At 44.6% G+C, this 72,089-nt stretch overlaps 1 protein-coding gene across 1 annotated transcript; it reads right to left on the minus strand.

Annotated features, from left to right (window-relative positions):
* Window positions 1-10,225: 10,225 nt before the first annotated feature.
* On the minus strand, window positions 10,226-40,518 carry MED10 (mediator complex subunit 10). Its single transcript, XM_040353520.1, has 4 exons — window positions 40,197-40,518; window positions 34,120-34,203; window positions 29,317-29,419; window positions 10,226-10,720 (listed from the first exon to the last, which is right to left on the minus strand). Exons 1-4 carry the CDS (start codon window positions 40,316-40,318, stop codon window positions 10,622-10,624), a joined length of 408 nt encoding a protein of 135 aa, XP_040209454.1. The 5' UTR covers window positions 40,319-40,518; the 3' UTR covers window positions 10,226-10,621.
* Window positions 40,519-72,089: the final 31,571 nt, after the last annotated feature.

A 72,089-nucleotide genomic window follows, 5' to 3' on the forward strand; every position in this document is an offset into this window, starting at 1 on the left:
GCAAACCTACACTGCATGGTTTTCCTGAGCCTGCAAAGCCTGCGGAAGGATCCTCGTATTCTTGATATCAAGGAGAGGGATCATTACTGGCTGGCAACTCTCCTTGATCCACGTTACAAGAATAAGGTTGCGGACCTTATCTTGCCAGAGCAGAGGGAGCAGAAGATGAAACATCTTCGGGAGGCCTTGCAGAAAGGTCTGTGCAACGCGTTCCCAGAGACTGGGGGGGTTACAAAATTCTGGTCCTGGACAACGTGTTGCTGAGGCTTCGGTCAGTCACAGAAGGAGCGGTGGAGAAGGTGGCTGTCTGACCGATGCGTTCAATTTTTTAGTCCGCAGCCCCAAGGTATGACCGGTTCCAGCAACCATCGCCAGCGTCTGTTTTACATGTTGCGGGAATACCTAGGGGCAAGATCAGACTTAGACACATTTCCCACCGAAAATCCTCTGGCGTACTGGGTCTTGAGGATGGATCACTGGCCAGAGCTTGCACAGTACGCAATTGAGCTACTGGCTTGTCCTGCATCCAGCGTTCTTTCAGAACGCACATTCAGTGCTGCTGGAGGCTTTGTAATCGATCACAGGGTGCGCCTCTCCACCGACTCGGTCGATCGACTGTCCTTCATAAAAATTAATCAGGCTTGGATCACCACCAGCTACCAAGCACCCGATGCTGACGTAACTGAGTAATTTTTTTTGAAATGTCAGATCCCTTCTATGCTGATGCTGAGTGACTATCCTGTTATGCTGAGTGAATATCCTTTTCCTCCTCAATGATCTTGCTGATAGCTCGTTAGAACATTGTTGGTTCTGGGCACCGCCACCAGTGGCTAAGGCCCAATTCTTCTGCCCCTGTTTAACAGGGGCGTATAATTACAATTTTTGATGCAACGCTTTGCAGCGGGCTCATTGCTGCGCTCCAACTAGAGTATCTGTGAGGGGTTGCAGTGTTGTGGCAGCAGCACCAGTGCCTAAGGCCCAGTTTTTCTGCCCCTGTTTAACAGGGGCATGTTATTACAATTTTTGACCTAATATTTCACAGCAGGGTGTTCCAGCGCCCACCAGGACTAACTGTGAGGGCTTACAGTGTTGTGGCAACACCAACACCTAGGGCCCAAATTTATGCAGAGTATGTACGGCAGGCTCCTACTTTCAAACATCTAACTTACAAACGACTCCGACTTGCAAACGGAAGGAGACAACAGGAAGTGAGAGGAAATCTACCCCTAGGAAGGAAAATTCTCTTCTGTAAAAGGTGTCTCCTGTCCACTGATGCTTTACCACAATCCTTGTTTTCAAAAAATCATTTGTCATTGGGACAGAAAATGAGGTGCAATCTTCTGAACATGTGCACACAGACAGCAAAACAAATGTTACAGGGGTGATAACCCTTCTCTATGTTTTCAGAAAAGCTTAAAAAAAAGATTTTATGGCTGGAGCTACACTTTAAAGAAGTACCAATTGAAAATTACAAACAGATTCTACTTAACAACAAACCTACAGTCCCTGTCTTGTTTGCACCGCCTGTATACTGCTGTTCAATGTATATAGGGCCAAAGGAGCTTGTAATGACCTGGGGGGGGGGCGCGGGGAAACCCATGCTATTTTTCTCAGTGATTTTCATCCATATTGCAGGGACCAAACATTACATTAAAGCCGCAAGCAGTCTTAAATTACCTTTTTCTTATAGTAATCTCATTTTGTGCAGGGACAGTTCTAAACACGTGCAACTACTATAGACACCCAGCAGGTACGATATTTAACCACTTCCCGCCCGGCCTATGGCCGATTTACGTCCAGGAAGTGGTTGTGAAATCCTGACAGGACGTCCATGGACGTCCTGCAGGATTTCGGGGCGCGCGGCGATCGCTGATGCGGGGTGTCAGTCTGACACCCTGCATCACCGGTCTCGGTAAAGAGCCTCCGGCGGAGACTCTTTACCACGTGATCAGCCGTGTCCAATCACGGCTGATCACGATGTAAACAGGAAGAGCCGACGCGAGTAAAGGAGAGCCGATCAGCGGCTCTCCTGACGGGGGGGTTCGCGCTGATTGTTTATCAGCGCAGCCCCCCTCGGATCGCCACACTGGACCACCAGGGAAGCCCGCCAAAAAAAAAAAAAAAAAAAAAAGCATTAAAAAAAAAAAAAAAAAAAGATGCCAATCAGTGCCCACAAATGGGCACTGACTGGCACCCTGGGAAAATCAGTGCCACCCCACAGTGCCCATCCATGCCCAGTGCCCATCTGTGCCACCCATAAGTATCCATCAGTGCCACCCATAAGTGCCGCCCATGAGTGCCCATCTGTGCCGCCCATGAGTGCCCAGTGCCGCCTATGTGTGCCCATCAGTGCCACCTATGAGTGCCCATCAGTGCTGCATACCAGCGCCACCAATCAGTGCCACTTAATCTGTGCCCGTCAGTACTACCTCATCGATGTCCATCAGTGCCATCTCATCGGTGCCCATCAGTGCCGCCATATCAGTGCCCGTAATTGAAAGAGAAAAACGTATTTACAAAAAAATTAACAGAAAAAAATAAAAACGTAATTTTTTTTCAAAATTTTCAGTCTTTTTTTAGTTGTTGCGCAAAAAAAAAAAACCCGCAGAGGTGATCAAATACCACCAAAAGAAAGCTCTATTTATGGGGAAAAAAGGACGCCAATGTTGTTTGGGTACAGTGTAGCATGACCGCGCAATTGCCATTCAAAGTGCAACAGTGCTGAAAGCTGAAAATTGGCTTGGGCGGGAAGGTGCGTAAGTGCCTGGTATGGAAGTGGTTAAAGTAATTTTTCCTTTTTTTTCCACTTTAAGTATCATTAAAATCGCTGCTCCAGAAAAAAACGACCATTTTTAAAACTTTTTTTTCCATTGATACATGGTGCAAGACCCGGGTCCCCAAACCCATTTTCCGACAATAACTTGCATATTAGGCTTTAAAATTAGCAGTTTTGAATTTGAACGTTTGAGTCCCATTGACGTTAATGGGGTTCTAAATGTTCACGCGAACGTTCGGTCCGTTCAAAGGTTCTGGTGCGAACCGAACGGGGGTGTTCGGCTCATCCCTACTGGTGAGGTCTATGCGTTCCAGACTTCAGGCTGTAATTGACTGCAAAGGATTTGCAACCAAGTATTAAAAAGTGAAAGTTTGATATGTGATTGTTAATCTGTCCCATTACTTTTGGTCCCTTAAAAAGTGGGAGGCACATATACAAACTGTTGCAATTCCTACACCGTTCACCTGATTTGAATGTAAATACCCTCAAATTAGTCTGCAGTTAACGCACATATTGTTTGTTTCATTTCAAATCCATTGTGGGGGTATAAAGAGTAAAAAAAGATTAGAATTGTGTGTCGCTGTCCCAATATTTATGGACCCGACTGTACATGCATTAGAATAAGATTTACTTTCAATGCTTCCTTTTTCCCCGCAGTGATGCCAATCTGGTCCTGGTATAAACATGTGGCCCTGCATCCAAGCCCTCTTTAATCTGATTCTCCCTGAAGCTCTCTTTCCAGCACCTTATTACCCTGATAGCCCTTTGGTACCTTGCCGTGCGTATTGGGCTGCACACTTCTCTAATGGGCAAGTGAGTATTCAGACAGCAAGTTGATGATCTTCCCTCTTTTCCTTACTTTTGCCATTGTGTTCCTCAATATTCAATGGATGTATAACATATATTTTTGTATTCCTAGATCAGTGGTTCTCAACCTTTCTAGTGCCGTGACCCCTTGATAAAATTTCCCAAGTTGTGGGGACCCCTAACAGTAACATTTTCGTATTGTGGGTTGTCAGCACCCAAGACAAGTAATTTGCAGTCCCTTCCACTCGTACAGTATTAAAACCCCTTATGGTACATTTTAGGATGTACCACTCTTGTTCTCCTTTCTTTCCCTTTTAGCTCTCTCTATCCTAGTTTCTTGTTCCGCAACAGCTGGAGGGCTGTAGTTTGAGGATCCTCCCTGATGCAGAGAAAATGGGATTTTTGTACTCATCGTAAAATCCTTTTCTCCGAAGTTCATGGACAGACACAGCTTCAAATATTCTTGACAGTAGGGTTATGTTTCATCTATCAGGAGAGGACTAGGCAGACATGTTAAACAGTTAAAAAAAACATGTAACACAGCAAAGTCGAACAGCACCGGCCAGGGGGCGGGCCCTCTGGTCATAACCCCTCATCCTGCAGCTCAGTTCAGAGAAGAAAAAGACAAAGACATTCTCACCAGTGGATGAGCCGCCACTGTAGAGCTGCACGATTAATCGTCAAGAATCGTTATCGCAATCTTTTTCCCGTTGCGATTCTTGACACAGGGTTTCTCGATCTTTGACATGAAAATAATTTTCTCTCTGCACTTTGGTATGCAAAGAATTTCCTGTCTGCTCTCAGCCAAAAGTCAAAGTCTGGGCAATCTGCCAAGTCTGGGCAGCCTGCCAAGTTTTGAAAACATTCTTTATCAGTGGAAAGTCAAGTCTAAACATTGTATCACAATAACTTGTACATCAAAGGAATAAACTTCTGTATGTAATTTAGGAACGTTTAACCACTTAAACACCAAACCTTTTTCTGACAGCTCTTTTCAAGTTAAAATCATTATATAATTTTTAGTAGAGACCCTAGAGAATAAAATGGTGGTTGCTGTAATATTTTATGTTGCACTGTATTTGCACAGCAGTCTTTTTAAATGCATTTTTTTTGGAAAACAATACTTCTAATGAATTAAAAAAAAAAAGCCAGTAAAGTTAGCACATTTTTTTTTGTATAAATGTAAAAGATTTTACGCCGTAAGAATCGTGATCTTCATTCTAAGCAAAAAAAATCGTGATTCTCATTTTGGCCAGAATCGTGCAGCTCTACGCCACGGGTCGTTGAAAGAAAACAGCCAAGGCTGAAATCTGCCCCTTTATGGTGCTTAAGGCAAGTTTTTGATCCACCCCACGCTGTAAAAACAGCAGGATCCTGGAAACCGAATAAGCCCGTGGGTGCCACTCCATCTCCTCACACATTGAGATGTAGGCCTTCCATGTGCGATGATAGAGCTTTCGAGAAGATGACTTCTGTGCCCTCAGCATGGTGGAAATTACAAAGTCAGACAGCCCCTGGTCCCTCAGTACCGGACTTTCAACAGACATGCCGTTAAAGCCAGCGACTAAAGCAGGATAAAAGAATAGGACCTTGCGACAGAAGGTCCTACCGCATTGGCAGTCGCCAAGGGACATCCGCCACCAGGCATACAAGGTCGGCGTACCAAGGCCAAACTGGGGAATCACCGGGTTCCCCTTGGTCTCCACTATGCAAAGCAGACGAGGAAGAAGCTTCAGCGAGGGGAAAGCATAGACCAGCTGATACTGTTCCCACGGAGCCACCAACGCATCCGGCCAGGGATCTTTGGACCTGGCCACAAACCTCAATACCGGCTGATTGAGTCGAGAAGCCAGGAGATCCACGTCTGGCGTGCCCCATCTCCGGCAAAGTAGCTGAAACACATCTGGGTGTAGTGACCATTCTCCATGGAGATCCACATCTGGCGTGCCCCATCTCTGGCAAAGTAGCTGAAACACATCTGGGTGTAGTGACCATTCTCCTTGGTCCAACATCTGGCGACTTAGGTAGTCTGCTTGCCAGTTTTCAACGCCTGGAATGTATACAGCCATCAGGGCCGGCACGCTCCGCTCTTCCCACCGAAGGATGTGAACGACCTCCAATGCTGCAGCCGAGCTTCTTGTTCCTCCTTGATGGTTGACATACGCCACTGCCGTGGCGTTGTCCAACTGGATCCTGACTGAACATCCCTGAAGCCTCAGAAACCATGTGGAGAGGCACAGTCTGATCACCCGAAGTGCCAACACATTGATCAGCAGACAGGATTCCTCCTGCATCCATCGACCCTGTGCTGACTGAACACCCCAGACACCCCCCAGCCGGTCAGGTGATCACCGTTCAGCAAAAAAGAAAGTAACGACTTCCTGGACTGAAGGGCCAGAGATCTCAGCCACCATACCAGGGAAGCCCCGACTAGTTGACTCGCCTGGATTTGACAATCCAGGGACAACGGAAACTTGTCCCGTTTGGACAGGATTTCCTTCTGCAAGACACGAGTGTGGAATTGAGCATACGGTACCGCCTCGAAGGTGGCCACCATGAGATCCAGGAATCTCATGCAGAAGCGCAGTGTCGACCACCTGCGGGACGCCAACAGCTTCACCGCCGACCGAAGAGTTTGCAACTTCTCCAAGGGGAGGAAAACTCTCGCCTCTGAGGAGTCCAGAATTAAGCCCAGGTACTCCAGGCGCTGAGCCGGCACCAACACTGACATTTGTAGGTTCAACACCCAACCAAACTCTTGAAGAGTCTGACTGGCGATTGCCACATCCTACTCCAATTCTGAGCCCGAAGCGTCTCTGAGCAGGAGGTCGTCCAAGTAGCCCACAATAGCGATTCCTCGCCGTCTCAGCAAGGCCAGAATTGGAGCGAGCGCCTTAGTGAAAACCCTTGGTGCTGATGCAATGCCAAAAGGGAGAGCCACAAACTGGTAGTGGTGGTCCGACCGCAGAAACCTCTGATGCCTGGATTATATGGGGACATGCAAGTATGCGTCCTTGATGTCCAAGGATGCCAGAAAATCCCCCGGATGGAGTGCAGTGACCACAGAGCGAACTGATTCCATCATGAATTTTCGTACCCTCACAAAGACGTTGAGGGCCTTGAGATCCAGGTTTGGACAGATCCATCCTTTTTCGGGACTACAAACAGATTGAAATAGAATCCCTGAAATCTGTCCAGCAGCGGCACAGGTACTATTACCCTGCGCCTCAGCAGGTCCTGCACTGCCCCCAATAGGGCATTCCGACAAGCCGGAAGATGAAGGTTTGAGGGAAAGAATCTGTTTGGTGGACAAGAAAGAAACCATCTTGTACCCTGATGAAACCACTTCGCAAACCCACTGGACGGGAAGCAGGGAGATCCATCGAGCTGCAAACTCGTGAAGGCGACCCCCCACCCGAGTCAGGCAGGGGCAAACTTTATGCCGTCGCAGATTTGTTCGCAGTCTTGTCTTGCTTGCAAATCCAGGGACGCTTATGTCCCTCAGCTGGTCCCTTGCCAGCCTGGGAACGCTTTCCTGCGGGCCCAGACTGACAAAAATACTGCATCTGAGCAGAAAAGGAGGGCCCTGGCCTACGGCGTGGCTTCTTACCTTTTCTGGATTGTGGGAGTAACGTGCTCTTACCCCCAGTGGCATTCTTAATAATGTCATCCATAGCGAGGCTCCAAATAGCCTCTCTCCCTGGAAGGGTAAATCCGCCAGCGAGAATATATATGGTTGCGCTAATATCAAAGAAAACCTTTACGAAGAAGGTGACCATAAATGTGGAAGAATCATGAATTAAATTAAAATGCCTGTCTGCATAAACAATACACAAATTCTCAAACGTGAAATTGACAAATCATGAAATAGGCCATGGTATAAACCTATGTGCAAAAACCAAATACGGATCATAGATTGTTATGAACAAAACATGAACTATGAGCCCTGCAATGGGCTATAACATATAAACACAGTGAATTAAAAAAGGAAAAAAGAAAAAAAGGCATGGTTGCAATATGAGGAACCACCCAGTGATGATCAAAATGACAGCTGCTCTCTTCTCAAGATCCACAACTTTAAGTGAATTCCACCACCCTAGTGTAAGTGAAACTGCTTACCAGAGCCAAAGGTCCCTTATGATGTAGTACCAAAACCAGCATAAGTGTTAAACCCAGCAGACACGACAGAACACTGCATCCATAGCGATGATACAATGTGATGGTACGACAAACTCCTCAGCATAAACGTCAATTGGTATGGTATCATGCAAAGAAAGCAGATGCCTCGATAGTGTAAAACCAATGAATTTTATTAAAATATAAAACAAACAAACAGAAAAAAAGAAAAAAAAAAAAAAACACCTCACATTTCGTAAGTGTAATGCCGCGTTCACACGGTCTTTGTGATGAAATAGACATTTTTCATCATGAAAAAAAGAGGTTTTTCTAATTTCATCATAAAAAACGATGTTGCCCACACACACCATCGTTTTCTGAAAATGCTCTAGCAAAGCGCAGTTACGTATAACGGCACTCTGTTCCATTTAAGCTCCCGTCTCATAACTTGCTTCTGAGCATGCGCGGGTTTAAAACGTCGTTTTGGCCCACACACGATCATTTTTTGAGACACAAAAAACAACATTTTGAAAAACGACATAAAAAATTAAAGCATGTTCGAATTTTCTTTGGTCGTTTTTAGAAGACAAAAAAACAATGTGAAGCCCACACACGATCATTTTAAATGACGTTTAAAAACGTTGTTTTATTTCATCACAAAAAACGACCGTGTGTACGCGGCATTAGAACAGCCTTAAACCTGTTGCGCTGGCCGGACGCAAACAGGAAAACTCGTCCGTATGAGAAACCGAGCAGATTAGGGTGATGACGTCAGCAAGCCGCTCGTTCCGCCTGACGCGTTTCATGATAAGTCATGTCCTGTTGTGCACTCACAATACATACATTGGCACTTCTTTTCCTTTTTTCCTTCCTTGGATGATGCTAAGGATCATTCCATTGCATACACACAAAATGTTCTCATTCAGTTATCTCCCAGCGTATAGCTGGCTAGTTAGTGCACATTGGTTTTTGATTTATCACATTCACATATTCAACATTCCCTCACATATTGGTTAATACATGTCATTACAATCATAGTCATCACCAGTGCCTTCACTCACTTTTTATTTCTAGTTTTACATTCATCATTTTTATTTTCATATTCATTCCCCCCCCCCCCCCACACGCTTTTATAGACCTTAGCAGGTCTCAGTAATGTTCAGCACACTTATCACCACTATTATATTGTGGTACGCACCGATCCCTAACACTCACACATTTCCATTTTGCAGTTTCCATGCATCATCGAACCCTTTTCCCCCCCTTTACAATACTTATTTTTTTTCCTGGGCTATTGTTTCTAATCACAATTGTATCAATATACATAGGCAAACATTTTTGTTTTGCTTATTATTCATAATTTCTTTACAGGACTTTTGGCTTTATCCAGTCAGTGACCAATCTCCTTGCTCCTGGTTGGCTGTACGCCCCTCGGTCTCTCCCCTCCTACCGGCCTTTGGTTGGCCCCTCGTCCCTTTTTTCCCTCCCCAACCTTTGGGCCCTTCCCTGTCCCCTTCCACCACCCCCCGTTCTCTGGCGTCGCTGATGTGGGGGTCGCATTGGGGCCTCTTGTAGGCCTGGGGGTGATCCTTTGTCCGCCCCACAATGTGGTCTTTCTTTTTTCCCCATCTGAGCATACTCTCAACTGGCGGGACCCTCAAGGGTTGATCATTGGTGGCCGGTCGCTGGCTGACTGCTGTCCTTTGTTTCCAATAGTCACTCTGGTATGTATTTCTTGGCAACGATGTTAACATGTCATGTGAAAGTTGTACATAGTTGTTTGCAAAAACGTGTATACAATGTCCAACATATATGTATTCCATTCTAGAGTTTATGGTTACAAACCTTTGTTCCCCCTGAAGACCGCAATCATATAAAAGGTTGAAACGCGCTGGGGCCATGCGTCCATAGTAATTATCTTTGATGTACTGTTACTGGCCGTTTTTTACGTGCATTAGCCTTTGTCTATATGTCCTTTTCGGAGTTCATGTCCTGATTCCTATCAGATAGTTTTTTTTATACTTGATACCATTCAAACTGTAATAAACGTTATACTTTTATACAAATTTTCACTATCTGTATTATCTTTACTTATTGCTGCAACTCAAAGCCCCTAGGGGTACCTTTTTTCAAGTTCTATCAGGGGTGCGCAGCGTTTTCATCCACAGTGGGTATCGCTTTTCCTTTGCATGAATACTAATGTAGGTTTTATGCTCGACTTTCATAGAAAACATGGAGAAAAAAAAAAAGAAAAGAAAAGGAGATTCTCCGAATATGAAAAATGTGACATTGCATAAAATGTTTGCCTTTCCAATTTATGCCCCCAATTTAAAAAAAAAATAAATAAATAAAAAAAACCATTTGTGATTCATGTTCACTTTTCGAATTGTCTTTGGACTATGGTACACACTCAATATGTTTGCTGAAAACTCATGCAGCAGAACCCTACTATACTATAGTATGAATTCAAGTGTAATATCAAGAGATGCTACAACATAACATTTACAACAAAAAGTCATATTGTAAATAATATTTATTCATAATACCCGATGATAGTTTCATAAATATAAAATGTACAAAAATGGCACTGGAGGAAACACAAAATTACCGAACACTACAAACATTAAAGAACAATATTAAAACAAAAATTGCAGCACAGGAAGAGAGACAATTTGCATTTTTAAAGAACTGGCATATATACTACAGTTGCCAATTAGAGGGTTTATGGATGCCAAGTTTTGTGGATCTAAGCGTTACTTAGAGAAGACAAAATGATCAGAGAAACATTGGTGGATCATGTATCCATTTACAGTTATGCGCAAGAACTGTTCTTAGCATTTTCTCACAAGTTACAACAGTAAGGTCCATAATATAAATATTCTTAGTAAGGCTTCATTATGTTGCCGGTTTCAGATTGGCATGTTAAGATGATGGATGATCCTCGCCTCTGACAGCCTTGTATTTTGCCATGTCTTCTGGAAACACTTTGGAGAGCTCTTGGATTAGTAGGCTTTTGAATTTCTACAAAAATGAAGTGAAATGAATAAGCTCAGAGGTTATCAGTAAAATGTATCAACTATATAAAGGGCACTTTCCACTTCCATTCACTTTCCACTTTGAAATGCTGTACAAGGAGCTATGGAAAAAAATAAAAAAAAGTCAGCAGCTACACAAATTGTAGCTGCTGACTTTTAAAATAAGGACACTTACCTGTCCAGGGCGCCAGATATGTGCTCACCCGAAGCCAACCCATCCCTCGGCTCCGGGTGGAGGCATCTTCAGTAAGGGAATCAGCACGAGTCACGCTGCACGTCCCAACTGGTCCCTGCTGTCTTCTGGGACCTGTGTGTCTCCCAGAAGACATTGGGGGGTGAGCCAGACATGGCGTAGTAGATCACTGCAGATTTTTCGGCAATCAATTGCCAGAAATGGGAGCAAACACCTGTTTTAAACAGGTATCTGCTCCCCCTTCCCCCCTGAAAAGATCTCAAATGTCACACCGGGAGGGGGGGCCTGGGGAGTTGATGGATAAGCGGAAATTACATTTTTGGGTGGAACTTCACTTTAAGGGCTCATGTAGACAGGGGATCTTGTAACACACATACAGTTTTGAACACGCCACCATTTTCACCACGTCGGTAGCAACCCATACATACAAAGAAACCAAAAACAAATGGAGTTCAGAAATTAAATGACCAAAAAAAACAACCACAACATGAAAAGCCAAGACACCAGCGGAAATCAGTAATTAGAAAGCAATCCTGCCTCTTGTCAGTGCAAATTAATATCAGCTGGTTCAGTCTCAACTGATGGCCTATTAAAAAAAAAAAAAGGCAGTAAAACAATTTTATTTTATTTTTTTAAATGAGCTCTCAAGATCTTTGCAACCTTATGGTTGCAAAACGTACTGGTGGCTAGAGCTGCACGATTCTGGCAATGCCAATTGAAGGTTTTAAAGGGGGGGGGGGTGTTGTATTCAACATATGGGAGTACATGCATGTTTCTTGTAAAGATTTGGGATATTCTGGGATCAGGGAACATGGACAAGCTAATAAGTGTCAGAAAGGTTCTGCTTTAGCATGATTAGAATAGTTGCATTACACAAATGGGGGTAAATGTGTATTTTTCTAGATAAGATTTGGACATTGGGGTACATGGACAGAACACTAAGGGTCAAAGTACCTCAGGCATTGAAGTGAATAAAGCATGTGAAGGTGATGTCTTAGCCATATGGGGTGTATTTGGGATAATCTGGTATGGGGGTACCTGGATAGAAAGTTCCCCATGCAGGCTATGTAATGAGGAATGGATATAGAAGGCTTGTATTTCCCATATACTCAGCACTGCAGATTTGGGGATCAGAGTATGGGATTACAGATATGGGGGGGTCCCTCTATCAGTGGCTGGTGTGATGTGAAGTTTGGGGCGGGTCGGGTGACACAGGAAGGGTTGTAACCCTCGGGGGGGGGGGGGGGGGGCCACCTGGCTGGGGGTCACAAGACATCCTGGGTGACATTGCAGGAGATGCGGAAACACCCAAAGGCAGTACACGGCTCTTACCATCCAAAGCGGCGCCTTCAGCACCTCCGACAGCATCGACGGGTTTTTCGAGAAGTGTGGTGGTACCGCCCACGCATCACGCTGCATCTCTGATAACCGACGTCAGTTCCGATTGCTGACGTCAGTTCCTTTATCTGCCATTTGCGTTCCACGCTGGTTACGTGGAACCAGCGGTGACAGACGAATCGCGGGTCATCCCGCAGGGAGAATCGAGATTGCAATTCTCTCCGCAATTAATCATGCAGCTCTTCTGGTGGCATTGGTTACGGAAGGATTTCTAAATTTCTGGATTGTTCCAGTGAGCACTGTTGGGTCCATAATCCTGAAGTGGAAAGAAACTCATTTCACCATAAACCGGCCATGACCCCGAGCCCCTTGCAAAATTTCTGACAGGAGGAGAAAGAAATTATTATCAGAAGAGTTGTCCTAGAGCCAAGGACCAAGATCTGGAATTAGCAGGTACAATCGTTTAAAAAAAAAAAAAAGCTTGTATGCAAACTCATGGGCTACATTTCTGAATAAAAATCATGTGGAAGCTTGTTTAAAGTTTGTAGCACAACATTTAGAAAAGCCTGTGAAACACTGGGAGAATATAGTATGGTCAGCTGAGACCAAAACTTAACTCTTTGGATGCCATAATACACACCATGTTTGGAGGGCGTAGGGCACTGCACAATACCCTAAAAGCACCATACCAACAGTGGAGTTTGGAGGTGGGGCTGTATTTCAGCATACAGTACTGGAAAACATCAGGTCATTAAAGGAAGGATGAATGGAAAAATGTGACAAGAAATTCTTGATAAAAATCTGCTGCCGTTCACCAAAATGATGAAGATGAAATGAGGGTGGACATTTCAGCAAGACAATGATCCCAATCTCAAAGCCAAAGAAACCCTCAATTGTTGTAAAAAAGAAAAAAATAATGTTGCTAGAATGGCCCAGCCAATCACCCGACTTGAATCCAATAGAAAATCTATGGAAAGAACTACAGATCAGAGTTCATAGAAGAGTCCCACGGATCCTTTAAGATCTGAAGACTGTGCCTTCGTGCGCACCCACCTCCCCCGCCGCGCGATCGCCGGGCCCGCGACGACCGGCAACTGAGGCCGCGGCCTCAATTACCGGCGGGCGCCAGGTCACAATTTGTCGCAATTGCGACCTGGCGCCCGGATATCGTCAAGCCCTGATGTACACACTATAGGAGACAAGAGTCCCACCATGGGGGAATGGGATTGGAGAGATAGGACACAGACTGGTAGAGGACTGCAGACTGGTAGAGGACTGCAGACTGGTAGAGGACTGCAGACTGGTAGAGGACTGCAGACTGGTAGAGGACTGCAGACTAGAATCCTGAGCTGAGCCAACCCCCATCAGGTTTCAAGTATTGTGTCTTCTCCAGATAGGGGGGACCACCATAACTGATCAGTTTAGCAGAAGGACTTTGTTTTAAAGTTTTTTTTTGTGTGTTGGGAGAGGATTTGGTTAAAAGACGATTATACAACACACACAAAAAAAAAAAAAAAAAAAAGAAGGATTGCCAAGTCTAAAAAGATTCTAAAAGAGCATTGACAAATTTGTTGGCAACCCTAGAATAGATGATAAATAAATAATTGGATCTTCGTTTGTCTATTTGAACGAAGACAAAAAGTAACCACTCTGCAGTTTGGTAACATGTGCACCACACTGAACATGGACCAGAGAAAGCAAAGAGGAGAGTTGTCTGAGGAAAAAAGAAAGAAAATTATATATATCAGCATGTCAAAGTAAGGCTATAAGTCATCTCCAAACGGCTTTATTTTTCTATGACTATGGGTGCAAATATCGAGACAGATTTAAGATTGTTGGGAGTGTAGACAGCCACGCTGGATTATGCTGAAAGCAAAAATTCGAGCCCAGGTAACAGATAGGTAGTGAAAATGATGGATCTCTGTCTAAGGAAAACTTCCAAAAAGATAAAAGCTGAACTCCATGGTCGAGGTGCATCTTAGTTTAAACTATCTGTAGTTTTTGAGTGACAGTGGACTGAAATGAAAACCAAAAGGAGAACTCCAAAGATGAAAGAAAACCGTAGAAGCTAGACTGGAATTTTGTTAAATGCATATTGCATAGCCAAATTCAAAGAAAAGAACTCCATACTTATTTTGAAACAAGGTGGAGGTTTGGTATATTCTGGAGCTGCTCTGCCTCTTGTGGCACAGGGTGTCTAAAGCCTCGTACACGATCGGATTCCGACCATTTGTATGCTTCATCAGACAATCGTCGTCGGATTTTCCGACATCAAATGTTGGATAGCATGCTTTCAAATTGTCCGACAACAAATGTGTGATGTCGATAAAGCCAAAGTACAAAACACGCATGCTCAGTAGCAATAGTAACCATAGCACAACATTAGCAGAAGTTGCCCAAAGGGTGGCGGTAAAGAGCTGAAAAAAACTCATAGTTTTGTATTTGTTGGCTGACAAGGTTTTGCCGTCTGTATGCAGAACAAGTTTCTACGCTTTGTCCGACGGAAAGCCGATCATGTGTACGAGGCTTTAATCTGCAGAGAGCACAAAGTGATCTCAAGACTATCAAGAAATTCTGGCGTAAGATGTATGGCCCACCTTCAGAAAGCTCTGGCTCAGACACAGGCCATGGGTCCTCCCAACAGGACAAGGACCCAACGCACACAGCTCAAAGCATTCAAGAATTCCCAGGAACAAAGATTGGACTATTTTGAAGTAGGCATCAATAAGCGCTGATCTGAATCCAAGTGAACATCTATGGAAAGAGCTGAAACGTGCAGTCTAGAGAAGGCACCCTTTAAACCAGAGTTTGCTCAAGAAGAGCGAGTTAAACTACCTCTTAGAAGTCTCACTGAGAGCTACAGAAATCAATTGTTTGAAGTGATTTGTGCAACAAAATACTAAGTTATAGTGAAGTCCAGTCAAAATTTGTATTTTATTCTATTAATTCTATGTAAAATATCTTTAACATGTAACGCGAGGGCCTGTGGAACCCAGAATCCCTTAGAAAGTATGGGATACCCTTGCTTCAGCTCCACATGCACCCATGTCCAAATCACCCTATGTCCATTAGGGGCATAGGGTGACTGAGAAAATATATTTTTTGGACTACTTAAAGTGGTTGTAAACCCTCCTTGACAAGTTTTCCCAGATGTAATCATCAATAAGCACTGTACACATTGCTCTGTATGGATTGATCCTAACCTGCTCCGTTTGCTTGTAATCTGTCAGGTTAATTTTCATGATGTCATGGCCGCATGCGCATATTTCCCCCTCATTAACGGCACGCTTATTGTGCCGTCAGTCCATTCATAAATGTGCATCTTCTCTCCACGGCACTGTTCCGAGATCTCACGAGATTACAGTGTAATTTACTTCCTGAAACACCCCATGTGACTAGCAACATCACAAGGGGGTGTAAACAGCAGCACATTACAAAGCATCCAAGAGCAAGAAGATCAGCTGCATTATACAGGGTTAAAACAGCCCTACACAGTTAACAAGCGCTGAAATATTTGCCCACTTGTCTGTTCCTCGATAAGCAGGAGATGGTTGCTATAGCAATCTCGAGTGAAAACGAGGCTTGGCTGCAACATGACTGAGCATATGCGAGATTAACAGCAGAAAAGGACAGGAAGGTCGGAAGTAATCTACACTGCAGCTTCAAAAGACAGTAGCGGTGATGGCGCTGGGCTGCTATAAGGAAGCAAGATTTTACAACCACCTGGAAAAACAGTAAGAAACATCTGAAGGGGCAAAGAGGAATGCAGAATGTTAAGGGAAGCTGTAGCAGACAGGATTTATTAAGAAGGAGCATTTGAGGTGCTGGGTTTACTTCCTCTTTAAAATGGGACAGCAATATTAATCCACAATATCTCCCAGGATATATGTAAAGACTATTCTTGATTTGTTTGATTCTGAACTCAACAATCTAATTAAAAAAGAGGCCGATGTGTTCAACTCCAGCCACCTGTCTATCTGTGTCTGTTATAATGTAAATGAGTCTAGGATAACTTCTAAGGGTTCTGTGTTGATTTGTGATATTGATTGTGTCTTCTGAGCTACCAGACGGCAAGTCTAGCCTAAAGGTCATGCCTCCGAGTCATCTTGGCTGCTTAAAGGTGTTAGTTAATAAGCTCATGTTGATTAGGTCTGGCCACAGGTGTATTTTTAGAGTAATATGAGCAGGATATGTATGCACCTCCTCTTTTACTGTATACAAGCCTGTAGTCTTTCAATAAAGATTGTGACTCCTGCTTGGGATTTAAAATTAGTTAAAGTCTCAGTTTCCACTAGTGCAACTTGTCACGCGATTTTGGACACAGTGTCGCATTTCAACTCACAGCTCATTGATTTCAATGACAAACGTTCCCATCTATGCAACTTTGAAAAGGTGTCTGCACTACTTTGATCCAGAGTGTAAAGTTAGATCAAAGCTGCACTCCAAGTCACACTATAAATCGCACAGCTTTGGAGTCGTACTAGTGGAGACGTAGCCCAAGGCTAGAGTGTGACTTTGATCCAACTTTACACTCTGGATCAAAGTCGCATCAAAGCATTGCAGGTACCTTTTCAAAGTTGCCGATTATCAAAGTTGCATAGATGGGAACGGTTGCCATTGAAATCAATGGGCTGTCACTTGTCATGTGACTGTGTCCAAAGTCGCATGACAATTCATACCAGTGGAGCCTTATTCTATGTTTCCACTATTGCAACCAGAAAGTTGCATGATTTAGAGTGCGACTGAGTGCAGCTTTGATCCAACTTTACACTCTCTGGATCAAAGTCGCATAAAAGCATTGCAGTTGTATCTTTTTTAAAGTCGCATAGATGGGAATGGGTACCATTAAAATAAATGGGCTGTGACATGGCATGCGACTTTGGACACATAGTCGCATGACACGTTTCCACTATTGCAACCACAAAGTTGCACAATTTAGAGTGAGACTTTGATCCAACTTTACGCTCTCTGGATCAAAGTTGCATCAGAGCATTGCAGGTACCTTTTCAAAGTCGCACAGATGGGAACAGGTACAATTGAAAAAAAAATAAAAAAATCAATGGGATGCGAGTTGTCATGCGACTTTAGACACAGACGCATGACAAGTCACGTTACCACTATTGTGACCACAAAGTTTCACGGTTTAGAGTGTGACTTTAATGCGAAAGTGGAGCTTTGATCCAACTTTACACTCTGGATCAAAATTTGCATCAAAGCCTTGTAGGTACTTTCAAAGTTGCCGATTATCAAAGTCGCATAGATGGGAACAGGTGCCCCCCCGTGTCCACCTCCCACCCCCTCCTGTGTGGACGTAATTTTTATTTCTTCATTTTCTCATGAATTAGGATGTACAATGAGAGAACACTGGGTGGGAACCCATGATCAGCTCCTCCCATCCTGTATATGCCCACTGGCTACACAGGAACAGTGTGCCTCCCAGGAAGTGATGTCACTAGCTTTCAGGAATCACACACACTTGCTGATTTTACTCTCAGAAGGAAGTAGAATTTAAGTCATGTGACAGCACTGCATACTGCAAAATAAAAAAGGTAGGAAAAAAAAAAAAGGGATTTTTAATACAGCTTACCTGTAAAATCCTTTTCTTGGAGTACATCACGGGACACAGAGCGGCATATTCATTACTATGTGGGTTATATGGAGTACCTTCAGGTGATGGACACTGGCAATCTCAAACAGGAAGTGCCCCTCCCTATATAACCCCCTCCCATAGGAGGAGTACCTCAGTTTTGTAGCAAGCAGTATGCCTCCCAAAATGGTTCCCATAAGAGGGGTGGGAGCTCTGTGTCCCGTGATGTACTCCAAGAAAAGGATTTTACAGGTAAGCTGTATTAAAAATCCCTTTTTCTTTCTCGTACATCACAGGACACAGAGCGGCATATTCATTACTATGTGGGATGTCCCAAAGCAATGCTTACAATGAGGGGAGGGAGAACATCTTCCCAAGACAAAAGGATTTAATTTAGAGATACTCAAATCATAATAAATCCAACTTAGTTGAGAAAAAATTATTTTAAATTTTACTCAAAAAGGGAGCCCCCGGAATCCGAGGGTCTCAAACTGCAGCCTGCAGCACTGCCTGCCCAAAGGCTGTATCAGTATTCCTTCTTACGTTCAACTGGTAGAATTTTGTAAACGTGTGGACAGAAGACCAGGTTGCCGCCTTGCAAACTTGAGCCATAGAGATCTGGTGGTGTGCTGCCCAGGAAGCGCCCATGGCCCTAGTAGAATGAGCCCTTAATGATAACGGAGGAGGCAACCCCTTCAAGCCGTAGGCCTGTGTGATTAACCGTTTAATCCAACTCGAGATGGTGGATTTTGCAGCTGCCTGCCCCTTCTTGGGCCCCTCCGGTAAAATGAACACCACATCTGTTTTCCGGATCTTCTCTGTAGCTTTAAGATAGGCCTTCATGGCCCTGACAATATCCAAGGTATGCAGAAACCCTTCCCTTCTGGAAGTAGGTTTAGGAAAGAAGGATGGTAATACCAAATCCTGGTTTAGATGAAAACTGGATATAACCTTTGGTAGGAAGGAAGGATGAGGGCGGAGAACGACCTTGTCCTTATGTAAAATAAGATATGGTTCCTTACAGGATAAGGCTGCCAGTTCCGATACTCTTCTGGCGGAAACCATGGCGACCAAAAATACTAACTTCCTTGTCAGTAAAACCAAAGGAATTTCAGCCAACGGCTCAAAAGGTTGTTTCTGTAAACTTGACAGAACAAGATTTAAATCCCATTGACAAAGCGGGGATTTAACTGGAGGATTAATACGCAAGACCCCTTGCATGAAGGTCTTAACCAGCGAGTGGGTGGCCAGCGGCCGCTGAAACCATACTGACAAAGCTGAAATCTGTCCTTTGATTGTGCTTAATGCCAGTCCTCTATCCACTCCTAGCTGGAGAAAACTTAATACTCTATCGATGGTAAACTTACGAGAAAGCCATAGCTTGGACTCACACCAGCCTACATAGGCCTTCCAGACCCTGTAATAAATCACCCTAGAGACCGGTTTCCTGGCTCTGATTAGGGTAGAGATTACTTTCCGAGACAGACCTCTACCCCTGAGAATCAGGGATTCAGCTTCCAGGCCGTCAAATTTAGATGCCGTAAGGCAGGGTGGAGGATCGGGCCTTGCGATAGCAGGTCTGGCCGTAGAGGAAGAGTCCAAGGGTCTCCCACTACCATCTTTAGGATTAGTGAATACCATGCCCTTCTGGGCCATGCTGGAGCTACCAGAATGACTGGTATGTGCTCCACCCTGATCCTGCGCAGCAGGCGGGGTAGTAACTGGAGCGGGGGAAATGCATAAAGAAGTTTGAACTGATGCCAAGGGCAAACTAACGCATCGGTTCCGCAGGCCCTGGGATCCCTTGCGCCGTGGCATTGTCCGATTGTATTCTCACTGGGAACCCCTGTAGTTTGGACGTCCAAGCTCTGAGGGCTAGTCGAGCAGCTCTGAGCTCCAAGATATTGATGGGCAACTGCTTCTCTGCCGCTGCCCAAGTGCCCTGGCGAGTGCAACCATCCAAAATTGCTCCCCAGCCCATCAGGCTGGCGTCTGTGGTTACTATCTTCCAGGTCACAGGACTGAAAGTCTTTCCCTTCAGAAGATTCTGAGGGTTTAACCACCAAGATAGACTTTGCCGGACTCTTGGTGAGAGTGGCAAAGGAATGTCTAAGGCCTGAGGCCTCTTGCTCCATGCTGACAGGATGGCTGCCTGCAGGATGAGAGTGTGGCTCTGAGCGTACGGTACCGCCTCAAATGTGGCCACCATCTTGCCTAGTAGCCGCACACATAGGCGAACAGTTGGTTTTCTCTTGCTTAGAACTATTTGTATTAGCTCTTTGATGGCCTTGACCTTTAATAGGGGTAGGAACACCTTCTGTTATTCTGTATCCAATCTCATGCCGAGATATTCCAGCTGCCTTGTGGGCAGAAATGCTGACTCGATTTAGGACCCAGCCCACCCTCTCGAGGTACTGAACCGTGAGGGCCACTGCTCGTTCCAGGCCAGGAGACGAGTGGTCTACGACCAAGAGGTCGTCCAGGTAAGCCAGGACCGTGACCCATTGGGTCCTTAGATTGGCTAGGATTGGGGCTAGGACCTTCGTGAATACCCGGAGGGCCGTAGCCAACCCGAAGGGGAGCGCCACAAATTGGAAATGACGCTGAGCCACCGAGAAGCGTAGAAATACTTGATGTGGCTGAAAAATTGGCACATGAAGGTAAGCATCCTTTATGTCTATGGACGCCATGAAGTCGTCCTTCTGGAGCACGGCGACAGCTGACCGAATAGTTTCCATCCGGAATGAGCGGACCTTTAGGTACGCATTTACTCCCTTTAAGTCCAAAATTGGCCTGACATCGCCGTTGGGCTTTGGGATGATAAATAGGTTGGAGTAGAACCCCAATCCCTGTTCCTGGACTGGTACTTCTACTATCACCTTCTGGCACAGCAGATGATTCAATGCCGCCATCAATGCGGCTCCTTTCACAGGGTCGCCTGGTACTTGACTCTTGGTAATGAGGAGGGAATTTTAGAAATTCTAGTTTGTAGCCCGTGGCCACGGAAAACCGTACCCAGCAGTCGGGAATGCTGGCCTCCCAAACTTCTGCAAAGAGACGTAGCCTTCCCCCCACCATCGTGGGTGGGGGCGCCCCTTCATAAGGCCGACTTGGGGGCTGGCTTCGCAGGCTTGCGGTACCACTGCTTCTTACCCCCAGTGGCTTGGCCCTGTGGCTTATTGTTAAAGCCTGATCTTGCAGGAGGCCGTCGATACTGTCTGGTATTAGAGGGCCCCGGGGAGGGCTGGCGCTTAAACGCGGGCCCTCTGGCTTTCTTCTTAACTGGCAAGAGAGTGCTTTTGCCGCTTGATATAGTCTGAATTTATCTATCCTGATCTTCTCCGAAGAGTCGTCCTCCATGGAAGGGAAACCCTACCAGGAGTTTTTTGCACGGGGGCTCAGCCTCCCAATTCTTCAACCATAAGAGCCTTCTCATATGGATTAGAAATAAGGATAAACGTGACGCCTGCTGGATGGAGTCTTTGATAGCATCCACCGTAAAGCGTATAGCCCTGGGTATATCCGAAAATTCCTCTGCCTGCTGGGCAGGGATAAGTTTAAGCATTTGCTTAGTCTTATCTGATAATGCTTGGGTAACTCCAATAGCAGCCACAGCGGGCTGAACTATCGCCCCTGCTGAAGTAAAGGTGGCTTTAAGTAATGTTTCCAAGCGTTTATCAACCGGATCCTTAAACACCTGTAAGTTTTCTACAGGACAAGTTAAAGATCTGTTCACACAGGAGATGGCTGCGTCCACCGCCGGGGGCGCCCACCTTTTGGAGAATTTCTCCTCCATAGGATATAAAAAATAGAGTTACGTACCGGTAACGTCTTTTCCAGTAGTCTTTCAGGACAGCCCACAATTGAGAGATACTCCTCCTCTTCCTCTAGGAAACACTGCGCCAGCCCATAAATTTCTCACTCCCCCTGCCAGACCTCAGTATTTATACGAGCACCTCCGGTCAGCTGGGGAGACACAAGAACATGTTAATAACATACAATTACATATCAACATCATGTCCTGGTCTTGAAATCAGACTTCCTCTATTCGGGTGGGTACCCAGGGCTGTCCTGAAAGACTACTGGAAAAGACGTTACCGGTACGTAACTCTATTTTTCCCCTCCCGTCTTTCAGGACAGCCCACAATTGAGAGGATAACCGAGAACTTACCAACTAGGGTGGGACTATGGCTTGCAAAACCTTTCGTCCAAAGGCTTGCTCACCTGCCGAAACCAGGTCCACCCTGTAGTGTTTAACGAAGGTGGTGTAGCTGGACCATGTTGCTGCTTTGCAAATCTGTTCCGGCGTTGCTCCCGCTCTTTCTGCTTGAGAGGTTGCCAGCGCTCGAGTGGAGTGTGCTTTAATTCCTGTAGGGATATCCCTACCAGCCAAAGTGTATGCTTGCTCAATGCTTAGTCTTAGCCACCTGGCAATAGTGCGCCTGGATGCTTTGCATCCCTTCCTGGTTCCAGAAAATAAAACAAATAGTGAGTCTGACCGTCTAAACGGTTTAGTCACCTCTAAATAATGTAGGATACTTCTCCTAACATCTAACGTACTGAAACGTCGTTCCCTTTCCCCCGAAGGGTTGGAACAAAAAGAGGGTAAAACTATATCTTGACTCCTGTGAAACTTTGAAGTCACTTTAGGAAGAAAGGCTGGATCGGTCTTGAAAACGACCCGATCCGGGAAAATAACACAAAAAGGGGGTCTGATCGATAGAGCTTCTAGCTCGCTGACCCTCCTAGCAGTGGTCACTGCAACCAAAAGAGCTGTTTTTAAGGTTAAATCCCTTAGAGAACAATTATCTAAGGGCTCAAAGGGAGTACCCGTTAGGGTACGCAATACCAGAGACAGGTCCCAACTGGGGAAGGGTGGCCCTCGAGCTGGTCTCTGTCTGGATAGTGCTTTAAAGAACCTGACTATCCAGGGACTGGTGGCCAGAGGTTTTTCTAAATACACCGTAAGTGCCGAAACCTGCCCTTTAAGGGTGCTAACCGAAAGACCCTTATCTGCCCCACACTGAAGAAATTCTAAGACAGCCGTGGGGCTTTGTACAGAACAGGGGCAATTTACACACCATTCGTTGAAACGAAGCCAAACCTTCTTGTAAATTTTGCGGGTCTCCTTTTTTCTACTATTAAGGAGGGTGGCAATTAAACCTTCGGAAAATCCCTTGGATCTTAGTATGGCTTCCTCAGTAGCCACGCTGCTAGCCTCCACCTGTGGACTTGTGGACATAGGACTGGGCCCTGTGATAGAAGATCCTCCCGCTGAGGTAGAAATAAGGGTGGTTCTGCCGCTAACTGTTTGAGGGCTGAGAACCATGCCCTCTTGGGCCAGTAAGGAGCTACCAGGACTAGAGAGGTGTGCTCTGATTGGAATTGTCTCAGTACTGCTGGAAGAAGTACCGGAGGTGGGAATGCATAGCATCTTCCGAACTTCCAGCTTTGGGACAGGGCATCCACTCCCCTTGCTCCTTCTCCTTTGTTCAGGGAGAAGAAACAGGGGATCTTCGCATTTTCTCTTGAGGCGAAGAGGTCCACCTCCAGAGTTCCCCATCTCTTGTTCAGGAGATGAAAGACCTCCTGGTTGAGGGTCCACTCGCCCTCCCTCAGCTGCCTCCGACTGAGGAAGTCTGCTGTTACGTTTCTTTCTCCCCTCAGAAAGACCGCCGAAAGGGAGAGGGTGTGGATCTCGGCCCAGCCCAGAATCTCTGCTGTCAGGACCGACAAACTTTCGCTTCTCGTGCCGCCCTGCTTGTTTAAATAGGCTACGGCCGATGAATTGTCCGATCTCACCTGAATGTGGTGCCCCTGGAGTTCCTCCTGAAAGAACCTGAGGGCTAGGCCCACTGCCCTCAGCTCCTTCCAATTGGAAGATCTTTTTTAGATCTTGGAGACCCCAGGTACCCTGCGCTGGAAGGGATCCCAGGTGCGCTCCCCAGCCCTTGCCGCTTGCGTCTGTGGTTACCACCCGAGACACCGGGATAATCCACAGACGTCCTTGGGTTATGTTGGTGGCCTTTCTCCACCACCAGAGGGATCTTTTTACCTGAAGGGGTACTAGAATCAAGGAGTCTAGGGCTTCTAGGCTGTGATCCCAGACCCTTAGTAGGAAGGCCTGCAGTGGGCGAAAGTGAATCCCTGCCCACTGTACGGCTGGGAGGGCAGATGTCAGCAGACCTAGCGTTGACATCAGGGACCTTAGTGACACCTGTTGATTGTTTTGGAGGGAAGCTACTGCTCTGTCCAATTTCTTGACTTTCTCTACCGGGAGGAACACTCTTGAGAGAGTAGAATCCAGCAGGTACCCTAGGTAAGTGATCTGTTGGGATGGAATTAAACTGGACTTGTCTAGGTTCAGTAACCACCCTAGGTCTGTTAGAACCTTCTTGGTCACTTCCAGGTCCCTGGATAGCTGCTCTGGCGAGGCTGCGAAAAGTAGCAGGTCGTCCAGATAGGCTATGATGGATATTCCCTGAAGTCGCAGAAACGCTAAGGGTTCTGCCAGGATTTTGGTAAAAATCCGGGGCGAGGAGGATAGCCCGAATGGCAGAGCCTGGAACTGGAGGTGTACAATCGTTCCCTCTAGGTCCACGGCCAATCGCAGATAACTCTGAGAATTCTCCGCGATCGGGACGTGTAAGTATGCGTCTCTGAGGTCCAGAGATACCATGAAACAATTGAGGGGAAGGAGGGCTCTGACTGTATAAATTGATTCCATACGGAATTTCCTGTATGAAATGGATCTGTTCAGAGGTTTTAGGTTTAGGATTAACCTGTATTTTCCCGAGGGCTTCTTTACCACAAAGATGTGTGAATAAAATCCCCTTCCTTCCTCTGCCCTTGGAACTCTGAGGATGACACTCTGATCCTCTAATTCCCTTAGAGCTCCCAACAAGGCTTCGGATTTCTCCTTGTCCCTGGGTAGATGGGTGACTAGGTATCTCTGGGGGGGAGGTGATGAAAATTCCAGTCGGTATCCCCCTCTTATGACCGCCAGGACAAACTGGTTTGGGGAGATTGATTCCCATTGTGGGAGAAAGGTCCCCAGTCTTCCTCCCACCCTGACTAACAAGTCATGGGTTTTTAGGGGGCTGGACAGGAGGGTGAAAAATCGCTCCACCTCTGCCTCTGCCCCTGGGGGTCCAAACCTTCTTTTGGCCTGCTGGTTTGGCCCCTTTTTGCTTATGCGGACGAAACCCCCTTCCTGCCTGTACTGTGACTCTCTTTTTAGGAGGAAAGGCTTTCTTTTTGTCCGCCGTGCGGTCTAGTACTGCTTCAAGGCCTGGGCCAAAAAGCAGGTCCCCTGTGAAGGGAATACCACATAACTTGGATTTAGAGGCGCTGTCGCCAGTCCAAGTCTTGAGCCAGAGGGCCCTTCTGGCTGAGTTAGCCAGAACCGCCGATCTGGCCGACATGCGGACTGACTCCGCTGAGGCATCCGCTATATAAGCGACTCCTTGCAGGATAGTAGGGAAGGAGGCTAAAATAGTTTCCTTATCCGTACCAGCTTCAATGTGCTCCTGAATTTTAGAGAGCCAATGCTCCGGATTGCGAGCCATTACTGTGACGGCAAGTTCTGGTTTAAGATTCCCCATAGTAGAATCCCAACATTTCTTTAATAGGGAATCCATTCTTTTGTCCATAGCATCGGACAAAACCCCCATGTCCTCGAACGCTAAATCCATGTTCCTGGACACTTGGGAGAAGGCGGCGTCTAATTTGGGGCTTTTGTTCCAAACAGATAAAGGATCCTCTGAGAAAGGGAATCTCCTCTTTAGGGATCTGGAAAAAAAGTGTTTCCTTTCAGGATCCTGCCACTCCTTCTTAATGGTCTCAACCAGTATATCATGTACTGGGAAGACCTTTCTCTCTTGCTCCTCCAGACCCCTGTACATTCGATCATGGAGGGTAAGTGGTTTCTTGTCGGTTTGGATACCAAGGGTTGTGTAAACTGCCCCTAAGAGGTCCTCTACCTCATCCAGTGACAATTTGTACCTAGAGGGTTTCCTGGACTCCCCGTCCTGGTCCTCTCCCTCTGACCCCTCTTGAGAATCAGAGGTGGCACTATCTGGAGGAACCTGTTCCTCTTGGGAAGGGCCTGCGGAAACATCTGCCATAGCTGCTGCAATGGGTATGACAGGAGCAGGACCCTGAGCCTGTGGCTGGGTTGTAACCTGGGTAGGGACAGCCAAAGGCTGTAACCTCTCAAACAGAGATTTGAATGAGGAGAACGTGGATGACAGTTCTTTAACAGAGGCTGCAAGTCCTGACTCCTGTTCTAATTCATTTTCCCTGACCAGGGATTGAATGCAATCCCTACATAGGACCTTAGTCCATGTTTCTGGGAGGACATCCTTACAGGAGGCACACTTCCTTTTTGAGCTATGCCTTCCACTTCCCGTTTTTTCAATGGCTTTCTGAAACACAGAAAGGGCAGAAAACAACAGTTATAAAAAAATTTTGGTTACAACCCTGGGAGTGCACCTAGCCCCCTATAAACCCTGGGACTAAGGACTCCCCCTCCCCTGGCCACCCAGGGGGCTTGCCTCCCCATGCATTGAACCCTACATGGAGAGGCAAACCTAAGCTAGAGAGCGCCCCTCCCCAGGGTACTCTTACCTTAGGCTCGCTGGAGGTAGCGTCAGTTGTCAGGGCTGGCTCTGGGGATGCTGCCGACCTGACTGCAGGTGGCTGCTTGCTGAGAGCTTCTCCTCGCCTGTGCGAGATCCGACTCCCTCCAGCGTCCGCCCGGACCTCCTATCAGCACCGAGACCCGGAACCGGAAGTCGCGGTTCAAAGGGGAGACATCCGCTCTACGCCGGAAATGACGTCACCCGCCGTCCAGCCCGCTCGGTTCAAAAAAATTCTTTGCGGCCTGTAGTACAGGGCGAGCCTGGATGTCCCCCCCGCTGCGCCCCGCTGGACGAGATAGGGGTCCCCCGCAACCAGGAGCCGCGCTCGGCGTGGAAGGGGTGGCTAATGGTGGGCCTGCACCGCACCAGGATTCACCTGGAAGCCTCTGCTTCCTTAAGGTAAAATAGATGGCCTCAGTCCTCTGCCTGAATTGGCCTAGGTTCCCATGCACAGTGTCTCCCCACCGGAGGAAACACTAATACTGAGGTCTGGCAGGGGGAGTGAGAAATTTATGGGCTGGCGCAGTGTTTCCTAGAGGAAGAGGAGGAGTATCTCTCAATTGTGGGCTGTCCTGAAAGACGGGAGGGGAAACAGAGAATTTTTTAGGTGGTAAAAAGACTATCTGGCTTAATCCAATCCTGAAACATGACATCCTCGAGTAGAGGATGGACCGGAAAAACTGCGTTGCTTTGAGGCGCTTTTAATGAGCCTAAAGCTGAAACTGCCGATACTTGAGGTTCTGGTATGGGTAACTTAAATGCCTCATGGACCATGTCCGTTAAGGCTTGAACCCACAAACTTTCCCCTTGGGAGGCTGAACCAGACTCCTCAGTATCCGGATCCTCGATCTCTGAACCACCCTGGTCCAAAACGTCAGGATTATCCAATTCCCCTAGGGAAAGGATTTCTGTGTCTGAGGGTTCCTGCTCGGGTGACGGAGACCTAGTCCGCTTTCTACCCGATATAGCCTTAGCTATCCTTTTTGCCATTCTTTTCTCTAGTTCTCCTAAAGAAACAGCAAGCACCCTCTCAGTGACAAAGCCGGGGTTGGACTGACCTGGACCAGCCCCAGCACCAGACCCCCCAGGTCCCATCAAGGCGTGCCCTGATATGTCCTGTGGGGAGAGCAGCGGCATAGCTGTGTCTGAGCCCTCAGATTTTGCAGGGGAATCCCCACCCTTTGTACCCTCTGACCCAGAAGCCATGGTACAATACCGAGGTACACCTGCTATCACCCAGCCACAGACGTAGCTAAGGGAATCTGTCGGTTTGGGAGCGATAGTGACTAACGCCCAAACTGAGAAGGGAGATCAGAAGTTCTTTCCCTTCTTCTCCTTTTTTTTTTTTTTTTTTTTGAAGAGGAAAAGAAAACACTCTGTCTCCTAATAAGTATTGCCAATAGCCATCTGCTGAAAAAAAAGGAAAAGAAAAACCTATCTGTAGGTTTGATAATCTATTCTTTAGAAAAGACTACAATCTTTCCTTCCGCCACCGGGTGTCCTCAGCGAGCTCCGCTCTGCGTCCTCCTCTCCTCTAGCTCAGGAAGACACTGAGCTTTTGGCAGCTAATGGAAGGGCCTCCCCTTCCTTTATGTAATTTGCCGCCCACAGGGACGCGCCCCCACCCCAGCCAATGGCGCGAAAATCGTTCATATCTCGGGCGCGCGGGGGCCATCGCACATGGAGGACGGAGCTGTGCAGCACCCAGGCAGGTAAGCCCTCAGGTAGGTCACAGACCTCCTCTTTAGCATGGGAAAAACGGCTCCCCTTTTCACAGAGATCCCACACCTAGCGCCAGCAGACACAGCTAAGCAACACTTACCAGGGAGGTCACATATCACTGGGGGAAAAAGATTGAATCATCCTGTCTCTGTCATAGACATAGTGATTCTTTGCCAATGCAGAGCATACCCAGGCATGTCCCCCTGTGCACCCCCCTCCAGGGAACCTGCTAAGAACCAAGTTCCGCAGGCTCCCCAATACTTACCTGCTCCATGCCGCAGGACTTTTGCACAGCAAGAGGTCCAATCTTCCCCCATCTCCGTGGGTGGCGTCTAGAACTTCAGGCCCTGGGTTCCTATGAAGGAGCCACTGTCCTGGGCCCATATAGCAACCTGGCAAACAGGAGCTTTAGTTACCCAAGGTTCCAAGTCCTGGGCCCAGGGTCCAGCTCTCTAAAAAGAGAAGCGTTATGGGCAAAAACCCCATGGCTTTGGGGTTCGGATACTGTCCACTTTAGCACTGAGGCCCTTGGACAGATCCGGTTAGCCTGCCCTGATCCCAAGGATGTGGGGGCAAAGCTAAACCATGACCAACACCTAAGACACTGGCGAAAAAACTGAGGTAGTCCTCCTATGGGAGGGGGTTATATAGGGAGGGGCACTTCCTGTTTGAGATTGCCAGTGTCCATCACCTGAAGGTACTCCATATAACCCACATAGTAATGAATATGCCGCTCTGTGTCCCGTGATGTACGAGAAAGAAACTGGTATCCCCCCCCCCCCCCCCATTTTGAAGCATAAGGCTGAACTTGGCTCACATTAATGATTGCAGGGGAGAAATTCAAGTGTTAGGGTGGACTTCCACTTTAAGGAACCCATCTTTGTTCATGCCATTTTATTTGTATTATTTGAAATATTCTATTAAATCAAACATCAAAAGCAATGTGTGATTTGTATTAAACTATAGGATTACATAATATATTTTAGCCATTTACTAGTTATGTCAGATTAAAGTGTGTGTTTTTAGGTGAAAGGGTGCCAACAAATTTGTCCAGGTCTATAATTTATCCATAACACTGACAAAAGTGATTCAAATCTTACCTTCATTGTATCAATTTTACCCTTCACTTGCTCATTTTTAGCTAATGCTCTCTCCAAACACTCCTTGGTGTACAGTTGGGGATTACGGCCCTGGTCAATGTAACTATAAATAAAAAAATAAAGTTAAAAAGTTACTAAGCCCACAACAGTAAAATCCATCATTATATGCAGTAAAAGCATGCTTGTTATAATCACTTAAAGTGGTTGTAAACCCTTACAGACCGGGCTGGGGGCACTGCATGCATTTTATTTATTTTTTTAACCTTCAGCCTTTAGAACCACTTTAATCTTCTGCATTGTGTAAAAAGTCTGTTTGATCCGGTATTCTGATTCTCCACTTTCTGTCGTCCCAATCCATCTGTTGATAGCACAGAGCCCTAGGAGGCACTCTGCACATACACACCAAACTGCCGAGTATGGCATGTATTGCTAGAGATTTACTTTGGGGGGAAAAGTGCATTTAATCAACACAGCACGGTCCAGACAGAGTCACGAGTTATGCAGCTTCATTAGGACAGTCAGAGGAGCATGAAAACTCCTACAAGCTTTAACCAGTGCTCGGCTGGACACTGATAGAAGTCACAAGACTGCCGATTAGAAAAAGGTATTTAGCAGTTTATATTTACTAAAATAATTCTATTTCCATGTTCTCTGTACTATGGGAGACTAGATATAGTGAATGCAGTGTCCTGGGTTTAATGCATGACAGAGCCAGCTGTGTGCCTGGTGCTCAAGAAGCAGAGTGGAGACCAGTGACTGACAGTCAGCACTTCCCGCTCTGAGCGATCATGCAATTGCTCAGTACTCAGTCTTAAAATTCACAAACCAGTAAAGTGCATTACAAGGTCCAACTTCCTCAAGCAGTGAATCAAATGGTGCCAAAATGTTATGGACAAGGTCCAATCCCACACAACAAGGGTCCTGCATCTTGCCAAGTAGATCAGGAGAAATCCAAAAAGCGCAAAAACAAGAAGATAGCAGCGTGGAATCGATCTCATTAGTATTATGAATTTAATTTATTCAACAATAAAAAACACACACTTGCATGTTAAAATCTTGACATCCAGCATAGATCGAAAAACAAAACCACTGCAGAGCTGTCAATGTGTGTCAGTATTGTGTAACGTCTAATGCCGCATACACACAACAGTTATTTTCATGAGAAAAATGCAATTTTTTAAATTGGTCATTAAAAAACGATTGTGTGTAGGCTCCAGATCATTTTTCTCAACGAGAAAAATGTCCATTAAAATTTTTTTTGAACCTGCTCCATTTTACGTAGTGAAAACCTGTCTGTAGGCAAGTTATGAGAAGGGAAATTTGCATAATCAGCCCAAAGGGTGGCGCCATTCGAATAGAACTTCCCCTTTATTGTGCCGTTGTAAGTCACCGCGCTTTGCTCAAGCACTTTTTATCACGATCGTGTGTATGCAAGGCAGGCTTGAGAGGAATCATGTCGAGAAAAACTTCGTTTTTTTTTTCCATGCAATGAAAAACAGTCGTGTATATGCGGCATTAGATCAGATTCTGGACAGCCATCAGAGAAGCCGCCAATCCCCAGCATCTTACATACTACACTGGCACATGGATCCCCCTACCCGTTAGTGAGAGATAGGGGGGGGGGGGGCAGTGTATGAGTTTCAGATGTTCAATCCTCTTGTCAATAACCTCCAATTCAATTCATAATACTAAATGAGGATCACACGCTGCCATCTTCTTCTTGGCCATTTTTCAGAGAATATGGATTAAAAAAAAAAAATTCTCACTCATTGGAAAAAAATATATAATAATGGCTTCAGCCAAACACTATCAACTGTGTTAACCATTTTAAATCATAACAGGAACTACCTAAATTACCCTGATCAAAAGTTTACATACGCTGGTGATTTTGGCCTAATAACATGCACACAAAGGGGTTTGAATGGCTATTAAAAAAGGTAACCATCCTCACCTGTGATCTGTTTGCTTGTAATTAGTGCGTGTATAAAAAGTTCAATGAGCTTCTGGACTCTTGACAGACCCTTGCATCATTCATCCAGTGAGTGCACTGACGTTTCTGGATTCCAAGTCATGGGGAAAGCAAAAAAAAATTGTCAAAGGATCTGCGAGGAAATGCTAGCTAAACTGTAAGAGGAAAGGGATATAAAAAGATATCCAAGGAATTGAGAATGCCAATCAGCAGTGTTCAAACTCTAATCAAAAATGAGTGTAAAATGAGTGGTTCTGTTGAAACCAAACCACAGTCCGGTAGACCAACTAAAATTTCAGCTACAACTGCCAGGAAAATTTTTGGGATTCAAAGAAAAACCCACAAATAACTTCCGGTGAAATACAGGACTCTCTGAAAAAACATGTGGTGTGGCTGTTTCAAGATGCACAATAAAAAGTAGGCACTTGACGAAAGATGGCTGCATGGTCGAGTCGCCAAAAGAAAGCGATTACTTCGCAAATGGCGCAAAGTATCCTACTTACAATGCGCCAAACAGCAGAGACAAGCCTCAAACCTTCTGGCACAAAGCCATTTGGAGTGAGGAGACCAAAAATTTAGCCTTTTTGCCAAGAGGAATGGGCAGCTTTACCATCTGAGAAGATAAAGAGCCTCATCCACAAATACCACAAAAGACTTCAAGCTGTCATTTATGCTAAAGTGGGCAATAAGTAACCATGAGTGAAAAAAGTTTGTGTTATCATTCAGTCTCTGAAAAATGGCCAAGAAATCATAAATTATGCCAGCGTATGTAAACCTATGAATTTTTTTTATATATAATAAATTTATATATACATACATACATATACACACACACACACACACACACACACACATATGTGTATGGATGGAAGGGGTTAATTATGTTCCCTCGTGTTCTAACTGAAGGGGGGGTGGGACTGACTAGGGGAAATGACAGATTGCTGTTCATACATTGTACATTTCTCCCCCTACACACAGCTCCCGGTTCTCGCTCTGTAATGAGCGCTCGCGGGTTCCCGGCAGTGATCGCGCCCGCCGGGCACTCGCATCGGCACCATGGGCGAGCCCCTAGTGGCTGCAATGCAAAATCACGTTATATTACGTGATTTTGCTCAGCCGAGCCGACCTGCCGCCGTAAAACTATGGTGGGCGGTCGGCAAGAAGTTAAACAGATTGATTAACAAAAACTAGAGAGAGTGCAAAATCTGATGCAGCTGTCCATGATACCCAATTAGCTCCTAAGCCTCCAAGGGCCATTTCACACCGATATGTTTTTCCTGTGTTTTTACCTTGCAAGTGTAGCGCCCCCTTACTTTCAGTATGGGCACTACGACGCTAAAGTTAGTGGGGAATGGGAGAGTTACTTTGCTCCCATTCGCAATTTTTTAAAATTTTGGGACTTCTGTCATGCCAGAAATGTCCACTGGGTCAGTCTCTGGTCCAGGGATGCAATGCCATCCCTGGCCAACAGTTGGTGCCAGAGGCGTTCTGGCAGAGTAAGTTTCTCCAGCAGCCGATCCGAGGAGCTTTTTCCCTCACGGGGCGTGCTGGAGAGGAGTATATCTGGGACAGATGTCATGTGTCCAGCAATCTTTGCGGGGTTCCAGGTGCGGCATCCACCTTCAGGGTGTGCGCATCCATGGACTCCGCCGGCGTGGCCCACCTGGCCAATATTGCAGACTACTTGGAACCTCATCCGGAGGTGCAAGGGGACCCCAGCGACTTGCTGGGTTCCCAGTTCTATTGAGAGGATCCCAGGCTGGGTGCCGTTCGATTGGGGAGTTGGCTTGAGGAGAACCCGGGAGGCAGGTTGTCCAACAGAGCCTGAACAAACCAATTGGGGATCTGGTGACCGGAGTACTGACAGGTATGCTTGCTGTCATCCGGTGACCAAATGCAGAAATCTACTGGGAGGATTCGCTCTGTTTATCCATCTAGCTCAGTTATTGTAATTCGCCTGTGGCAGGGGCCCTAGGGCCAGGTCTGTGAGAGAGGCCTGTTCCTCCCAGAAATCCTAAGTGACTTCTCGGCTGCCAGGCCTGTGAGAGTGGGTCTGTCCGGGGGCACTTTACCCACTTCAAGTGGAGTGGCGACGAGTTATAAATTGGTACTACACAGAGCAGTACTGACTGCTTCATTTAATATCCAGGCCTGATACTGCAAGGTTCTCTCTCTCTTCATCAACCTTGTTCTTCCAAATTTATGTTGATGTTGGCCTGGAAAATAAAAGCATTGGAAAAACCCTTTATTCACTGTCTGGACCTTCGCTCACTGTTTGTTTCTACAACTGCACTCCTGGGCCATATCAAGGTAACTCAATATGCCGATCCCAAAAACAAACCAGCGGCTCCTGCGGGGGTAGCGCTACACAAGACAAAAAGGTTTGCCTTTAAATCCTATCAGACTTTTCCCATTTACTATTGAAATTAATGGAAATCGCGGTATAACCGCACCCACGATTTGCGTTTTTGGCATTTATGAATCACACATCTATTCTTTACAGGTGGCCCAAAAATGCACCAGAAACGCATCTGGAACCCAGCAAATTCACACTGCTCTGTAGCAAAACTACTGTGTGAAAGGGGCCCAATTTCAGCTTGTTCAATTAAGCTTCGACAAAAAATTTGGAAGCAGATTTGTTCCTATGCAGAGCTGCACTCTCCAGTTTTAGTCAATCAACAGTGTTACCTACCAATTTTACCATGAACATAAACCGTTGTATCAATTTGTTTATGATGAAATAATGATTTCCATTTTTTACCACACACACATATATAAAAAGTTCAAATATTTGTTCCATAGACTTATGCCAGTCAAATCAGTTGGAAACTCACTCAAATACTTCCAAGGGGACAGTGATGTCATGAAGCTGTTGCCGACACTTGTCTACATCTGCCAATCCGGTAATCATAAAATTCCTACAGAAGAGGCAATAAAAATAAAAAAAGTATTAGTGACAACACAAGAAGCTAGGATTGCCCACCTATTAATTACAATCTTAATGTAAAATTGAGGACACTTGTTACCATCTGAAACAAAAAAAAAAAAAACACAAACCATATTCCTTCATCAGTCTAGGCCGATATATTCTTCTACATATTTTTGGTAAAAATCCAAATAAGCGTAGACTGGTTTGCACAAAAGTTATAGCGTCTACATAATAGGGTATAGATTTATGGTATTTTTATTATTTATTTTTTACTAGTGAAAAGGGTTATCATCATGGGGGATTTTATTTATCCAGACAGACTGGGTGGAAGGAAACACGCATTCATCAAAGGCTCGCCAGTTCCAAAATGTCTTACAGGACAGAACTCCCTTCCACAGGCAGTGATAACAGCGAGGAGCATCGATAGTTTAAAAAAACCTATTAGATAAAAGCACCTGAATGACCACAACATACAAGGTAATACTGACATATAATCACACACATGGGTTGGACTTAAAGGACTTGTGTCTTTCCCCCCAACCTCACCTACTATGCAACTAGCTATGTAATGGCGCTGATCTGCGATTTTTAACGGAACTGCGACATTGCAACAGACAGAGCAACACTTTTTTGGGACCAGTGACATTTACACAGCGATCAGTGCTATAAAAATGTACCGATTACTGTATAAATGTCACTGGCATGAAATGGGTTAACAAAAGGGGGGGCGATCAAGGGGTTAAACGTGTTCCCTTATGTGTGTTTTCTAACTATGGGGGGGGGACTGACTGGAGGAGGAAGGAGACACATCGCTGTTCATAAACACTAGGAACAGAAGATCTGTCTCTCCTCCCCTCAGAACGGTGATCTGTTTACATACACACATCCCTGTTCAATCTCTTGTTCCTGTGATTGTGGGTGGCCATCGCGGCCGCCGGCCACACGCAGCAGGTACGTGTCTCTGGTAGCACGCGCACCTGCCACTGCCCTTTAAGGTGCCGACGTACACCTATGGGAATTTGCGAGATAGTGCCAACCTGCCGCAGTATAACGGCGGCTGGTCGGCTAATGGTTAATAAACCGGATGTTGAGACAGTATCACACTATGGTGTCCTTTTATGAAGCAATGAAATCTATTCACTGCTTCGTTCTCCGGCATTCAGAGAGGAGATTTTTCTCCTTTGTGTGCCCGTTTATGAAGTGGAGTAGATCGCTTCACCCTTGGAGGAGTGAAGAGATCTACCAATGCTTCAAACAGTGGAGAACAGCCCCTGATACTGGAATCTCGTGAGACTTTATGAGATTACAGTACCAGAAATTCACAGAAACACTGAGATGTCAGTTTATTGAGCAGTGATAAATAATCACCGCTCAGTACACTGACAGACGGAGTGGTTAGAATGACGTTTTTTTTTTTTGCTTAGAATGAAGATCACGATTCTCTCATTTATACAAAAAAAAAAAAAAAAAAAAAAAAAAAAAAGGCCTAACTTAACTGGCTAGTTTTTTTTTTAATTCATTACAGTCATTTTTTACAAAAAAAATTGCATTTAAAAAGACTGCTGCGCAAATACAGTGCAACATAAAAAATTGCAGCATACGCCATTTTATTCTCTAGGGTCTCTACTAAAAAATTATATAATGTTTGGAGGTTCCAAGTCATTTTCTAGCAAAAAAATAAATAATGATTTTAACTTAAAAAGAGCTGTCAGAAAAAGGTTTGGTGTTTAAGTGGTTAAACGTTCCTAATTTACATACAGAAGTTTATTCCTTTGATGTACAAGTCATGTACAAGTCAATGTGATACAATGTTTAGACTTAACTTTCCACTGATAGGGCCCTTTCAGACGTGCGGACCGTATGTCCGCTTTTTCATCCATCCGTTTGCGGATGAAAAGGGGACATACATTGGTCCCTATGTGATTGCGGGAGTCTGCGGATAAACATCCGCTGACACCCGTAATCACCCGCCTCCGCAAAGATCCGATTTTGCAGAAGGAAGAATGTCCTATTTTTTCTTCCATCATCGGATCGGATGAACAGAGACACACGGTCCGTGTTCATCCGATCCCCCCATAGGGGAGAGCGGAGAAAAGACAGGGCGGTCCCTGCACAGTGTGCGGGGACCGCCCTGTCAGCCGCCGGCTCAGCGGGGATATACGGAGCGATCCCCGCTGAGCTTACGGACACACGGAGGCGGATCATTACTGATCCCCCGTGTGAAAGGGCCCATAAAGAATGTTTTCAAAACTTGGCAGGCTGCCCAGACTTGGCAGATTGCCCAGACTTTGCATTTTGGCTGAGAGCAGACAGGAAATTCTTTGCATACCAAAGTGCAGAGTGAAAATTATTTTCATGTCAAAGATCGTGAATCCCTGTGTCAAGAATCGCAACGGGAAAAAGATCGCGATAACGATTTTTGACGATTAATCGTGCAGCTCCAATATATAGGGGGACATAGTTACAGTGTTGGGGGGTCTGAACGAGGTAGAAGGAAGTTAATCTTCCTCCTTCCTCAGAACACTCGGGATTCTCTCTTCACTCCCCGCTTCACCTGGTGAATCGGGGAGTGTGAATTCTGACACAGATCGCCAGTGAAGTGCTGAGATCACAGCTTCATAAACTGGCCGTTACTGTGTCAGTCTATGAGGATTCTCTGTGTGTGGAGATAATTGGCGGGAGAACAAGTTCAAACACTTCTCCCCGATTATCTCTGTTTCATAAACTGTTTATGGGCTGTGATCAGTGGTGATCCTTGGGATCACTGCTTCATAAAACGGACACCTATGTGGAGTCTTTTTGCCTCCTAAACATTCTGCTATCGAGGTTTCCCAATACTGCATACTGTATCGGGAGTTGCTGTGAACGTCCTGGTGTATTCCATCCACAGCCATAGGAGAGGAACATCCGGATTTCTTTCTCATCGGTTTAGAAATCCGCAAGTGAAATTATTTTATTTTACTCAGCGGTTTAGATTTAATTTTTCTTTTAGCTTTTTCCCGACACAGTTTGTTCCCATTAGGGGTGTCAGATCAGACTGCTGGGTCAGGTACTTAGTTTAGACTATCCCTCCTATACAGAATAGTTCACGTAAGGATGGGTAGACTGAGTCTTTTGATAAAAAGGTAGAATCTTTCTCACTGATTTCTTTATATTTACAGTTGTCTACTCAGTTTCTCCCTTATCCCCGTACCCTATGCAATTTGTAATGTCCAAAGATGTTCTGTACACTTTTGTTGAAATCTCATTTGTTTTTTTTGTTTTTTCTTCTGCTCCGGAATGTACTGTGAGCACTAACATGTACAACCTTGCTCTTTAATATTAATAAAAGAAAATTCAAAGTGAAAAAAAAAAAGAAGAAATCCGCAAGCGGTCACAGCTGGGTGCCCATAGCGAAGATGCCGGAGACAGCAGGTGAGCACACCGCTGGATCGCGAGACAGGCGAGTGGCTGTTTTTAAAAGTCAGCAGCTACAGTTTTTGTTGCTGCTGACTTTTTTTTTTTTTTTTTTTTTTTACACAGGTGGCTGAAACTCTGCTTTAACGCCTTCACGCAGGTATGTGGCCTCGGCTTGAAAAGGGTTTTACCAGGGTGATCCCGCCGGCTGACCATTTTTTAGAGCCAGCAGTTGGCTTTCTTGGAACAACCACCAATACTTAAAGTGGAGTTCCAGCCACAATTTCACTTTTTATATATAAATACCCCTGTAATACACAAGCTTAAAGGGGTGGTTCCCCCTAAAACACATTGCTAACAATAGATTCGTAAGACCCGTTACACTGCGGGTAGGCTGGCTTTTTTTTTTTTTTTTTAGTACATACCGAGATCTCCCCGTCTCGTCCCTTGTCGGTGGGCGTTCCTAGTTGATTGACGTTCCTCGGACGGGCGCGTACGTGACGTCACGACTTTCCGAAAGAAGCCGAACGTCGCTGCGCATGCGCCGTATAGAGCCGACTCTATACGGCGCATGCGCAGCGACGTTCGGCTTCTTTCGGAAAGTCGTGACGTCACGTACGCGCCCGTCCGAGGAACGTCAATCAACTAGGAACGCCCACCGCCAAGAGACGAGACGGGGAGATCTTGGTATGTACGAAAAAAAAAAAAAAAAGCCAGCCTACCCGCAGTGTAACGGGTCTTACGAATCTATTGTTAGAAATTAGTTTTAGGGGGAACCACCGCTTTAATGTATTCTAGTAAAGTTAGTCTGTAAACTAAGGTCCGTTTTGTTAGGTTGTTACAGCATTTAGACACTTTATAAAATAGAAATTGACTGGGGCCACCTTAAGTGTGGGCATCATGAAGCCAGACTGTATGACTTCCTGGATTTCAGCCTTGCAGATCTCGCACATGCTCAGTGCTGCACAAGCAATGTAATCGTTTTTTTCAGATCAGGTTTCAGCACCTGTACTGTCCAAGTCACATGATTCTTCGAGACTGGGGAGTGCACAGACTCCTGGAAAGTTACACCCACTACATTCCCAGGAGCCTGTGTGGTGTAGGTTAGGAAGCTTAAGCACCTAGGTGCAGGAAGTGGGAAGATTATCTATTCTGCCTAGCAACAACACTTTGAAGGCATCTAAAAAAAAATTGTTTTCTTAAAGGACTAATGACATTTTTTAAAACTACTGATGTAATGTTATATTTATGGGTGGAACTCCACTTTACAGTCACTCGGCCGCTAATGGTGCTGATTAAACAAAAAAAAAAAAACACACCCCAGTAATCCAAAATGCTGACCCCAGATCCCTCCATAAAGAGTACCGGTCACTGCCTATTACTGTCACAAGGGATGTTTACATTCCTTGAGACAGCAATAAAAAAAATATCAGTTTTTTTTTTTTTTTTTTTTTAAAGACAGTGTAAAAATAAAAAAATTAAAGCGCCCTGTCCCTCCGTTCTTGCGCGCATAAGCAAAAGCTTACGCAAGTCGCGCCCGCAAATTTAAACTACATTCAAACCACACGTGAGGTGTAATGGAGATTGTTAGAGTAAGAGCAATAATTATAGCACAAGACCTCCTCTGTACCTCTAAACAAGTAACCTGTAGAAATTTTAACGCATCGCCTATGGAGATTTTTAAGTGCCGTGTCACCATTCGACGAGTTTGCGCAATTTGAAAGCATAACATGGTAGGTATTTACTCTGCGTAACATTTTTCACTATCTATCTTAGTTTATTTATTTTTTTTGGTTCATGAAAGTGTATTTTTTCCCCCAAAAAAAAAAAAAAATGCATTTGAAAGACCGCTGTGCAAATGCCGTGCGACTTAAAAAAATATTGCAATGATCGCCATTTTATTCTATAGGGAATATATAGATTCTAGCAAAAGATTATACTATTATATATATATATATATATATATATATATATATATATATATATATTTTTTTTTTTTAGCTTGTAAGCAACAAATCTCAGAAAAAGGCTCAGGCACAAAAGTTAAAAGGGGTTGTAAAGGTAAATGTTTTTTCACCATAATGCATTAAGGTGAAAAAACATCCAACGCTAACACCCCCCCGAACCCCCGTTTTACTTACCTGACCCCTCGAAAGTTCCGCGCGCATCTACGTGATCCTCTTCGGTTCCCAGCCTGGCCGTTGATTGGCTAGGCTTGACGGATTGATGACGAGGCGCGCTGGGAGGGCGGGGCCAAGTGATACAGTTGGCGGCTATGCCCGCCGCTGCATCACGGGAGCGCTCTCGCAAAAGCTTTCCACCATGCAAGCTCGCTCGCATGAAGGTGAAAAGCTTTTGTGAGGAGGAGCCGAGACGGCCGCCGAGGGACCCCAGAGGACCGGATTCGGGGACATTCTGTGCAAAACGAGCTGCACAGTGGAGGGAAGTATAACATGTTTGTTATTTTAAAAAAAAAATTCTGCCTTTAGTGTTCCTTTAAGTAGCACTTTGTGTGCAATGCAGTCCCACCTGGCAGCATTTTTTTCACCCCCCTTCTCCATGGACAGTAAAGTAATGGATACTCACAGCTTCTGGTTAAGGCCAGCCTGGCTGCTCGGTTGGAAATCACTGACTATGATCCCCAGCTGCCGGATGTTCTCTACAAACTTTTCCAGGTGTTCTTCCAGGTTATCAAACTTTTCCGCCATGCTGTGTGCCCTGGTCAGCCGCTCTAATGACCAATCATACCCCTATGTGCTCTCCTCTGCCCTCCTTCACCATCACATATTAGAATCGCACACACAGACGGCAGCTTTATTCCGCTTCCGTGTCCTCCTAGTCTTCCTGTTTATACTCCTCCCCCGGATTCTAAACTTAGAAGGGGAACACAAGACGACAGTCAGCAACGTCACCCTGCAACACTGCTCTCATACACTCAGCGCATGCGCCCTCTGATGCCGCCGAAGCATCCTCCTTGCGCATGCGCTGCCTGCTTGTATTGCGTCTAGTGGACGGTTGTATTATGCGTTGTGAGATTAGTATTCATTCGGGTGCTTGCGGATGACAATGCTCAGGGACGTGAATCGTGATAAGAAACACACGTGGGCTTTGTGTGAAAGCCTTCGTCGGTTGATAGGTGCAGCTTGTGTGTGGTGATATTTGCAGCACACATGTGACGTCCTGTGTCTAGTGGAACCATGAAGGACGATGGCTCATAAATGCTGCATATCATTACAGCTGACAGAGAAGCTGGAGAATGGCAGTCAGCCATACTTTACTGATGGATCTATGCAGCTTTCCTACAAAAATTAAAGTGATAATAAATCAAATTTTTTCTTTTTATTTTAAAAAAATATCAGCACCTCTTCTTTGAAAATGACCCTTTTAAGCCTCGTTCACACTGCACCTAGGTAGACATTGACGCCCTGGGACTTTAAATGAGGTGGGCACAGTTTGCCACTGAGTAATAAGAATAGATACAATATAAATTTTATTTTAAAGTTTATTTAAAGCTGATGTACATACATGAATAATATGAATATTAGCTCATCCATAGAATTGTACATGATAAAAAATGAATTGATACAAACATCATACAATGAAGTATATACATATACAGGCATCAGAGAGACCCGACGCGTTTTTTGCGAGACCATTGCTCGCTCATCAGGGGTAGATGCGGATGAGGTGTATCTATTAGGGATGAGCTTTATGTTTGGGTCGAATATGAGTTTGACTCGAACATTGGCTGTTCGACGAATAGCTAACAATTTGGGGTGTTCGCTGCAAATTCGCAAGCTGCAGAACACCCTTTAAAAGTCTATAGGAGATTTTAAAAGTGCTAATTTTAAAGGTTAATATGCAAGTTATTGTCATCCCGTGACACCACGGGGAAGCCGCCGGAAACCCCCGTCGCATCAGAGGGGGGCGGGGTCACCCGTCCCCCTCAGTATGCATATTTGTGTCCCATAGACTTTAACGGTGTTCGCGTCTTCGAACACATTTTTTGCCTGTTCGCATGTTCTGCTGCGAACCGAAGTGGGGGGTGTTCGGCTCATCCCTAATATCTATATAGACAAAGAGATGTATTACAATGGTAAGTGTAAAAACCCGCATCTACCCCTGATGAGCGAGCAATGGTCTCGCGAAACGTTTTAGGTCTCTCTGATGCCTGTATATGTATATACTTCGATGTATGATATTTGTATCAATTCATTTTTATCATGTGCAATTCATTGGCTGAGCTAATATTCATATTATTCATGTATGTACATCAATCTTAAAGCGGGGGTTCACCCAAAAAAAAATAAAAAATGTAAATTAGATTTAGCATACTAATGATGCTAAGGACATTTATTTTCGGGAGGTCATTTTTTTTTTTCTGTGTACATACCTTTATATCCTGATTTTGTGCAGGGCTTCCGGGTTCCGATGACTGACGACTTGTGAAACAAGGTCCCCTGTCGCACAGCGCGCGTCAACAGATTTCCGGAAATAGCCGAGCTGCGAGTCGGCACTATCCGGCGCCTGCACAGCCAGCTCTACACGGCGGGCACCCAGTCCCGCAGTCATCGGAACCTTGAGGCTGGGATAGGAACGCCCAGTCCCGGAGTCATCAGAACGCGGAAGCCCTGGACAAAATCAGGATATAAAGGTATGTACAGAGAAAAAAATAAATAAATGACCTGCCAAAAGTAAATGTACTTAGTATGCTGGCTCTAATGTTAAAAATTAGTTTTTAGGGTGAACCTCCACTTTAAATAAACATTTATATTGTATCTATTCTTGTTACTCAGTGGCAAACTGTGCTTACCTCATCTAAAGTCCCAGGGCGACCTTTTCTGTATACCGTATATACTCGAGTATAAGCCAAGTTTTTCAGCACATTTTTTTTTAGCGGAAAATGCCTCCCTCTGCTTATACTCGAGTCACCTTTTTGCGCCTGATCTCCCGGACTTTGGGGACCCGGGAACAAGTGTGCAAAGTTTGTTGTCCGGGGGATCTACGGCCGGGGAGCACCTATTTTTCAAAGCCGGGCACCCCTTCCATAGACTTCCATGTTAAACGGTAATTTCTCCGGTGAATTTTGGGACCCGGCACGGGCCGGTCGTAGGTTCTCTGGACCCAGAACTTGGTACACACATAGCCCCATTTCTCTCTTATAAGTGTGCAAAGTTTGTTGTCTGGGGGACCTACGGCTGGGGAGCACCAATTTTTCAAATCCGGGCACCCCTTCCATAGACTCCCATGATAAACGTCAGTCTAGTCATGGACACAGTGAGGCATGCACATGGACACCCTAGGCTTATACTCGAGTCAATACGTTTTCCCATTTTTTTGTGGTAAAATTAGGTGCCTCGGCTTATATTAGGGTCGGCTTATACTCGAGTATATACAGTATAGCCCGGATTCACAAAGCACTTACGCCAACATATCTCGAGATACGCCGCGTAAGTATAACTATGCGCCGTCGTATCTATGCGCTGTGCCCACAATCTGAGATACGCCTAAAAATAGGCTTCCTATGACCGGCGTAACTTGCCTACGCCGTCGTATCGTGGGCGCATATTTACGCTGGGCGCATTTGCTGCTCCCATAGATTTTCTATGCACATATGCAAATGAGGGAGGTACGCCGATTCACGAACATACTTGCGCCCGGCGCATAATATACGCGGTTTGCGTAAGTCGTAAGTCCGGCGTAAATTTATTCCCCATATAGGAGGCGCAACCCATGCAAAGGTATGGACCAGGGAACACAGCCGTCGTATTTTACGTCGTTTACGTAGTACGTGAATATGACTAGGCATAGGTTATGTTCACGTCGTAGGTAGTGATTGGACGTATCTTAGGCAGTTGTTTCGACGTGATTCTGAGCATGCGCACTGGGATGCGGCCACGAGACGGCGCATGCGCCGTTCATTTTAAGTACTTCTATGACGCCTTGGCCCATCATTTGCATGGGGTCACGCCTCATTAGCATGGCTCACGCCCACTTCCACCTACGCCGGCTTACGCCGAGGAAACCCAGCCTATCTTTAAGAGCAAGATGGGGTTCACCGCTCCAGTCCTGAGTGCAATCTTGGATAAGTCCAGGTGGATGTGGCAATGCACTAGGCAATAGAAAGTAGCAGAAGATGAATGGACGGCCGCACACCAAGAAACTCTTGAGTTGTCTTTATTGAAGAAACATAAGCAGACACCGCAAATACACAGCAAAAATCATAAAACAGCCGACGCGTTTCACACTTGGTTAGTGCTTATTCATGGCATGATTTTTGCTGTGTATTTGCGGTGTCTGCTTATGTTTCTTCAATAAAGACAACTCAAGAGTTTCTTGGTGTGCGGCCATCCATTCATCTTCTGCTACTATCTTTAAGAGCGAGTTGGAGCAAGTGCTTTGTGAATCCAGTGCTTGCCTCTCTGCGCTGCGTCGGCGTAGCGTATATTAGATACGCTACGCCGGCATAAATATGTGCCGAATGTATGTGAATCCGGGCCTATGTGTTATATTTAGGGATGGAGGTGTCTCACTGGTGACACCAGATCTTTTATTTTGTTTACATTGAACCCGGGTGGAAGACACCCATTTAGCTCAAAAACTGGTCTGCTGCCACTACCAGCCACTGTGTTTTATATGTATTGTCATACTTCTGCTGCTGCCGTCCATTGGGAGTTCAGCAATGGGCACTCTGGTTTTGTTCATTGGTAAGTATAGGGCCGTTTTCTTTCTGGCCCCTTCTACCATTGTTTTTACATTTACCATTGTAATACATCTCTTTGTCTTTGTAAAACTGGCGGTGAAAGGTAGAGTTGAAAGTAGAAGGAGAACAGCAGATTTAGACTTAATAATAGGGAAACAGTCCTGTTCCCACGTGTAACACTTCTTGTGCCACTCCTGCCTGAGTGCACTTAGCGTAACTGGACAGGCCTCTCTCACTGACCTGGCAGCCAGAGTATCACTCGGAACTCAGCGGAAAAGTCTCTGCCACAGACCTTACTTAGGATTGAGATAACGGAGGTGATTCTCCTTAATGGAATTAGCCTGGATCTCCTTCAAACATACAGGTTACCGACTGATAGGTGACCAACCTCTCAGTGTCCGGTTACCTTGATCCCCGGTGGTTTGTCGAGACCCTATTGGATCGCCAGCCTCTCATTGGCTCTTAGATGGACTCCCCACCGAACAGCTTCCTCGTTTGGGATCTTCCGAATTGGGAACCCAGTCGACTACCGGGCTCCCTGCCACAACTTAAATGTTCCGGGCCAAGCAAGCACACCCTGGCCTGGAAGGCCATTTCGCCGGGGCGCCGTGATGCAGTCACCCTAAAGGTGGGTGCTGCACTCGAAGAAGACCAAGACCAATGGCGTCTGTCCCATAAATACCCTCTCCCAGCATGCCCAGCGAGGAAAATGCCTCCTGATTGGCCACTGGGAAAGAGCACCCAAACCTCGACTCCACTGCTGCCACCTATCGTCCTGGGGTGGGAACAGCACCCCTGAAGCAACAGAATGAGCCCACAGCACAGACAAGCTGAGACAGAGACCCACATTTAAACATAACAATTGCATCAGAGTCAGTTAACACTCTGATCCCTCTCTAAAGTTAACTAGCACCGGTACTTAGAAGTAAATAGGCGCTACATCTATATAGATACACCTCATCCGCATCTATCCCTGATGAGCGAGCAATGGCCTCACAAAACGCGTCAGTTCTCTCTGATGCCTGTATATGTATATAATTCATTGCGTGATGTTTGTATCAGTTCATTTTTATCATGTGCAATTCATTGGCTGAGTTAATATTCATATTATTCATGTATGTACATCAATTTAAAATAAACATTTATATTGTATCTATTCTTGTTACTCAGTGGCAAACTGTGCTCACCTCATCTAAAGTCTCAGGGCGACCTTTTTTGTATATGTGTTATATTTAGGGATGGAGGTGTGTCATTGGTGACACCAGACCTTTTTATTTTGTTTGCTAGGTACACATTGATGCGATTTGACATGCCAAATTGGCGGCTTTTGCCAGCAAGGGCACCGTCCGAATCGGTGCGGCGCAGCACTGATTCCCAAAAGTAGTTTCTTTACTACTTTTGGCAACTTCAGTATGCGGTTTGTATAGATATTTGTGTAGGAACCCGCACAGATGTCTCTAAAATCGCCCCCGAACTTTGACTGACACGTGGGTATGAATTTGTACTAGTTCAGCTGAGCTCGATTTCAATCCCGCTGTCAGTGTAAACCTGGGCTGAGCTTGGGTTTGAAATTGTGCAAATTCAGCTGTACGGGGGCGATTTGAAAGACATCTGTGTGGGTTCATGCCAAAGGCGTGCGCAGCCTATTGGATTAGGGTGTGCACCCCAAATATATATATATATATATATATATATATATATTGTAAGGGATTAGCTCGGTAGCAGGGTGCGTGACCCCTTGGATGGGTTCACCACACACTGAATTTATACGGATAGGCAGTCGAAGACGGTTGAAAACAAAGATTTGGGGTTTATTCTTTCATCTTGCTGGAAACAAGTGCAAGCATCCAAACAGCATAAACAAAATCAAACATAAAATAAACCCTGGCCACTTTGGGCGTCTACCTTCCACACAGGAACCTATCTACGGAGTCTGGCTCAGCCTAGTGCTGGGCAGACAGTGCTGGTCATTCAGCAGAAAAACATTAGTCTTTTGATTTTTATCACACAGAAAAATCAATCCTCTCCTCACCTACTCAGAAGACTTTCTGGCACTGCTCTCCTTACTCACAAAGACTCAGGATTCAGCAAATCAGTGGCAATCCTCTGGACTACTTATAGAGGCCTTAATTGCCTCATTCTGAACAGCTGGAGTTTTTCCACGGCCTTTAGCCTTTTCTGGCTACGTTTGCAGCCGACGCCTAATAAAAATTGGTGTATTGTCTAAACAACTCAGAAATGTATGTCCCGTCTGTGACAACACCCACAGATTTACCTGACTTCCTGTCACATACCCCCCCTCTTGTTTCAACCCTAGGGTTGGGACACAGGTTGCCAGGCAGGCATGCACTCGGGACAACCCATCTGCATTCCCCATTTTAGCACCGGGGCAATGCGTTACCACAAAACTAAATTCCTGGAGGGCCAGGAACCACCTATTTATTCTCCTATTGGTCTCTAAAGCCCAGATTCACAAAAGAGATACGACAGAGTATCTCAGATACTCCGTCGTATCTCTCAGAGTATCTATGTGACTGATTCATAGAATCAGTTACGCATAGATAGCCCTTAGATCCGACAGGTGTAATTGTTTTACACTGTCGGATCTTAGGATGCAATACCCCCGCTGGGGGGAGTTTGCGTCGTAAACCAGCGTCGGGTATGCAAATTAGGAGTTACGGCGATCCACAACGGTTTTTCGCGTTCGCTACATCGCTGCTAGTCTAGTTACCCGTCGCAAAGTTAGTCGTAGTTTTTGGTGCCTTAACTTTACACAGCATACGTATGTGCTGTGTAAAGCATGGCCGTCGTTCCTGCGTCGAAATTTAAAAAATTTTCCTTCTTGCGTAAGACGTCCTGGAATACGGAAGTACGCTACGCACGTCGCCGTTCGAAAAAATGACGTCACTTCGCGCAAAGCACGTCGGGAAATTCAAAAGGGAGCATGCGCAGTAGGTCCGGCACACGCCCCTTTGAATTACACGGGCTTACGCCGGAGGCCGCCGGCGTAGGTTTTCATTGCAAGTGCTTTGTGAATCAGGCTCTTGCAATGAAAACTTGCGGTGGTGTAACGTATCTACGATGCGTTACGCCGCCGCACTTCTACGTGAATCTGGCCCTTTGTTCTGTGCCATCCACTTCAATGGGGCATAAAGCCTGTTTTAAAGCCTGGAAAGCTGTTTCTGCTTCGTGAGTCCATTTGGTCATTACAGACTCCTTCCCTTTGGTCAAATTGGTCAGGGGAACAGCCTGTGAGGCAAAATGGGGGATAAAGCGGCGATAGTAGCCCGCGATCCCCAAAAATGCACAAACCTGTTTCTTGTTGGTGGGACGTGGCCAATCCTGAATAGCCTCAACTTTGTTTATTTGGGGCTTGATTAGACTTCTTCCAATGGTATACACCAAATATTTCGCCTCTTCTAGCCCAAGGGTACATTTTTTTGGATTGGCTGTAAACCCGGCTTTCCAGATGGAATCCAACACAGCCTGAACTTTTGGCAAGTGTGATTCCCAATCCTCACTGTGGATGACAACGTCATCGAGGTATGCAGCAGCATAGGCTCGATGAGGCCGAAGGGACTTATTCATGGTGCGTTGGAATGTGTCGGGAGCATTTTGTAACCCAAAAGCATCCTCCGATATTGGAAAGATCCGTCTGGAGTTACAAACGCTGTTTTTTCCCTGGCCGACTCCGAGAGAGGAATTTTCCACTAACCCTTGGTCAGGTCTAACGTTGTCATGTACCGGGCAGTGCCTAGGCGATCAATCAGTTCATCTATGCGGGGCATGGGATAGGTGTCAAACTTAGTGATTTGATTCAGGCGGCGGAAGTCATTACAAAACCGCCAACTTCCATCTGGTTTGGGCACTAAGACAATGGGACTTGACCAATCACTATTTGACTCTTCTATCACCCCCAGCTCAAGCATTTGTTTTACTTCCTGGCGAATTGCCTCTCGCCGGGCTTCTGGAATTCTATAAGGCTTCAACTTGACCTTATCCCCTGGTGTGGTGATAATCTCATGTTCAACTCCGGAGACCTAACCTGGCAGGTCTGAAAACGTCTCCTTATTACGGAGCACAAATTCTTTAACCTCCTGTTTCTGAGTTTTGGATAGAGTCTCCGCTATCCCAACTTCAGGGACAGCCAGGTTAAAGGGAGCAGAAAATCGGGTAGTCTTAGCGACCAAGGACTCTCTATCCTTCCATGGTTTCAGCAAGTTCACGTGATAGAGCTGCTCAGGTTTTCGTCTTCCCGGTTGGCTAATTTTATAATTCACCACTCCCATTTTTTCCAACACTTCATATGGACCCTGCCATTTGGCCAGGAATTTACTTTTGACCGTGGGGACCAACACCAACACCCTATCACCAGGTGAAAAGGAACGGACCTGGGCCCCACTATTGTAAATCCTTCGTTGAGCCAATTGGGCTTGGGCTAAATGTTCCTTCACAATCGTCATCACTTGGGCAATTCTGTCTTGCATTTGGGCCACATGTTCAATCACACTTTGATGAGGGGAACTCTCACTCTCCCATGTTTCCCTGGAAATGTCCAGTAGGCCCCAGGGGTGCCTCCCATACAGTAGCTCAAACGGAGAGAACCCTGTGGACGATTGGGGAACCTCTCTTTTTGCAAACATCAGATAAGGGAGCACATAATCCCAATTCTTTCCGTCTTTATCCACCACTTCCTCAACATTTGTTTTAAGGTTTTATTAAACCTTTCCACTAACCCGTCTGTCTGAGGGTGATATACAGATGTACGTAATTGGGTCACTTTCAGGAGTTTACAAAGTTCTTTGGTCACCCTAGACATAAACCGGGTGCCCTGGTAAGTTAGGACTTCCTTAGGAAGACCCACACAGCTGAAAACCTGAAACAACTCTTTGGCAATGGTTTTAGCAGAGGTGTTTCGGAGAGGAATCGCTTCTGGGTACCGTGTGGCATAGTCCATTATTACCAAGATGTGCTGGTGCCCTCTAGTGGACTTCAGTAAGGGGCCAACCAAGTCCATGGCGATCCTCTCAAAAGGGACCTCGATAATGGGCAGGGGTACCAACGGACTGCGGAAATGTGGCATGGGTGCAGTAATCTGACACACTGGACAGGAAGAGCAGTGCAATTCCACTTCTTTAGTGATCCCAGGCCAATAAAACCTCTGGGTGATCCTCTCCCGGGTTTTTCCCGCTCCCAAATGTCCCCCAAGAATGTGCCCATGGGCCAGTTCCAAAAGCATCTTGCGGTACTACCAGTTGCTCAATGGTGTCCTCTATCCTCTGTGACACTCGATATAACAGGTCCCTTTCAATAATGAAGTAAGGGAGGGCAACCACATTCATCCGGGCTCTTAGCAATATGGGGTCCCTCAATTGCTCAGTAACAAAATTTTCTCTGTGCACCTCAAGGTCATCAAACCCTATCGGCCGCTGTTCCTCTTCTGAGGTAGCAGGCTCCTCCCTAGGGACTGGTGTTTCCCCTGCTAATACTGAGAATGGAATCTCAGGAGAATCCTCACAGTTATAGGTTTCTGGAGTAGATGATTCAGACTCAGAAGAACCACCTACCGGGGAATCTGGGCAGTCCCAGAGTTCCCAGAATTTTGGGAAATCCCTTCCCACAATGGCGTCATGTGGCAGTTTGGGAACTAAACCCACCTGGTGAAACAAGTTACCGAGGGAGGTTTCAAAGGAAACCGTAGTCACCGGATATTCTCAAGTGTCCCCATGTACACAAACTACAGCCATTTTCCTCAGATGTAAGGTTTTTCCCACCACTAGATCACTCTTCACTAAGGTGACCAGGCTACCTGAATCCAACAATACCACAACATTTTTACCATCTAAGCACATTCTATATAAAGGTTTCTCATTTCCCTTTACTGTAGTGCATGTGGCTGCAAAAAGGGACTGTCGTCTCTCTGTCAGAAAGTCACACTGCATGGGTTCATCACCCGCTGGGCAAACCGCTGCTACATGTGCCTCTTCCCGGCAACAGTAACAAATCAACCTTCTGGTCCTCTCCTATGGGATGGGTCTTCCAGGCCGCTCTCGCCAAACATTAGCAGTAGTCCCGATAATTCCTCTAGTTGCTCCTTGGTACCTCTCTCCACCCCCATCCCTTGATGCAGTCTTACATATAGGTGGGGAGGTTCTGGTCTTGGGGTGAAAAGTCTGTGCGTCTCTGGTGGAAGAGGACAAATTCTCTGTTGTTAGGTACCTTTCGACCAGGTCTACAAGTTTGTCTGTGGTTTCCGGACCACCATGGTTCACCCATTTCTGCAGGGCGTTAGGAAAAGACCTAAGAAATTTGTCCATGACTACTCGCTCCAAAATTTTTGGTCCGGACAGAGTTTCTGGCTGCAGCCATTTCCTAGCCAAATGGATGAGGTCATACATCTGCGACCGAGGTGGCTTCCTCTGCTGATAACTCCAATTGTGGACCCGCTGAGCACGGACATCCAGGGTTACACCGAAACGTGCCAATATTTCCTCTTTTAACGAACATAGTTTTTTTCGTCTGCAAGCTCCAAATCGAAATATGCCTTTTGGGCTTCTCCAGATAATAGGGGGGCCACTAGTCCAGTCCACTGGTCTTTAGGCCAACTCTATATTTCCGCTGCTCTCTCAAACGTGGTCAGAAACATCTCAGGGTCCTCGTCTGCAGTCATCTTTGGTGTCTTACCCCGAAAAGTCTGTATGTTACTGGCCTGACTCCCAGCCTCGGTCTGCTGTCTCTGAAGCTGTTTCACGATAGCCTCGATTTGCTGCTGGTGTCTCTGTTCCAAGCCTGCAATGCTCTCTTGGTGAGCCTGTTGTTGAGTTGCAATGCTCTCTTGGTGAACCTGTTGTTGAGCTACGTAAGCCTGTTGTTGAGCTGCAATGCTCCGCTGCAAACATGCATTCGTCTGTTGTTGATTTGCATTTGCCTGTTGTTGATTTGCATTACCTAAAGCCAGCTGTTTCAGTATCTCCTCCATTTTGGGTTTACTTTAACTGCCCGCGGCACTCCACCATGTGTAAGGGGTTAGCTCGGTAGCGGGGTGTGTGACCCCTTGGATGGGTTCACTACACACTGAATTTATATAGACAGGCAGTCAAAGACGGTTGAAAACAAAGATTTTGGGGAGGCGCATGTGTGGAGGCTAGCAGGACTGACATGTCAGGCTAGAGCTCTGCTCTGTGAGGGAGAAAAGCCGCATATCTCAGGACGCCAGTCAAATCAAAAGTGATAAAATTCGTGGACTCATTTGCCTAAGAGGTGAGGGGGACCTTTTATGAGGAAAATGGTGCTGGGGGGTGCCCGAAACAAGTCAAAAACGAACCCCAATAGCGGCAGCCAGCAGACTAAAAGTACAGCAAAAAAGGCCACAGCCCCCTCAGCTGTATTCTCCTCAGGGAAAGAGAAAAAGAGTATGGCAAAGCAGATGAAACCCACTATCTCCCTGGGAGATTTGAACTCTGACAGCGAAGATGATAATGACATTTCTCAAGCAGCACTTCAAGACACAGCTGTCCCCTCAGGATTATTAAAGCAATTTGAGAAAATGCTGCATAAAGCCTTAAAGCACACCTCAGAACAAATCACCTCTAACCTCACAAAGGAGATTAGAGAATTGGGGAACCGGACAGAAACATTGGAAATGAAAGTTGAAGAAATTGAAGTTTTCACCCAAGAATGTCTGACTGAACTGGATTCACTTAAAGAGGAAAATATAACACTACAAAATAGGTTGGAGGATTATGAAAACCGTGCCAGAAGGTCCAATTTAAGATTCAGAGGTATTCCTGAATCAGTCTTAGACCTCCAAGCCACCATACTAGCCTTATGTCAGGAATTACTGCCAGGAATAGCAGTGGAACGGATGGAAATGGACACAGGGCACTTATGCCCAAAAAGACAGAGGGTCCCCCTAGGGACATTATTGCCAAGTTCCATTATTACAGAACAAAGGAGCAGATATTGGAAGCAGCCAGAGAAAAGAAAAATTTACTCTTCCAAGAATATAACTATCAGATATTTGCAGATATCTCCCGGCTAACTATATCCAAGAGGCTTCTATGAAGTCTGGCCCAGCCTAGTGCTGGGCAGACACTGCTGGTCATATAGCAGAAAAACAATAGTCTTTTGATTTTTATCACACAGAAAAATCAATCACCTTCTCACCTCCTCAGAAGACTTTCAGCTACTGCTCTCTTTCACTCACAAAGCCTCAGGATGCAGCAACTCAGTGGTAATCCTCTGGATTACTTATAGAGGCCTTAATTGCCTCATTCTGAACAGCTACATTTTTCCAATGCCCTTAGACCTTCTCTGGCCACTTTTGCAGCCGACGCCTAATAACAATTGGTGTATTGTCTAAACAAGGCAGAAATGTATGTCCCGTCTGTGACAACACCCACAGATTTACCTGACTTCCTGTCACAGTAGTTAAAACATTATTAGTGCCGTATGCACAATGAGTGCAGTGTGCAATACATAGGCAAACATAGAACATAGAATACAGTTATATATAGAACTCCTACCACTACAGCTAACCCTCATCTTCCTCCCCTGCAGAACACCATACCCACTCATTATTGCATCTGTCCCCCATCCCTCCTCCTTTCTGCCCTGCTCTCCCCACCTCTCTCATATGCCCCCTCTTAATTCACCAGTGCCTGCCACTGCACTAGCTGTCACTGCACCCATGCATTTCTCAGTAATCTCTGCAACAATACTAATGTAGCACCCACCCCAAATCTAGGGGGCGCTATTTCAAATTTAAGGGAAGTCTGGGCCAGTATTTGGGCTCAGAGCTGTTTGATTAACACAAATTTGCCTCTGTTCTGGCTGTGGTACTACTTGGTAGTTTCCCTTTTTACCTGCAGGTGGTGTTGCCATCCTGGCCTTATGTTGGAACGCAGGTGTACCGCGGTGTATTGGGTGTCCTTTCTTGGCATCTGTACAGTGGGAGTGGTGACCCCGCTGTGCATGCTGGGGAGGGATACATAAGGGGCAGACGCCATTTATCGGGGTCCTTCGCCTCGTGGACCTACTGGTGCGATGTGCATGTGTGTGAGCCCTACTTCAGGGGCCACGTTGGCCCGGAGTTGTTTCGCTACTGAGTAGGCCCAGCTATGCTGGCTGGGGCCTGCAATCCTAAAAGGGATCCCAAGCTGTCTGTCCATAAGGGAGGAAGCTGTCTTAATGAAGGGAGACCGGGGGAGGATCTGTCCTGGAGGAGACCGGCAAAGTGCTGATGTCTCGGGTGAGGCCTGGTGGCCTGATTAAGGAGGGATCCACTACATTGAAAACCCTGCAGTCTGCCGGTTACGGCTTAAAGGCTCTTCTACTGCATGGCTGGAGGTTCAGGACTTTGAAATCCTGTGGCAGAGGATTCCTGGATGCATCCAAGATCATTCAGAGGTCTGTGGGAGAGACCAAGCTTATTTAAAGGTCTGTGGCAGAGACCAAGTTCATTCAGAGGTCTGTGGCAGAGACCGTCTGGAAATTAGCTTGTGCATCATCCCGGCTGCTAGGCCATGTGAGAGGGGACTATCCGGGTGAGCAATACCCACTCAGTAGCTGAGAGTGGAGACTGATTGATTCTGTACTGTGTGCATGAACCTTCCCCTGCTCTTCTCCTCCCTTCTACTTTCTCTACTTCAAGTTACCCTGCAGTAAAAGAAAATAAAACCTAACTGTTGAAGGTTTTACATCTGTCTGGACATTGCATATATTATGGACTTTGCCACCGTGATAATGAAGCTGAAAAGGTAACGTGCAAAACCAAAATTTAACTAGCAGCTCCTCCAGGGGTAGTGCTACACTAATAGGCACTTCTTAGCCATCCGCCAGTGCAGTGAGGTGCCCTTCTGTATTCAGCCCATTCAAGGAAATGGCACACTTACGCTAGCATACTATATGAAGAAATACATAAAGTATGTGGGAGAGTAAGTGAAGGGCCCACACAGGAGTGGAAGAGACAAAGGTGAAGGTCAAGTGAGGTGACTGAGAGAAATATATGGGAATGTGACTTCTTCAACAGATAAGAAGGAAAAGCTGGGTAAAAGGGGCAAACTGTATGGAGCACATTTCTGCATCATCTGCTATATAGTTAAAGTGGAACTTTACCTATAATAACTTGATAAAAAAATAATGTTCTTTAGCAAGGAACATACATTCCACGTTAATAATTATGCTACCAAAGTTAGTGTATGCTGTACATTTCCTCCAGCATTGTTCCAGTTTGCTCTTGCTGGAGGCTGCCATTTTGTTGAAGCCCAGAGCCCCTGAGGCAGCAGTAGATCTTTAAGCTGTTAGAAGTTCAGCCTCTACATTTTTGGTAGTACCAAAAAATAGTGAGCAATCAAGCACGTGAAGAGCAGTGTGAGACAGTGGGGGTTATTTACGAAAGGCAAATCCACTTTGCACTACAAGTGCAATGTGCACTTGAAATTGCACTGAAAGTGCACTTGGAAAGTGCAGTCGCTCCAAATCTGAGGGGTAGATCTGAAAAGAGGGAAAGCTTTGCTGATTTTATTATCCAATCATGTGCAAGCTAAAATACTGTTTTTTATTTTCCTTGCATGTCCCCCTCGGATCTACAGTGACTGAACTTCCAAGTGCACTTTCAGTGCAATAGTTTGCACTTGTAGTGCAAAGTGGATTTGCCTTTCGTAAATAACCCATTATAGATCATAGTTGTGGACTCTATAACTTTTATAGGTGTACGTTTATCAAACGGTGATAATTTATCTCATTTCAGTTCTCAGCAGTTCTCAGAAAAAAATCTTCTCCTCTGGCACCCTGTTTATGAAGCTGAGAACATTTGTTCTCAGAATGAGAATAGATGAGAAGTTTTTCCTCTGATAACACTTGAGATCTGAGTAGAAGGGGGAGGGGCTGCCTGTGATCTCCTCATACACCTGTGTGATTACAGAGCAGCTGAGTTTTTAAAGTGAAACCAAAGTTAAAAAGACTGTGTTATTACATGAAAATAATAAGTGCTTTTTTAACTCAGTTTTTTTTACACACATTTTGGCACATTGTTTAAATGTGTGTTTTTAATTGCTCACTGTAATCTCGTGTGATATAGCGGGATTACAGTATGAGGAAGTAAAAAATACAAAAGTTGAACACGAATCAGCACACATTATACACCACATATTAATAAAATAATAAAGTTACATTCCTACCAAACAATATACATTAACCTAATTATTAAAATACATTGTTTTTATCAATATTTAAAGCTCATACATGTGCCTATTTAAATGTGAATGGTGTATAGTATATGAACGGAAATCCACATATGTAATGCAGCTATACACCATTCATATAAATGAAAAATACATTTATGATCATTCATTTTATTTATTTTTAATAACGTATACAAATATAAACCCTGTATAACTGTAATAGAACAGTCTATGGGTAAAACCATATTCTAGGGTTTACAATTTTTTTTTTACTAATAAATAAAAAAATTATATAAAAATGACTTTAATAATAGCATTTTAATGCAGGTAGAATTTTTATATATATATATATATATATATATATATATATATATATATATAAAATATTGATTTAGATATAAAATATATATAAACAATATTTATTTATATATTTATTTATAAATATAAAAAATATATTTTCATATATATATATATATATATATATCTCTATATCTATATAGAAATATATATATATATATATATGTGTGTGCATAAAAAAAAAATATATATATATATATATATATATATATATATATATACACACATCTATATATATCTATAGATATACATAGAAATAAACACACACATATATATGCTATATGATGGTGTATATATATATATATATATATATATATATATATATATATAAGCAGGGCCCTCTGATCATTCCTGTATTAAATTGTATTGTAACTATAATGTCTTCCCTGATGTTGTAAAGCGCTGCGTAAACTGTTGGCGCTATATAAATCCTGTATAATAATAATATATACACTATAAATTCCTAACCTGCTAATTTTGGGGTGTGTAATAAGTGGAGAAGATGTGATCTGACTGTATGGCTGCTTGTGTGTGAAGCATGGAAGTCAAAAGACTTCCTTCTTCCTCCACAATACTCAGCCAGCTTCACGCTTCTCACTCTGATTCTCCACCTCAGAGATGGTGAATCAGAAAGTGAGAATTCTGTCACAGATCGCCAGTGAGGTGCTGAGATCACACCTTCATAAACTGGCCGTTTCTGTGACAGTGAGTTACAGATTCTCACTGTGAGATAATCAGTGAAGAACATGTTCTCAACTGATTACCTCAGCTTCATAAACTGGTAATGACCTGAGATCAGCAGTGAGAATCGGGATCACCGCTGATCTCACTTTCATAAAAGGACACCATACAGACTAAATAACATTAATTTGGGTTGTTTTCATCAAAGAAATGTAGCAGAATACATTTTGGCCTAAATCTATGAAGAACAGGGATTTATTTGTAAAATTTTATAACATAAATGAAGAAAAAAAGTTTTTTTTTTTTCAAAATGTTCAATCTTCTTTTAGTTTATTTATTAAAAAAAAAAAAAAAAAACCCAGTGATGATTAAATACCACCAAAAGAAAACTCTAGTTGTGTGAACAAAATTATAACAATTTAGTTTGGGTTGTGTTGCATGACCGCACAATTGTTATTCAAAGTGCTACAGTGCTGAAAGCTGAAAATTGTCCTGGGCAGGAAGGGGGTAAAAGTGCCCTGTACTGAAGTGGTTAAATATCTGAATGACGGCTGGAAGTGATAAAAGTAACTTTCATTTAAGAAAATATGACTAATCAAAACACTTCTAATATTCAAGCTGATATATATTTTTCAAACCACTAAACTGTCTTATGACCTTTATCAATTTTACACTGTTTATCCTGTTTAGCCATTTTTTTATTTTTTTATTGTAAGGATCTGCCAGAGAGACCTTTAACCACAGAGCCAAAGTCTGTTATCCTTGATATCCCAAAGGAAACTAAAGAGCAAACTCCAGTCTTTTTCTTTGACATGGCAGATTGTTTAGGTTTTTATGTGCTGGTTCATCTCTTTTTAATCCAAAAATAAAATAAAAATGAAATTATTAATTCAGTAAAATCTAGCAAAAGTCACCTTATCACACACAGGTACCTCCTAACTTTGTAACTTGTGAAAGAAGGACAGCTAAGGATGCAAAATACCCACATTGTACCACTGCAAATGTGGGTGTGGCTACATTGCACTTAAAGTGGAACTAAACGCATCAATTTAACGGTTTCCCAAAACAGTTACATTCAAGGCATGCCGTGAATGATAACTGTCATAATTGTTTCTGCTCTTAACTGTCATCAAATGGCTTGTTTCAAAACTAATCACACGTGCAGCACCATGCACTGCACTGCACATCAACTACACGTACACTGCACATTAACCACAGACCAGGAGGGCAGCTTCAATAGCTGTAAAGGATAGGAGGGTTTGGCTCCGCTTTAAAGGGGTATGGTTATACACTTCACCTATTCTAGAATCAACTATACCTTTTAATGTGAAAAAGTGGGGAAAAAACTGCGCTAGAACCCAAATAAACAAAGAAGGGAGCTGTTGGCACTCAAACAAACAAAGTCTGGTATAAATGGTGAGTAATTAGTGCAGCGCTAATGATCAACAATATAGAAAGTGCACACTGGAACTAACACAATGTGAATTGTGAAATGTAAACAAAGATGTGAGTAATATAAACTAATAATGAAAGTTCAGAGAAGCAGGTAGGCTTCAAATAACAATGTGAGAGAAGTCCATGTGAAGAAAACACAATGAAGGAAAATTCTTCCAATTTAGATGGCTCAGAGTGAGAGGAAAATAAGTTGTCTACTGTTGCTCTCAAAAAATCTTCAAAACATGTACAGATTAGGTACTCTTACCAAATTGGGTGGACACATCTGTTATACAACAGTGGGTCATACAGGCTTGTGATCCCAGATGGTCTGGATCAGTGTTAGATGGATCCTTGCAGTCCCCAGAGGCCTGAATCAATCCTGAATAGAAATGGTGGTCCAGCAGGCTGAGGTATAGAGTTCACACTCTTCCACAGATTGACAGATGATTGACAGATGAATACCAGGGTAATTCCATACAAACTCCAAAAATAAAAAAGGGAATAAAACGAGATGCTCCCAATGGTGCAGGTCAAACCACGTTTGGTTTATTTATAAAAATGTCATACATGAATGACAAATAAGTAGTGATCACAATAAAACATATAAAAAGCAATGCGGGGTGCAGTAATGCTCGCCCGACGTGTTTAGACTCTAGCGGTCTTCAACTGGGGCATATTAAACTGTATTTTTTCCAGAAAATGTACATCTTAAATTACACACCCCTCCCTTCTCCTCCATGTCCTGCTATTGCTAAACACTATGGGGATGGAATATAGTATGCTGATTCATTACATTCACTAAGAAACTCTATTTTTTTTTTAGTTTTAAGATAAATCAGTATTAAAGGAGAAGTACAGCTAAAGTTCATTCTGCACTCCTGTGACACATTTTCAGCAGACAGCTGGCTGAAGATGAAGCATGTCAGCTGATGTCACAGAGCCAGTTCCTGGCTCAAGAAAGATCGCTACCATATGGTAAAGATCTGCCCACATGCCTGGACCTGCACCCAGCTCAGTGAGCTGCTGAGAGCCTGAGCCGGCCGCTCCTGCCCCCTCCACAGTCCAGCGCTCTAGTGAGTGTGTGGGGGGTGGGCAGAGCAGAGAGCCAATGACTAAGGCTTCTTTCACACTATGGATTGTATGTCCGTTTTATAATATCCGTATTACACCTATTAACGGACGTTTATTAACGGATTTAATAACGGATACATACGGATAAATATTTTACCATTCTTCCTTTATTGAAAACGGATAATGTTTATCCGTATATATCCGTATACATCCGTTATATCATTCCTTTCTAACGTCCGTTAATAAAAACATTTCACCCTTTCTTGAAGTCCAGCTCCAGAAGTCGCATGGATATTCAGGGGAACCCCGCCGTCAATTTAAAACAAAAATGACGTGCGGTTCCCGGTAAATATCCATAACCAGACCCTTCAGGTCTGGTATGGATATTCAGGGGAACCCCGCCGTCAATTTAAAACAAAAATGACGTGCGGTTCCCGGTAAATATCCATAACCAGACCCTTCAGGTCTGGTATGGATATTCAGGGGAACCCCGCCGTCAATGTAAAACAAAAATGACGTGCGGTTCCCCCTAAATATCCATAACCAGACCCATTATCCGAGCACGTTGACCTGGCCGGCCGCAGAAAAGAGGGGGGGACAGAGTGCGGCCCCCCCTCTCTCCTGAACCGCACCAGGCCACATGCCCTCAACATGGGGAGGATGTCCCCATGTTGATGGGGACAAGGGTCTCATCCCCACAACCCTTGCCCGGTGGTTGTGGAGGTATGCGGGCGGGAGGTTTATCAGAATCTGGAAGACCCCTTTAACAAAGGGGACCCCCAGATCCTGACCCCCCCCCTGTGTGAAATGGTAATGGGGTACACTGTACCTCTACCATTTCACGAAGGAAGTAAAAAGTATTGTAAAAAAACACACTGACACAAAAGAATAAAGTCCTTTATTAAAAAAAAAAAAAAAAAAACTCCAGCGCTGAAAAATCCACTCGTTCCCGGCTTCCAGCGTTGTCCTGATCCTGCGACGGGTGCGGGTGATCTCCCGCGATGAGAAGATCCAGCGTCGGGTGATCTCCGCTCCGGCGATGTGAAGATCCATCCAGCGCAGCATCCCGGACCTCCTCTCACCGCTGGGCACAGCCCAGCGAATGAGCGGAGGCAGCAGTGACATTTCTTATATAGAGGAGGCAGAGCCACTCGTCACGTGACCCTGCCCCCTCTGACGTACCTCTGCTACGTCACTGGGGAAGACCATGAAGAGGAAAGGTCTTTCCTCTTCATGGTCTTCCCCAGTGACGTAGCAGAGGGTACGTCAGAGGGGGCAGGGTCACGTGACGGGTGGCTCTGCCTCCTCTATATAAGAAATGTCACCGCTTCAGCCGCTCATTCGCTGGGCTGTGCCCAGCGGTGAGAGGAGGTCCGGGATGCTGCGCTGGATGGATCTTCACATCGCCGGAGCGGAGATCACCCGACGCTGGATCTTCTCATCGCGGGAGATCACCCGCACCCGTCGCAGGATCAGGACAACGCTGGAAGCCGGGAACGAGTGGATTTTTCAGCGCTGGAGTTTTTTTTTTGTTTTTTTTTAATAAAGGACTTTATTCTTTTGTGTCAGTGTGTTTTTTTACAATACTTTTTACTTCCTTCGTGAAATGGTAGAGGTACAGTGTACCCCATTACCATTTCACACAGGGGGGGGGGTCAGGATCTGGGGGTCCCCTTTGTTAAAGGGGTCTTCCAGATTCTGATAAACCTCCCGCCCGCATACCTCCACAACCACCGGGCAAGGGTTGTGGGGATGAGACCCTTGTCCCCATCAACATGGGGACATCCTCCCCATGTTGAGGGCATGTGGCCTGGTGCGGTTCAGGAGAGAGGGGGGGCCGCACTCTGTCCCCCCCTCTTTTCTGCGGCCGGCCAGGTCAACGTGCTCGGATAATGGGTCTGGTTATGGATATTTAGGGGGAACCGCACGTCATTTTTGTTTTACATTGACGGCGGGGTTCCCCTGAATATCCATACCAGACCTGAAGGGTCTGGTTATGGATATTTACCGGGAACCGCACGTCATTTTTGTTTTAAATTGACGGCGGGGTTCCCCTGAATATCCATACCAGACCTGAAGGGTCTGGTTATGGATATTTACCGGGAACCGCACGTCATTTTTGTTTTAAATTGACAGCGGGGTTCCCCTGAATATCCATGCTCAGTAAAATTAACGTCCGTTAACATAACGGACATTTACGGAGACATTTACTAACGTCCATGTGCCATAGACTTCAATGTTAAAATATAACGGACGTTAATATATCCGTTACTTGCAACGGACAAATAATTTACAAAAAATAGTGCAAGACCCGTCACATATTCCGTTATAACTAACGTCCGTATGTTATAACGGACTATTACGGATCTTTACGGAACATAAAAAAATCCCATAGACTTTAATGATATTTTATAAAGGACGTATAACTTCCGTTTTTTAACATTATCTGACGGATTTTAAAACGGATTATTAAAACGGATTTATTTTGTAGTGTGAAAAGGGCCTGACAGTCACCATCTCTCTGCTCAGGGAGCTCTGAGAACCGAGCAATCGGCCATGTTTGATCACTTAGTTTTCAGTCTTAGGCCTCGTACACACGAGGGGACATGTCTGATGAAAACGATCCACGGACCATTTCATCGGACATGTCCGCTCGGAGATTTCGGTCTGATGGTTGTACACACCATCAAACCAAAATTCACGCGGACAGGATACGCGGTGACGTGGCCGCGCCGTGACGATGACGCTGCGACGTGCGCGACCCTGGAAGGTCAATGCTTCCACGCATGCGGCGAATCACTTCCACGCATGCGAGGGCTTTCGGCCGAGCGGACATGTCCGGTAAGTCGTACAGACGACCGAACATGTCCGACGGACAGGCTTCCAGCGGACATGTTTCTTAGCATGCTAAGAAACATTTGTCCGCTGGAAACCTGTCCGATCCGCCGGAAAATTGTCCGGTCGGCCGTACACACGACCGAACATGTCTGCTGAAACTGGTCCGCGGACCAGTTTCAGCAGACATGTTCGGTCGTGTGTACGAGGCCTTAGAGCTGGCAGGGGACAGATGCAGTACTTCTCTTTTATTTAAATGAAATGTAATTGCTAATGTCTGTAAAGTAAAAAAAAAAAAAAATAACCTTGTACTTGCATGCAGATGTCATCTGCACAAAGTGAAAGCTAGTGTCAGTCTTTCTGACTCTGCCTAGAGCGTATTAATGCACATAATTTTACATTTAATGTTCAAAAAATTATTATTGAAAGCTGTAAAACGTTTTTTTGATATTTATGATCTAATTTGAATTGCTCTTCTGAAACTGGCACCAATCAGGGCTGGCCAGACACAGACTCGTACTGTGGGGGCGTGTTTTATGTTAATACGTTGTGACCCGACGTAAACAACGTTTTTTTTTAACTGCGCATGCGCCGTCCCTGGGGGTATCCCAGTGCGCATGCTCGAAATTAAACCGGAACCAGCCAATGCTTACGACGGTGACGTCATTCTACGCAAATTCCTATTCGCGAACGACTTACGCAAACGACGTAAAAAATTCAAAATTGTATGCGGGAAGGACTGCCATACTTTACATTGAGTACGCCTCATAATAGCAGCTTTAACTATACGCCGGAAAAAGCCGAACGGAAACGACGGAAAAAAATGCATCGGCCGGACGTACGTTCGTGGATCGCCGTAAATAGCTAATTTGCATACTCGACACGGATTTCGACGGGAACGCCACCTACCGGCCGCCGAAAAATTGCAGCTTAGATCCGACGGCGTACGAAGATGCCGTTGTATCTTGTTTTGAGGATTCAAAACAAAGATACGACGCAAGAATTTTGAAATTACGCCGGCGTATCAATAGATACGCCGGCGTAATTTATTTGTGGCTCTGCCCCTGTATGTTTTATGTGAATGAATTATGGCAATTAACACTTCTCTGTTTTGTATAACTTTACAGTGACTTTATTGTTGCTTTGAGCATTACTTTCCAGGTACAGAGGGTAGTCTGAAATGCTGGTCCACCCTTTATTTTAAGTAGTAAAATTTTAAGAACGTACTATTATTTTCTAGCTATGACTAAGCGCTGATACCCCAGTGCGAAACACGTCAGATATCCACCCCACTGTCTGCTGTGATTTGTAGTGCTGTTTCCATTTTTTACTATTAAAGGCAACATTTTAAGAATTTCGAGGAAGTGCGGCTGTCCAGTCTTTTTCTCCAGTCTTTACTATTATTTTCCTTGATTAAAATGACTGAATGTCTTTAGTAACTCATACATTTATGAAGACTTTGAGACCATGTAGAGAAACAAATCTGACCCACATCTAAGCAATGCTAAGCAATTGAAGTTTATGGATGGTGCTAGAGGTGCCCTGGAAACTTATTAAAAAATATTGATTGTTTTGGCTACTACCAAGGGTACAACATATGATCCTATTAAGATTACCAATTCCTGTTGAATAAGCTAAAACTATGAGAATTTTACCAGAATCCTGAAAAAAACTGCATTTCACTGCTAAGTCAATTGTAGGTTTTACTGTAGCATCAAATAAAAATCAATGTACTGTATCTGTTTTTTGCAATATTTTATAATGTTATGCTCATCGCTTTTTTTCCATCAGCTTGGGGCATTTGTATTCTGTTGCTGGGTTTCTCCCAGGTAGGAATTGGTGAATGAATTTTTGTATGTTAAGGTTTTACACAAATCTTGCAAATACTGTAATGAGTGACTTTTGTCACCTCTGTCTGCATACATGTGTGCACTGGATGTGATGTTGGCTTGCTTCTCCATAATCCTTTCCAGCTTCTCTCTCTCTATAAACAATTTGCTGACTCCTGCATTATCCAGTAATAGAGGTTGGCGTATTAGAAAAATATAGTGTGCATACTTTTCTGACAATCTATTGCAATTTTAAACAAAAAAAAACAGTATTTCACTATTAATTGAGTACACTTTTCTAATCTTTATTGCAACATTATCTAGCTTGGCAGAGACTTTCACATTTCATTGCATTTTTGAGGCACATAACAAAACATCAGTTTCATTTGAGAAAAATGTTCTAGACACTTTTTACTCCATTAACTTGTATAGTGTCAAGGTTGACAATTTATTACCATTTCCTACACTGTTAGGCAGGAAATATAACACTGATTTTTTTTTTTCAGACACTTATTGGAAATTGTTCCTTTGCCTTTCTATGTAGACCTGGAATTGTTACTAGTTACAACAGAATTAGAGCAAAAAAGGTATAGTGCTATTTTAAATGCATTGCGCTACAGAATAAGCAGCAAATGGTAATCAGTGCCATTCCAGCTATTATTGAGGAAAGGGGGTTAGTGTCATGTACAACAATGGAGTGCATTAAAAAGAGTATTTACTCACGAGACAAGACTATAATACGACTTTATAAAACTCTGATCCAGCCACATCATGAGTATACTGTCCAGTTCTGGCCGGTTCTGTCCAGTTCTGTCCAGTATTGCAGAGTATGGCCGGGTATCGCAGAGTATTGCCCGGGTATCACAGAGTATGGCCGGGTATCGCAGAGTATGGCCGTGTATCGCAGAGTATGGCTGGGTATTGCAGAGTATGGCTGGGTTTTGCAGAGTATGGCTGAGTATCACAGGGTATGGCCGGGTATCGCAGAGTATGGCCGGGTATCTCAGAGTATGGCCGGGTATCGCAGAGTATGGCTGAGTATCACAGAGTATGGCCGGGTATTGCAGAGTATGGCTGGGTATTGCAGAGTATGGCCAGGTATTGCAGAGTATGGCCAGGTATTGCAGAGTATAGCAGGGTATTGTAGAGTATGGCAGAGTATAGAAGGGTATTGCAGAGTATGGCAGAGTATGGCAGAGTATGGCAGGGTATGGCAGAGTATGGCAGGGTATGGCAGAGTATAGCAGGGTATTGCAGAGTATGGCAGGGTATTGCAGAGTATGACAGGGATGGCTGAGCAGGGATAGATGGATCTCTCCCCCCCCTCCTACTGTACCAATCGGTACAGAGAGGGGAGAGAGGAACCGGCGTCATGATATGATGCCGGTTTGTTTACAAGTGATCGCTCCGTCATTTGACGGAGCGATCACGTGGCAAACAGCTGCTATCAGCGGCCATTTACCGTGATGCGCCGGGTCCTCTGGTCATGGATGCATCCCAGGGGGCACGTGGGAGCGCAATTTCGGGAGGACGTCAATGTACGCCCTCCCAGAATTAACAAACCGCCCTGTAGCCGTCATTCGGCTATGGGCCGGTTAATAAGTGGTTAAGGGCTCATTCTCAGAGGTATTCTGGTTGCATGAATGAGTGGTCTGTTCATGCAGCTGGAGCCACCTGTTTGGTATGGTTCACCATTCCTGTTAACTAGGCTGTACAGGGCCCCATGATTTCTAACAGCAGCCTTGCTACACACTAAGCTATGTTCCCTGACCACTCATACACAGGCGACCCATGAAAGTACATTGTTTTCTATGCAGCTGAAGCTGTTTCTCTCTGGGTTTCATTTGCACTAAAACATTGTATCATTGAGAGTACATACATGTGTTTAAAATGCATGTCTTATTAAACAATGTCACACTATGTGAAGTTTCTTATTTTGGTGACCATCCATCCTCCTGGATATCAGGAACGTTTCTGCATGCAGACAGTGGAGAATCACTTTGTTGGCTTTAACATAAGTTGATCTTGCATATCATGAGTAAAGTCAGGCATGTTCTTTTGGTGTGTTATTGTAGGGTGAAGGGATCACTAAGGAACAGGGCTAATTTATATGAAGATTCAGTGGGTGAACAGCCTTTTAAGGATCATCTAGAAGGAATAATTTCATTATACTTTGTATTATGTTGAATACTTTTCTTATCCTTTGATTGTCACTTGGACTGGACTTCTTTTTATTAATCCTGGATGTGTTACATAGACACTATTGTATGAAGCTAGGTTCCTAGGCTCAATATACAGTAGAGGGTATGTATCCCTGAAGTACAATATACAAGAACCCACAAAGGGGAACAAAAGATCTAGACAAATCTCCATCATCAAGGATCTTCAACTCTTCACCCGCAAAATCATTTTACAGTTATCTCATACCAAACAAGATGTTGAGGATCTCACTGAACGCCTCGCTATCCAAGAGTGTAGAGCATTTCGTGATTTGATTGACCGCATTGATTTAGATGAACTATTAAATATTGTCCCCGATAATGATTACTGGTTGATCTGAATACTTAATGTGAGGGCTGTAATTGTTGTTATATTTGTAAACTGTGTGTCTCTTTTTCCTTTAGCAGTTCAAACCATGCCCATCTCCTTTTGTTCCTCATCCCATCTGCAGCACCAGCACGCACAGCCCCTTCTTTTCTGAAGAGCCGTTTTGGCAGTGGGCTTGACGCTTTGTCCCATGCTGGTAATGCCTCTCGCTTCCTGCTCCCGGGTGTCCATGTTGTTTTTCTACATCCGTTCCCCCGTGTTCCTTGCGTGTCAGCGCCCAATCTCACTTTTGCCTTCTTCCATCATGGCGGCCATGGCCCTTCTATTTCCAGAAGTGACGTTTATGTTTGTGCCCAGTGTTCTGTCAAAAGAGTCAACGCTTCAAAATCCACAATTACATCACTACTGGTGACTCTCCAGCAGCAGTAATTGCAGATTTCGACATCTTGGCTGTTTTCACAGAACACTGGCAACGTATACACTACGGTACACAATAACTTGGCTGTTTTCATAGAACACCAGCTAAGAAGTGAAAACTTTTTTTCGCTGCCTTAGAGGTGGCCATGTTGTTGGTTACTTGTGGGCGGACTAACAATGTCCATTCATTATATTGTGTACCGTAGTGTATACGTTGCCGGTATTCTGTTAAAACAGCCAAGTCGTCTAAATCTGCAATTACTGATGCTGGAGAGTCACTGGAAGTAACATAATTAGAGATTTTGATGAGTTGGCTCTTTTGACCGAATACCTGCCGCAACATTAGTGGCACTGCCTTGTGTGCTTTTGCACACGGGAAGTGACATCACTTGCGACCAGGTCGATGTATGGAGATTTTAGCAGGGGATATTTTGGGACTTTTTGTCTCTTTCAGTGGGAGGAAACCATTAGACATCCCATCCACAACTGGCCCCATGTATGGTTTATTGCTGAGTGGGATGGATTGGCTGCCCCCACTCATGTGATTCAGGTTGGTGCAGTTATATGGACCTGAAGCCAGTTACTGGCTTTTTTTTCTTTCTCCTTTCTTTGAAGGAGGATCGATATGCTTCTTTAAATAGCTTTTATCAACTACAGGTATGGCTTCACTGCACCAACCTTTATAGCTCACACATATATACTAAAATGTATTATTGTATATATATATATATATATATTATTATTTTTTGCACCTTTTTCATTTTACGGTTTTGATATTCTGTCCAGGCTTTTATAGGGCCCATTAGAGACAGAATAATGGGCCCTATTTTGGGTAAATCCTAAGGATACCAGCCAGGACTTCACCATATGGAGGTACCTGTTTGTCCCCTCCCCTATATCACATTTCCCAGCCCTCCTTGGTTGCTCTAACCTACACACTCCCTGGTGTTGTGTAACCAGCAATATCTATATTTTTTTCTGTCTTCGCACACTTTCTATTTATTTTTTTATTTTTACAGGAGTCCATGCTTTTGTCCTGTTGTCCCACTCCTTGTGCTGGCCCATCAGATCTTTGGAATGATCTATTTCCATTGTGTGTGTGTGTGTGTATATATATATATATATATATATATATATATATATATATATATATATATACTTGTTATCTCTATGTAAGTACATAAACAATTACTGTGGCTTGCAGTAATATTTATTTGATTTTTATTGAAAAAAAAATCTCCTTTTCATTGAATACTTATCTGGATATTGGTCAGTATTTTTTCAACTCTAGCATTACTGTGTGACTCTGTATAGTTTATATATTTTTATTTATTCTAATTATCTTTTCTGAAACCTGTTTGCCTATTTAGAGGACTTTTAACAATGATCTGAATATGTATTTTTTTCTATATTTTCAAAAAATAAATAAAAAATCTACTCATTGGGATACCTCCTGGATATCGTATAGTCCCAATTGCCTCTTGTGTTCCCCTTGTGAGGTTCTTGTATATTACATGCACACTAATTATCACTCAGCTCTTTGTATGTAGATTCTTCACTAGTTACAGCATGTGTGTAAGCACTGATTGTAGTGCGAAACGTCAGCTGTATGCCCCTGTCTTTGCTGTGATGTGTGGTGTTTGATAACTTTTATCAATAAAAGGCAACCGAGAAGGTTTATCCAGAGTGCGGCTGTCCAAACATTTCTTTCTACAAATGTGTGTGTTGTACATGTTTTTTGCACAAAAGCATAAGTCGTTTCTTTTGGTTTCTATGATATGGTTTTAGAATGATGAAAGCGTTCCACTATATGAAGGAATCTTTTACTTCATATTTTGGTTAGGGCTTTATGCATAGTTTGTGTTTCCTACCCATTTTTTATTTTTAGCTAGATAGAGTATTTACCAGTCATTCATTGTGACCTTGGATATGGGAAATCGAACTTGATGACATAGTGAAACATAACAGTAAGTATAAAAGGAGCACTGACTATGACATTGCAATGTGTCAACATTGAAGGCATCTTTTAAACAATGAACATTCACATAATTATAAGATATAGGACAATTGTTAATAAGGAACACTGATCTCCAAATAAAACACTCCTTTCTTATTAAAATACAGTTAACTTGTCTTAGTTTTAAAAAGCTTTATTAGTTTCCCTGATAGTCATTTTATTTGTATGTCTATTTTTACCAATATTTTTTTGTATGCTACTGTAGTTATACATTTGCAATTTTATGGGAAATATTGGTGTAAAATAGAACATATTTTGTAATTTGGCATGTACAACAAACTGTTTATGTTAAAACATAATGTCCTTTGGTATTGTGCTTGCTAATGCGAATTGCAGCAGCAAAATGATGAGGTTGCACAAAATACCAACCTTTATGCAATAAACAAATCTTTTTATAACGATTCCTGAGCCACCTGGGACTGTGGAATCCATTAACATTTATTTTACATTACACTTGTTTTGATTGAATTACAAGCAATTCTAAATTTTGAGCATAGCGAATAAAGAGTGCAGCAGTAATGTGACAAAATTTAGCTTTCAGAACATTTCGAATCTAGGCATGCCTTACAAAGTCCTGATTTGTTCTGTATTCATTTGACTTATATTCCTCCCGCAGTCATCAATATGTCTTGTCATTCTCTGGTGTTTACTGTAGCTGGCCACTTGTTAGGTAGTTCTGACCTTCTGATTTGTTCACTCCTCAACCAGTGAAAGCATTACCAGGTCTATTCAATAAGGCAAACAGCTTTGTGCAAACAATAGTAACCTATTATAATTAGAATTCATCTTCACCAACAGAAATCTAGTTAGAGCATAAATGATGGGTTACTGCACTATCATTATTGCTCTTTGCTTTATTGAAAAAAAGCTGATTAATGTATAGACATAAATCTTTTAAGCTAGGCTGAGACATCGAAGCGTAGGTATAATCTGATCTTTAAATGATAATTTTTCTGAAAAATCTTTTTATAAATATAAAGCCAAGTGTTGCTTATTTAGTGGAAAACATAAGCAATGTAATGGGCACTGAGGGTTCCTCAAGAAATCGACTAAATGTTAGATGTTTGCCTTTCAACAAGATGGTGTGGAATTATAATATGCATGTACTCCAACATTCGCAAGCCCTGGGCTTGTCAGACTGGAAGTAAGTGATGGGAAGGGAGGCAGTTGAAGTATCAGACATTTTTATAATCTGTTATCTATCAGAGGTAAGAACAGACAGATTGTAGATACATTGAAGGCTTACAGAACAAATGGCAAAACACACAGCAGCAACACAGAATGGCAAAACACACAGCAGCAACACAGAATGGCAAAACACATAGCAGCCACACAGAATTTTTAGTATGGACAAGAACTATAATGTACCTGGTGGGAGAGCCTGATACAATGAGGAAGGCCTCTCTTACACCTCAAATGCAGGGGCCCCTGAAAGTGTAAACAGGAGTCACAGGCGTACAGAGTCTGGCTGTAAGTCTTGCTAAGCAGCAGGGCAGGTGTCCACGCTGGGCAGATGAAGTCATCAGAGATGGCTCCAGTAAGCAGGCAATCAGCTGGTACTGGCAATAGCAGGCAGAGTTCAGAGTCAGGCAGGCTAGGTCATACACAGACAGAATGGATCAGATGCAGGACACAGGTAGGAGCATAGTCAGGAAACAAGCTAGGTCTGGAACCAATCAGTAAAGCAGGAGCCAATGAAGCAGACAGAAGCAGAGGACAGGGGACAAGCCAAGGTCAGTGTAGGAAGAGTTCAGAGAGTGGTCAAGACAAGCCGGGTTAGCAACTGAAATCAGGATACAAAATAACAGCGTCACAAGATTCTCAGGTGTCTGAAATCAAAGCAGCACTTATCCTGAGCACTGGCCGAGTTTAACCACTTCCCACCCGCCATATAGCATTATGACAAGCGCAAAGTGGTTAAGTTATCCTGACTGGGTGTCATATGACGTGCAGCAGGATAAGCCACAATTGCCCGCCCACAGGGGCGCTCAGCGATCGCTGGTGTGGTGTGTCACTCTGAGACACCACAACTCCGATCATGGTAAAGAGCCTATTAGTGCCAATCAGTGCTGCATATCAGTGCCGCCTATCGTTTGCCCATCAGTGCCGCCTATCTTTGCCCATCAGTGCTCATTAATTCTACATATCAGTGCCTCTTCATCAGTACCCATCAGTGCCACCTTATCAGTACCAACTCATCAGTCCCCATCATTGCAGCCTCATTAGTGCCCATCAGTGAAGGAGAAAACAAAATGTTATAACAGAAACAACGAAAAACATTTTTTTTTTTAAATTTCGATCTTTTTTAGTTTGTTTAGCAAAAAAAATAAAACCCCAGTGGTGATCAAATACCACTAAAAGAAAGCTCTATTTGTGGGAAGAAAATAATAAAAATGTTGTTTGAGTACAGTATTGCATGACCGCGCAATTGTCATTCAAAGTGTGACAGTGCTGAAAGCTGAATATTGTCCTATGCAGGAAGGGGGAAAGTGCCCTGTATTGAAGGTTAAATAGCCCATTTGGTGCCAACATCTGTCACAGGTGCACATGAGCGTGCACATACAGTGCCCAATTTCTGTGAGCATGAAAGGTTACATGTATTAGCCTGTGCACAGAAGTCCTTCCAGATGAGTCATCTCATCTATTGGCAAGCCTTTCCTTACAAGAACACAGGGCCAAATCCTCAGCCAGGCGGCGTAACTTAACTTTCAGCAGTTAAGTTACACTGACTTAAAGTTTTTACCTAAGTGCCTGATCCACAAAGCACTTACGTAAAAATTTCAAGCAGTGTAAGTTAAGTGCCGCCGTCGTAAGGCGTTCCTCCTCTCCGGGGGGCGTTTACAATTTAAATGAGGCGCGCTCCCGCGCCGGCCGTACTGCGCATGCGTGTGACGTCATTTTCCCGACGTGCATCGCGCGAACGTAATTGACGCCGGGCGGCTTTGTGGATTGCGACGGGACACTAAAGTTGCGACGGGTGAAAAAAGACGCGCCGGGAAAACAAATAATTAAAAAAAAAAATGACAGCGTCGCTCAGCATGCATTCCTGAGAGGGAGAACTCCATGCCAATTTTCAAAGAAAAAACCGGCATGGGTTCCCCCCCCAGGAGCATACCAGGCCCTTAGGTCTGGTATGGGTTGTAAGGAGACCCCCCCCACGCCGAAAAATTGACGTAGGGGGTCCCACTACAATCCATACCAGACCCGTATCCAAAGCACGCTACCCGGCCAGCCAGGAAGGGAGTGGGGACGAGCGAGCGCCCCCCCCCCTCCTGAGCCGTGCCAGGCCGCATGCCCTCAACATGGGGGGGTTGGGTGCTCTGGGGCAGGGGGGCGCACTGCGGGCCCCCCCACCCTAGAGCACCCTGTCCCCATGTTGATGAGGACAGGACCTCTTCCCGA

Source organism: Rana temporaria, chromosome 5, assembly GCF_905171775.1.
Source record: "Rana temporaria chromosome 5, aRanTem1.1, whole genome shotgun sequence".
In the NCBI taxonomy this organism is placed as follows: domain Eukaryota; kingdom Metazoa; phylum Chordata; class Amphibia; order Anura; family Ranidae; genus Rana; species Rana temporaria.

Coding starts and splice junctions, on each gene's coding strand:
- MED10 (XM_040353520.1), bottom strand. CDS start 40,318: ATGGCGGAAAAGTTTGATAACCTGGAAGAACACCTGGAAAAGTTTGTA. Junction 34,204..40,196: donor GCTGGCCTTAACCAGAAGCT/GTGAGTATCCAT, acceptor CCTCTTCTGTAG/GAATTTTATGATTACCGGAT. Junction 29,420..34,119: donor GTCCCCTTGGAAGTATTTGA/GTGAGTTTCCAA, acceptor TTTTATTTATAG/TTACATTGACCAGGGCCGTA.